The following is a 72089-nucleotide window of genomic DNA, read 5'->3' as shown; positions in this document are numbered from 1 at the left end:
CTTTTTACTACTGGATACACCTCTTCTGCAATGGGCAATGTTATGTCGACATCACGTTGTGCAACACTAAGCAATGTACAAACAGGAACTTATCTTAATGCCCATCCTTTTGAAAGTATTGTTTTTCCAAATTGCACCAATTAATAGCTAAATGGCACCCTGTAGTTACTCTTTTATAAAGCTTCTATTGTAGTGGGCATTTTCATGTTATAAAGAAGCAGGACACAACATGGCTACCTATATTGCTCATTGATTTCACAGCCACAGAATCTACTGTGTTTCGGTATTAGACTCTCACCCTTTCTTTATACACTCTGTAGTCTCTGGTATAGGCCTAATCTTGTGCTCCATGCTGACAAAGGAACAACCAGCCCCTCCAGTGTGTGAGCTCAGTCCTCAGATCTCCAACATAATCTAGGTAGAATCAGGAATTCCCCATGGAAGCTGTCTAGGTCCCTTCCTTTTTTCAATATTTACTAACGACATGCCACTGGCTTTGAGTAAAGCCAGTGTGTCTATGTATGCGGATGACTCAACACTATACACGTAAGCTGTGTGCTAAGCCTTTGAGAGAGGGAATATGATTTTGATAGCTGGCACTGGTCTGAATGACTCGACTGCCCCCGCATGGAGAGAAAGAGAACTGTGTTTTTTATTGAATGTATCAAAATTTGAATTTCCTTTTGAGCAGGAATATTTTCTGTGATAATTAAGATCTGTACATGCCTGTGTCCATATTCACACAATGCTGGAGTAGCTAAGTCATCAAGGTGATGTGGTGATGTAAACAGGCCCCTACTAGCACTTACCCTTATTCTCCCCGAACGAGGAAGAATAAATAGCGCCCATGATGCAATCGCCACCCCATAATAGTGAGCCATGGCAACCAGAAACAGGTCCAGGCAGATGGTGGGAGATAGATAAGCATTGCTATGGAGACCCAGCATCGCTGTCGGTCGAACGGAAGATAAGGATTGGATGATGGCCTGCAGAGTTGGGCAAAATAACTTACTGTTAGCAACAAAGACATTAATATGATTTGAATATGATAAAAGGAAAGTAATTGAGTTGAAAATGCCTTGTTACTAAACAATGTGGGGATGATAACGCCATAGAAAAGATAATAAACCTCAGGCTTTTATATTTTTTTAAAGCTGACAATATCCAGTTCATAGTAGCCTCTGAACTGACAGAAACTAAGGACTAATAATACAAAATAAATATATACACTACCGGTCAAACATTTTTGAACACCTCATTCAAGGGTTGTTTTCATTTTTACTATTTTCTACATTGTAGAATAATAGTGAAGACATCAAAACTATGAAATAACATATATGGAATCATGTAGTAACCAAAAAAAGTGTTAAACAAATATATTTTATATTTGAGATTCTTCAAATAGCCTCCCTTTGCCTTGATGACAGCTTTGCACACTCTTGGCATTCTCTCAGTTTCATGAGGTAGTCACCTAGAATGCATTTCAATTAACAGGTGTGCCTTCTTAAAAGTACATTTGTGGAATGTCTTTCCTTCTTAATGTGTTTGAGCCAATCAATCAGTTGTCTGTGACAAGGTAGGTGTGGTATACAGAGGATAGCCATAATTGGCAAAAGACCAAGGTGACCATATTATGGCAAGAAGAGCTCAAATAAGCAAAGAGAAACTTGAATGTTTCTTCAAGTGCAGTTGTAAAAACCATCAAGCGCTTTGATGAAACTGGTTCTCATGAGGACTGCCACAGGAAAGAAAGACCTAGAGTTACCTCTGCTGCAGAGGATAAGTTCATTCGAGTTATCAGCCTCAGCAATTGCAGCCCAAATAAATGCTTCACAGAGTTCAAGTAACAGACACATCTCAACATCAACTGTTCAGAGGAGACTGCATGAATCAGGCCTTCATGGTCAAATTGCTGCATAGAAACCACTACTAAAGGACACCAATAAGAAGAAGAGACTTGCTTGGGCCAAGAAACACATGCAATGGAACTCAGACTGGTGGAAATGTGTCCTTTGGTCTGGAGTCCAAATTGGAGATTTTTGGTTCCAACCACCATGTCTTTGTGAGACACGGTGTGGGTTAATGGATGATCTCCACATGTGTATTTCCCACCGTTAAGCATGGGGGAGGTGGTGTTATGGTGTGGGGGTGCTTGGCTGGTTACATGGTCTGTGATTGATTTAGAATTCAAGGCACACTTAACCAGTATGGCAACTACAGCATTCTGCAGTGATACGCCATCCCATCTGGTTTGGGCTTAGAGGGACAATCATTTGTTTTTCAACAGGACAATGACCCAACACACCTCCAGGGTGTGCAAGGGATATTTGACCAAGAAGGAGAGTGATGAAGTGTTGCATCAGATGACCTGGCCTCCACAATCTCCCGACCTCAACCAATTTGGGATGGTTTGGGATGAGTCGGACCGCAGAGTGAAGGAAAAGCAGCCAACACTAGGCCTATAGGCTATGCCTACGCTCCATTGTATGCCTCTTGAGTAAATCTGAGATGAAAAAACATCAGGCTATTCCGTTAAAACAACTAGATTCTACGTGCACATTGAAATCAAAATTCACTGTCCTTTTGTGAGGTGCAGCCGGGAACTAGTTCTGTAAGATGACGAGTGGTGGGGTCGATAAACCAAGAGGACTCCCCATCATCATTTAAATCTACAGTTTGCGAACATTTTGGCCTCCCAGAAGATTACAACAGCGATGGAGAGTGTTCCCACTGCTCAACGAGAATAGCCTAAGCAGCTGCTAACACCTCAAACATGCTGTAGGGGCATGGACTATACAAGGTGTCGAAAGCATTCCACAGGGATGTTGGCCAATGCTTCCCACTGTTGTGTCAAGTTGGCTGGATATCCTTTAGGTGGTGGACCATTCTTGATACACACGGGAAACTGTTGTGTGAAAAACCTAGTAGTGTTGCAGTTCTTGACACAAACAAGATCGCCTGCCACTCCTATTTGCCACATCTTCAATTTAAGCCTACTAGAGAGCGTGTGCCCTCAGGCCTGGAGGGAAGCAAAAGTCATTCCCCTACCTAATAATAGTAAAGTACACCTTACCAGCTCAAACAGCCGACCAATCAGCCTGTTACCCTTAGTAAACGTTTGGAAATTGTGTTTTACCAGATACAATGCTATTTTACAGTAAACAGACATCAGACTTTCAGCATGCTTATAGGGAAGTATATGCAACAAGCACATCACTTACACAAATGACTGATGATTGGCTGAGAGAAATTGACAAAAATATTGTGGGGGCTGTTTTGATAGACTTCAGTGCTGCTTTTGATATTATTTGGGACAAATCATTCACTAAACCTCAACTAAAACTTGTAATGAATAAGGTGGAAATTGAGTAAGTTGAGGTGACTAAACTGCTTGGAGTAACCCTGGATTGTGAACTGTCATGGTCAAAATATATTGATACAACAGTAGCTAAGATGGGGAGAAGTCTGTCCATAATAAAGCGTTGCTCTGCCTTTTAACAACACTATCAACAAGGCAGGTCCTAAAGGCCCTAGTTTTGTCACACCTAGACTACTGTTCAGTAGTTGAGTCAACTGCCACAAAGAGAGACTAATGAAAATTACAATTGGCTCAGAACAGGGCAGCACAGCTGGCCAGTAAATGTACACAGGGAGCTAACATTAATGATATGCAAGTCAATCTCTCATGACTCAAAGTGGAGGAGAGATTGATTTCATCACTACGTATTTTTGTAAAAAGTGTTGACAAGCTGAATGCACCAAGCTGTCAGTTTAAACTACTAGCAAACAGCTCAGACACCCATGCATACCCCACAAGACATGCCACCAGAGGTCTCTTCACAATTCCCAAGTCCAGAACAGACCAGTGGTGGAAAGTACTTAAGTAAAAATACTTTAAAGTAATACTTAAGTAGTATAGATGCCCCAACAAACTACTTATATTCTTGACAACTTTTACTTCACTACATTAGTAAAGAAAATATTATACTTTTTACTCTTTACAGTTTCCCTGCCACCCGAAAGTACTAGTTACATTTTGAATGCTTAGCAGGACAGGAAAATTGTCAAATTCACACACTTATCAAGAGAACATCCCCGGTCATCCCTAATGCCTCCGATTTGGCAGACTCACTAAACACAAACGCTTAGTTTGTAACTGATGTCCGAGTGTTGAAGCCCGTCTATACATAAATTTAAAAAACAAGAAAGTCACTGCTTAATATAAGGAATTTTAAATTATTTATACTTGTACTTTTGATACTTAAGTATATTTTAGTGATTACATTTACTTTTGATACTTAAGTACATTTTAAACCAAATACTTTTAGACGTTTACTCAAGTAGTATTTTAGTCAGTGACTTTCACTTTTACTTGAGTCATTTTCTATGAAGGTATCTTTACTTTCACTAAAATATGACAATTGGGTACTTTTTCCACCACTGGAACAGACTATGGAAAGCACACAGTACTACATAGAGCCATGACTACATGGAACTCTATTCCACATCAGGTAACTGATGCAAGCAGTAGAATCAGATTTAAAAACAGATAAAAAAAACATCTTATGGAACAGCAGGGACTGTGAAGAGAGACACACACACGCGCGCGCGCATATGCACACAGGCGCTAGCACGCAGACTCTACACATGTAAAATTGTTGTATGGTGTTATTATACATTTTGTATTGTACATATGTAGTGGCGTAATAATGTTATATTACGTACTGCTTTATCTTTTATTTTATGTGTAATGAAAGTGCCTTAATGTGTTTGGACCCCAGGAAGAGTAGCTGCTGCCTTGGCAGTAGCTAATGGGGATCCCTAATACAAATACTGCCATAACCTGTTCAAAGGCACTTAAATCTTTTGTCTTGCCCATTCACCCACTGAGGCTTAAAAATCCTTTAACCTGTCTCCTCCCCTTCATCTACACGGATTGAAATGGATTTAACAGGTGACATCAATAAGGGATCATCGCTTTCACCTTCATTGACCTGGTCAGTCTAATTCATGGAAAGATATTCTCAGTGTATAACACCATATTAAGGTGTGGGACGTTCGCTGTATTAAATGAACAAAAGCAAGTCTATTTCACTCCAGCAGCTGGCATATTATGTCCGTTAACAATTAACCTGTGGGAACATGGCGGCTATCAACACCCGACAACAGAAAGAGTTGCCCACTACTATCCGAGAGATTGTTCGTGAGGAAAGTGCCTCTGCCCTAAACTTGCAATTAAGCTAGAAAATTAATCGCTTGCACTGCTCACTTCTATAGTGGACACCTACTCAACAAAGGTGGAAAGTTTGGAGACAGCGGCAAATGTGACCGAGTGGTGACTCCATGACTTGGAAATTATTCTCCTATAAACTTCAACAGAATAACTCAAATCATTCCTGTAAATTCAGTGTCCCCGTCACAGGACTTGAAACTGGTGTGGAGGCGGGAATCTTTTCTATTAACTGTTTGGGCAGTAGAAGTTGGGTCCAATGCCACTGATAAACATTGCGCAACGCACGGGTTCTCTCTACAACGTATCCCGGTGTTTGATTGTACTTATCCACAGTTTTTAAGTCAAGCGGCAAAGTGTTCGCCTTGCAGCAGAATCGGCGGCTCTGACCTATGTGGAGAAAAGGATTAGCATCTACCTAGATTTGAATGCCAAACTGCTGAAATAGAGGGCGACCTACAACGAGTTGAGATCCCAGCTACACAAGCTAAACCCGAGATGCCGCTTCATCCACTCTGCAAAATGTATTTTCATCTTTCAGAATACAACACACACACTTTCAACTGCCAATGAGGCTCAAGACTTCTTTGAGAATCACATCAAGCCCAACACACAAGGGGACGAGCCGACAGATCTAGGTTAAGCCCAGTTTGACTGGCTCAATATTCAGGTATGCTTTCTATGCACAATCACACAGCCTAGCCTATGGATGTGATGCTGCCCTCAGCATAAGACAATTATGAGGACACCCCATCAACTGGGTAAAAGGAACACGACCAATGGGTGAGTTTTCCTGTGGGTCCTGTTTTTTGTTTCACATCCATGGGCTTATTAACACTAAAGATAACAATTACATCATTAATAATACATTATACATGTAAAAAAATGGCAACGCCAGCTATTATCTCTTGGAATTTGAAAGGCCTTACTAGTCCGATCAAATATTCCAGCAGTCTTGATATCCTAGGCTAAATATATATTATATATAGAAACCATATTAACATAGCAATGCTCCAAGGAACACATCTGTTCCAAAAGGACACACATAGAAGAAACCATTTGTACAAACTGGCTGCTTTTTCATCAGCCACAAACAAAACTAAAGCTGTAATCATAATGATATATAAATTACTCAAAAGCACCATCTTGGGTGAAAGTGAAAACCACGAAAGTAGAATCACTTTCCTTAAACGTATCCATAATGGAAAGGGCAGCACCATGGTGTAGCTGAAGGAGAGCTAGTTTCCGTCCTCCTCTGTGTACATTGACTTAAATACAAAACCTAGGAGGCTCATGGTTCTCACCCACTTCCATAGACTTACACAGTAATTATGACATCTTCCGGAGGAGGTCCTCCAACCTATCAGAGATCTTGCAGCATGAGTTGACATGTTGTCCATCCAATCAAAGGATGACTCTAGTACTAAAAGCATACGCTACAGCTATCTAGCAATGCAGTGTATAAAATGAGGTGAGTAGTTCAATCAAAGCGAGAGAAAGATAATAGTTGAACAGTTTTGAACAAATTTCTTTAAAAATTAAGGAGAAGCTAGCTAATACAGCTAGCTAATTTAGTGTATTCAAACACCCGGCTAAAACAGATAGGGATGGTATTTTAACTAGCTGGCTATGCCTATCCAACAGCTCTTCTAAGTCAAGGTAAGCTTTTGGTGTAATTAATTTATTGCCACTGGGGCCCACCGGTGTAACTGCTAAACTGCTTGCTGACTGTACACTGTACTGCATGATTGTAAAGAAAGGAAAGGGGGATACCTAGTCAGTTGTACAACTGAATGCCTTCAACTGAAATGTGTCTTCCGCATTTAACCCAACCCCTCTGAATCAGAAGTAATGGGGGGCTGCCATAATCGACATCCACGTCTTCGGCGCCCAGGGAACAGTGGGTTAACTGCCTTGCTCAGGTGCAGAAGAACAGATTGTAGCAGGTTTACTAATGCGTGAGTTTTAGTAGCTATGTTGACTACTTATGACATTAGCTAATATGATGTAGGCTGTACGTAGCGGTTAGATATTATGAAGGTTTGGCTTGGAAAGGTTTTTTTGCCTGGTCACAGACAGCTGATGTGTTGTGCACTGAAGTCCACAAGCAAAGGGGAAAGGTGAGAAGTGGAGAACGCATAGATGCAAGGAGGAATTCTACAATGAGCAAAATGATCATGATGTTTGTATGTGGCTGCTATGAAAGTGAACTGTGTTTGCGTGTGATCAGGGGTGTATTTATTCTGTTGATTGTGTTGAAAAACCTGTGTTGTAAACTTTCATTCATAGGCTAGGTTGTAGCAACCTCACGATGGAAAATGTGAGTATCATGAAGTAGCCTAAGTCCATCGATGTTACATTGAGCTCGGTGAATGGAATTCAATATGCTGTAATAAAAAATAAAAAAAGAGGCCATGCTCATGAAAAAAATTGCCCTTCCTCATCTAAAACGTCACTGAATTTGACATATGAGCTTGTCTGACCACCATGCTTGCTAATGCAAACTTAAAATGTCAAACTCCTAAAAAAAAGCCACAAGATGGCTTTTCATCGTTTCACTATTACTAAATCCTACCTTTTGTGATCAATTTGAAATTGTAATAAATTAATTCATAATGATAAATAAAAATTCAGTCGATGACCTGGCGGAGGATTTCCTTGCAGAGGAACATCAGGGATTGTAACATACTCTGTTTCACGGAAACAGTTGAGTACAGCCAGTTGAGTTCTCAGTTCATTGCGCAGACAGGAATAAATATCTCTCCGGGAAGAAGAAGAAGGGGGTGTATGTTTCATGATTAACTACTCATGGTGTGATTGTGATAACATACAGGAACTCAAGTCATTGTTCACCCAACCTAGAATACCTCACTATCAAATGCTGACCATATTACCTCCCAAATTAATTATTTTCGGTTATAGTCACAGCCGTGTATATTCCCCCTCAAGCTGATACCACAACGGCCCTCAAAGGACTTCACGCAAACTGGAAACCACATATCCTGAGGCCGCATTTATTGTAGCTGGGGATTTTAACAAAGGAAATTTGAGAAAAACACTACAGAAGTTCTATCAACAAATTGACTGTAGTACTCGCGCTGTTAAAACACTCGACCACTGCTACTCCAACTTCCGGGATGCCTACAAGGCCCTCCCCCGACCTTACTTCAGCAAATCTGATCAGGACTCCATTTTGCTCCTCCCTTCCTCTAGGCAGAAACTCTAGCAGGAAGTACCCGTGCTGAGGACTATTCAACGCTGGTCTGACCAATCGGAATCCGCGTTTCAAGATTGTTTTGATCATGCGAACTGGGATATGTTCTGGGTAGCCTCCGAGAATGACATTGACGTATATACTGATATGGTGACTGAGTTTATCAGGAAGTGTATAGGATATGTTGTACACACTGTGACTATTGAAACCTACCCCAACCAGAAACCCTGGATAGATGGCAGCATTTGCACAAAACTGTGAGGGAAAACCATCCATAGCAAGGTGACTGGGAATAAGGGCAAAGGGCAAACCAACCTGCATTCACGGTAAAAGCTGAATGTCAGCTCAATCGGAAATTAACTTTAAATTGATGTTGCGGAATCTATAATGCTTCAGCTTAGAATTTTTTTTGAAAAAGGTTAACAATCTATGCTTGAGTTATTTGACCATGTCAAGAAAAAGAAAACAACCTAAGAATAACAATAGGTTTCACAGCTTTGTGATCTAATAATAATAATAATATATTGGATTTATATAGTGTCTTTCTACGGACTGAGGTACTCAAACTACTTTACATAGTAAGGGGGAAACTCACCTTATCCACCACCATGATGATGCACGCAACCATTTTGTGCCAGAATGCTCACCACACATTAGCTAGCATGGTGGAGAGGCGTGGAGTGATATACATTATACCAATGACATTTTTTTTGAAAGTTGTATTAGCAGTTATTTGTATTAGCAGTAGAGAAAAGTAGGTACCAGAGCACAGTGATGTTTCTTGCTCTGAGAGGATGTACTGAAAGAAAGCTGAGGGGATCAGACTGACCCTCTCTCTTCCTCTTTATGTCTCTCAGATGACCACCAAGGAGAAGCTGATCACCCATGTCTTGGCTGGTGAGCCCGTTGGCTCCCGAAGCAAGGTGACAGTGGTTGGCGTCGGCATGGTTGGCATGGCCTCCGCAGTCAGCGTCCTGCTCAAGGTAAGACCGATGGAGGGATGGATGGATGGAGGTGGTAAGGTGTGATCAGGGTTGGGTATGTTACTTTCTAAATGTAATCCGTTACAGTTACTAGTGTCCCAAATTTTGATCAGTAACATACCTTTTGGATTACAAACTCAGTAACGTAATCTGATTACTTTTAGATTACTTTCCCTTACGAGGCATTAGAATACAAAAATGAATATTACCAATTGAACGACATCTATTGCAGAGTTTACATAGCTGGCCATAAATGGATGTTGCATATTAATTTATGGGTTGCTTATGTAGACTTATTTTAACCCATTGCTTTCTACTACAGATACTATATTTTTACATAAAAAACATTGTCAGATTTCCAGTCATTCCATTGACTTTGATATCACTTGATCTTTAAGAATAGGTCTTGGAAATATTGAAATATAGATTTGCCATAAGCCAACAATTAAGAACTAAGATCTGACTTCCATAGAGTGGAGTTTTGTCAGCTAAGGACTTATTAGCCTACTCTGTTAATTTTTTTGTCATGGAGGACTGATTGGGCTCATTGCTTAAAGTTGAAAAATAAATGCTGCTCTCATGGAATGGCATGCTTTTAGAACTACCGAAAAGTGCAATTTGCACATAGAAATGTATTGATGTCATATGCTGCATTTGCTATAGGCCTATTGTTTACATTTTTGTTGGTGACACTTTGATATCTAGATAATAAGGTCAGACACACCCTTGGGACTGTTAAACGTTTGCATGCCAACAGTACTTACGCACCTCTGGACAGAGTGTCAGCAGTCAATCTCTTTTGTTTTCTCACAGCAAAGACCTTGGAAGTCGTCAGCCACTCAGACTTGCTAAAATACTTCAAACCAGAATGTGGCAGCATTGTTTGGCAATGCATTTCGGTTCATATTGCTCATGGTCTAGATTCCAAGCTATCTGCGCTGTTGTTGCTATTTTGTAGAAAACCCTTGTTGATACTAGCCAGATGGTCACAGCTAGATAACTTGAAAAGGATAGCCACACACACTAGGAGCTCTGATGCAATAATTTAACAACCTAATAACCCACGTTTTTGACAGACAAGCTGTCTTCATCAGGGTATAACAACAAACCCTGCAGGTCACTAGTTTATATAGTTTCAAAGGACACACAGGTGTCTGTAATCATGGCCGGGTGTGGCTTGATTGGTTAATTTACAGATGTAAATAGAACATGTAAAAAACATGAATGGATAGCATACGATCATAGATACAATTTGGCTACATAGGCCTACAAAAATGTACAATGGATAGTAAAATCACAATAAGGTCAAGATTGGGTTCAGATCAAAGTCTACGTTGAGACCGAAGGGAGCAAGGGCCTTTAATTTAAAGATCCAGGCAGCCTCTCGTTTTAACAATAAATTGTCAAGGTCACCCCCTAGAAAGGGTGACGTGTTCGATGCCGATATAACGTAGGGACGAAATAGAGTGGTTCGCTTCCAAAAAGTAGGCTGCAACTGGATACGTCGAGTTTTTGCACCTAATGGTGCTACGATGCTCTGAGATTCTTACTTTTAATTTGCGCTTCATTTTACCCACGTCATTTTACCTATAAGGATCATTCATGACATGGGGTTAGCATATAGCGGTGCACTCCATGTCTGAAATGTACTGTATATTTTATTTTATGTTGTGGTAAAATGGAGTGGATTTGTAGGGCCAGTTTCCCCGGACACAGATTAAGCCTTGTCCGGGACTAACAAGCAGTTTCTATGGTGAAATTGCTTTTAGGCTAAGATTTAGCCTTCATTTTGTGTCCGGGAAACCGGCCTCTTAATTATATCCATATCCTTTTCTATATGGATTATATTCCTCAACCCTAACAAGCCTTGTGTTGACCAGGACCTGTGCGATGAACTGTGCCTAATTGATGTGATGGAGGAAAAGCTGAAGGGTGAGGTCATGGACCTGCAGCATGGCAGCCTCTTCTGCAAGACCCACAAGATCGTGGGCGATAAGGGTGAGTGAGGAGTCATACACTTATGCGCACACACTAACACACACACGCGCACAAACGAATTGTGTGCACTCACACAAAGACACACGCACAAACGAGTTGTGCACACACAAAGACACAAACAAACACACATGCACAAACAAGTTGTGCACACACACACTGATTTGTTGTGGGGGTGCTCGGAACCCTAGGTTGTATTTGTGTGTGTTTAATGTGCATCTTACCTTGAGTTGTACCTTGAGTTGCCCACTGTTATATAATCGAACCCTGGTTACAGTGTGTGTGTGTGTGTGTGTGTCCTCCCCCACTCCAGACTACAGTACAACCGCCCACTCCAAGGTGGTGGTGGTCACCGCCGGTGCTCGTCAGCAGGAGGGCGAGAGTCGTCTGAACCTGGTGCAGCGCAACGTCAACATCTTCAAGTTCATCATCCCCCAGATCGTCAAGTACAGCCCCAACGCTATCCTGCTGGTCGTCTCCAACCCCGGTACAAGAGGAGGGCGGGAGGGAGGGAGTAATTTGGTTAAACATGATCCAGTGACTTGATCATTACTCTAGCATTGTGCGAAGTCATTGACAGGTTTGAATAAGATGTTAGTGCTGGCCTGCTCACTCCGTAGCTCTCCAGGGCTATGTTACGTTATCAGGAAAAACGGCATGGTCTTTTTGCTGACAACTACGGTCCATACTCCAATCAGCAAAGTCAACGCTGGCTATATAGTGAACATTTATACATATGAAAATGTAATTTAAGGGGTATGGTTAAGGTTAGGGTTTGTTTTCTTAACTCAAATTGTGATATCATTTGTAACCCCCCCTTCTCCTTTCTCTCCTCTGCCTATCCCAGTTGACATCCTGACCTACGTGGCCTGGAAGCTGAGCGGTTTCCCCCGTCACCGCGTCATCGGTTCCGGCACCAACCTGGACTCCGGTCGTTTCCGCCACCTTATGGGCGAGAAGCTGCACCTTCACCCCTCCAGTTGCCACGGCTGGATCATTGGAGAGCACGGAGACTCCAGTGGTATGTGGCTATGGCTTTAAATCCACTCTGGAACCGTCTCTCTGTCCATACCATATTGTGGAAAACCTTCATGGACATTGGTCTATGACAGAAAGGTAACTGACTGGATACCTGTCTCTTCTCTTACTCAAAGTGCCGGTATGGAGTGGCGTGAACGTTGCTGGTGTTTCCCTGAAGGGCCTAAACCCACACATGGGCACAGACGCAGACAAGGAGGACTGGAAGCATCTCCACAAGATGGTGGTCGATGGGTGAGTCTTATAAACACACATCGCTATCTGTTTAACTACATTACCAAACGTACGTGGACACCTGCTCATCAAACATCTCAATCCAAAATCATGGGCATTAATATGAAGTTGATGCCCCGTTTGCTGCTATGACAGCTTCCACTCTTCTGGGAAGGCTTTCCACAAGATGTCGGAACATTGCTGCGGGGACTTGCTTCCATTCAGCCACAAGAGCATTAGTGAGGTCGGGCAGCAGATGTTGGATGATTAGCCCAGGGTCGCAGTCTAAGTCAGGGCTCTGTGCCGCCCAGTCAAGTCCTTCCACACCGATCTCGACAAACCATTTCTGTACGGACCTTGCTTTGTGCACGGGGGCATTGTAATGGTGAAATAGGAAAGGGCCTTCCTCAAACTATTGCCAGAAAGTTGGAAGCACAGAATCGTCTAGAATGTCATTGTATGCTGTAGCGTTAAGATTTCCCTTCACTGGAACTATGGGGCCTAGCCCGAGTCATGAAAAACAGCTCCAGACCATTATTCCTCCACCAAACTGTACAGTTGGCACTATGCATTGGGGCAGGTAGCGTTCTCCTGGCATCTGCCAAACCCTTCAGACTTTTAGATGGTGAAGGGTGATTCATCACTCCAGAGAATGCGATTCCACTACTCCAGAGTCCAATGGCAGTGAGCTTTACACCACTCCAGCCGACGCTTGACATTGCGCATGGTGATCTTAGGGTTGTGTGGCTGCTCGGCCATGGATAGCCATTTCATGAAGCTCCCGACGAACAGTTCTTGTGTTGACGTTGCTTCCAGAGGCAGTTTGGAACTGGGTAGTCAGTGTTGCAACCGAGGACACGCAATTTTTACACGCTACGTGCTTCAGCACTCATCGGTCCCATTCTGTGAGCTTTTGTGGCCTACCACTTCGCGGCTGAGCCGTTGTTGCTCCTAGATGTTTTCACTTCACAACAACAGTACTTACAGTTGACCAGGGCAGCTTTAGCAGGGCAGAATCTCCTATGGAGATTGCATTGCTGGCTGTGTGCTCGATTTTTGTCATCAACAGGTGTCACTGAAATAGCCAAATCCACTAATTTGAAGGGGTGTCCACATACTTGTGCATATATAGTGTACATCTGTCAAGGGTCGTTTTAAAAAGGAAAATTACCATTTCTTCTTGGACAAGTTCCGATACATACCGCCCCTTTCCCACCAAAAAATAGATTATTAGTCCAGGATTAGGCCTAATTGGAAAGTGGTCCTTAGAGTTTGACTCCAAATGAATCCATAAATAACAATAATGGAAGTAGAGAATAAATGACTTCACTCCCAATCAAATCCAATAGAGCTTGGAGGAATAAGGATGGAATTTGGCCCTAAGCTAAGAGCCAGAAACATGCTGGAACTAGCACAGTAAGTACTGACTACGCCATTGTGTTACGTGTTTACTGCACCTGGCATCTAGGTCTAAAGCAGTTAAGTTGTTGATATGCAATGCTGCAGACTGTGAAGGTATAACTATTCATTACAAGTTACTTGTACTAATTCACAACCCACTTTATAACTAGTTTCAAGGGCATTTGTCCCTGCTGTTTTCTAAATGTATTTTCCTGTATTAGTTCATTCACAATAGGAAAAACGATGCACTTTTCCTACGAAATTAGTTTAAATGTGTTATAAACTCCTCTCCTCGTGTCTCTCTCTGTCATGTAGTGCCTATGAGGTCATCAAGCTGAAGGGTTACACCTCCTGGGCTATCGGCATGTCTGTCGCTGACCTGGTTGAGAGCATCCTGAAGAACCTCCACAAAGTTCACCCCGTGTCCACCCTGGTCAAGGTAAGAATCCATCTGCCATGCTCTACATGTGCCTTGATGCCAAACATTTACATTTTTCATTTTATAGCAGACAGTCTTATCCATGGTGACTTACAGGGAGGGCATTAATTTAGATACTACCATACTACTCGTAGCTAAGAGTGTGCTGAATCCATAACACTCCTGATGGTTCCAATCAGGGGAAGAATACAGTAGAGTAGACGGTATAATGTATTACCAAACGGGGCAAAAACCTTTAGGTCTAAGAGGGTTTAAAGAAAATCGATGGATCTTTGGTTGTTGTAGCATAGCAGTAGGAGAACTCAACTTGAATGAAAAGACAGTCAGCACTCACAAATAAAGTATTTATATGTTTTTCAAGAAAACTATTTGCTACACTGTATACCTAATGTGTGTTGACTGAAGATGTAAGGATTAAGTTGGCTCTTTATACATAAATACAGACATATCTGATATATATTGCTTTATTTGGACCAACCATAGTCAAACAGGTCAAGGTCACAGATGTATGGACTTGAGACACACACTAATATTACACCCACCGCCACTCCACCTGTGATCCATCCCTAATCAGACTCTCTTCTTCCCTCCCTCTCAGGGGATGCACGGTGTGAAAGACGAGGTGTTCCTCAGTGTGCCATGCGTGCTGGGCAACAGTGGTCTGACCGACGTCATCCACATGACCCTGAAGCCCGAGGAAGAGAAGCAGCTAATCAACAGCGCCGAGACCCTGTGGGGCGTGCAGAAAGAGCTTACATTGTAAAGCGGAGTGTTAATTTGATCAGCAATGAGACAAAATACTCAAATCACCTATTTTTCCCCAGACTAAAACTAATGATAACGAGTTGCCCTGAAAAACTATGACAAATACAAATTACTTTTCATTTTAGTCTACGAAAATGTGACAAGACTTCCACGTGAGGCTATAATGGACATTCATGGTCAACTGATAACTAAAAGTAACGAAGCCCCCTGTGCCATCTGGATATACTTACGATACAATTTACTCCACCAACCAAATAAAACTACCAGGATGATGAAACAACCAATCTGTTTTCTCTCTCCGTGTGTGCACGTGCTATGCCTGTATGGTAGTTGTGTTTACATGTTAGAATTGCAGCCGATTCAGTTGTTTGAGGCAGGGTTTTACACATTCGCAGATTAGGGATCTCATTCAATGAGGTGAAATGGAGGTCCCTGGTCTTTCCTCTCAACCGAGGTCAGTGGGTGGGCTATCAATGCTAGGGTCAATATTATTACATAGCAGAACTACACTGTAGAACTAAAACATGATAGTCTCTTTGCATACAACAACCATAGGCTTCTCTGGGTTATCAAGTCAGATAGGAACCTTGTTATAAAAGTTAGACCAATGTTTGACTTATCAATGGTCAGCCTTATCAGGCAAATAAAGACCAAAAATTGTGGGGGGGGTGGGGAGCTCAGCACGACAGTGTGAAAAGGGTACACATGTTTTAGATCTACACCATCACCAAAGTGAACCCCCACAGGAGTAATTTTTGGTAAACCAGACTATTTTTATTGTGCTGATTTACATAAAATTCTACAGATAAAAGAACAGATGGTCTATTGTTGAAAATGAAAGTAATCTGAAACAAACTACAGCATATCATACAATTCAAAGTGCATTTAGTAAAAGCTCATTTAAAAAGAGACCTGTCTACATACTTGATAAGTACATTTCTGATTAGTAAAAAAAAAATTAATAATAATCACTTGTTGCTAATTCACAACCTCTATATTAATCGAAAGGGTAAAGACATTGATCTCTTAGAACAGCTGAAAACTTGAAATAAAAACAGAAAACAAACAACTAAGCGAAGCAAGAGAAAAACATTAACATTTTCCTTTTGACGCCTTTGAATAGAAACACGTAGTAGAGTGACACATTCAAACATGAACATACCGACACTGTACAGGGGCTTAGGGGAATCTTGAGAAACAATGGACATGATCGAGTGACCATCATGGTTCTGCTCATTAGGCACCAAACAGAAGAACCGACTATCATTTTCCTTCTCCGTTGTGAAACTTTGACACAGCTCAAGGAAGACTGAAGGATCATCCTGAACAGCTAACGCGGAAAGCCGTTTCTCAATTGTTCCAGATGCCAATGGGAGCAATATTGACAGAATAGTCGAGATAAAGAGTAGGGGGACTAGGAGCACAAGCCAGGGTCACCTGCTCACTTCATTCAGCATTGATGCAGTTGGATATGGAACAAATGGCTGCCATTATTCATTTTTTTAATACAAAAAAATATAATTCAAGTTGTACCTCTAAAGTTTTCCAAACTGTTTTGTGCCAACATGAACACGACCCTGCTTTGAGAAAGTATCCTCCGACTAGATGAACCCTTGTCATTTCCTAAAAGTTTGAGTCTAGGGATGTAACGATTCACTGACGCGCATCGGTCCTTGGTTCAAATGTTTAAGATACTTGTGCATCGGTCTGCGGGATCCCAAAGCAATCCAAATTAAGGATGCGTCATACATTGGTCAGAAAACCGATTCAAATCGCAAGTTCACTAATATTTTTTTACTCCATATTGTTTTATACCAAAAATACCTCTTATCTGTTGTGACAATTGATGCTGCCTCTCCTTCAGTTCAGTAGCCTATCAAACTTTTATGCATGTAACTGCGTATGTGCTGTCTTATAACTGTGGCATAGTGTGAGAGACAACTGATCACGCCAACAAAAGGCAGGCCTATCCCTGTTCTAATAGGATATATCTGCACGCACCTTCAGCACTCAGATGCTTGCACAACGGCTTTTACAATGTCAAATCATAGGCTTTATTAGTTGAGTGACAACCAATGTAATTTGCTGGGTCATTGTTACAAGAACATTGTGCTTTACCGGAGTTGTGTAGCCTACCGGAGTGGACAACTCACATCCAACTGCTGATTGGGGTTTTCATTCAGATTGTATTTCGATTGTTCAGGTAATTTTGCTTTCAACAGTCAGTGTATTTGGTCATTTTTAGATGAACAAGGTAACTTCATAATGGACAGCAATCATTTTTGCAATCAACGGTCCAAACCATTTGCTTTTGAGACAGGGTAAAATCCAAAACTGCATTATATTAATTGGCTAAATGCCATGTTAATTTCTAAAAGACACATATTGACATAGTACTAGCTCAAACATTTTCTTAAAAAATGATGAGTTAATCAGTGGGTGATGGTGATTTCTGATAAAGTGGGGGGGACAAAAAGCAGAAATTGCCTTCCACCCCTAATCTGATAGTGGGGTAGTTGATGCTCAGTCTTCCCTATTGTCAGCTCAGGTGCCCCCCCCCCACACACACACAGCCACTCAACTTAGAGAAGTCATCCCAACAGCAGCAGATATATCTTTAAAATGGAAAATTAAATGTGTTCACGCAAAACATTTTAGTGCATCGAAGCGTATCGTATCTAACCAAATCGCATTAATTCGCTCACCTAATCAAACTGAATCTTTTAAAACAAAAAGGCATCATTCCTGTATCGTATCAGAGCCCATGTATCTAGAATCTTTCATGAAAGGAGAGATGCACATCCCTAGTTGAGACGTATATTTATATCAGAGTGTAAGCTTTCCTTTACAGCGGGACAAGTAGCACAAACTCACACCAGCAACTGTCACACAACGTCAGAGCACATACTCTCACACCTGACGTTTGATACCACTCCAACATTGTGACTATGGAAGCATATGGCTGCCAATATTAACACAAAAAATTTAAATTAAATGCAAGAATTAATGTTGGCAGACATTTGCTCCATATCAAACTGCATATTCACCACACTGGTTATCCAACTAGATGCATGTTTAGGAGATGTTCAAAACAAATATGTTAGCTCTTTTCATACAATTTTAGGGCACGTCTTTTAGAGAGAAGAGGAGGACAGACCGAGAGAGACAAAAAGACAGATATAAAGAGGAGGAGCTGTACAGAGGGAGAGACTGGGAGAAAGGGAGTATGTATGGGTGTGGGTGTCCGCGGGGTCAGTAGAGGTCACTAAGGCCGGCGGTCTTGCGGGCTTTCTGCATGAGGGCTCGCAGCTGGAACTGCTTTCGGGAGAGCAGACGCACATGCTGTAACAGGAGAGAAAGATAGGGAGACAGCGCGTTAGAGAAGACATAGGAGGGCACAATGTCTAGTGGCTCCCCATGATCTTTATGAAAAGGTGAGCGTGTAGTTTATGTGAGTGAGTGTGTATATGGTTCACCTGTGTGTGTTTGTATGCGTGTGTTCGTGCATGTCTGCATGCGTGTTTCCCAACCCTCACCTTGAGGAACACCTCTAGGTCTATGACCCCACGCCGCAGCGCCTCTCCCAGGTAGAAGATGGTGTCCTCAATGGCATTCTCCTCAGCATACAGGTTGAGGATCTGCTTGTAGAGCGGCGCCGTGGGCACGATTACATCATCGATGTCGTTGTTCTCCGACTGGTTCTCCATCTTCTCCAGCGCCTCGCTCAGCTCCTCATCCTTACGCTTCAGTAGGTCAATGTTCCTGTCCACCTCCGCCTTCAAAAAAACACATAAGAGCAATAAACATCAACAGTACATCCCCTCCCCCATGTTCCATTCCACCAAATAATTAATTAAGCTCTGAAGACAGGTAATACTTGATAGAACTGGGGTGAAGAGAGGGGAGAGGCAGAATAATGAAATTAGAATGACTTATTAGAATGATTCCATTTCTATGGGCGGAATATTAGTTAGAAAGAGAGAATGAGCTAAGTGGGAATGAAAAAGAGCGAAAGAGAATGAGAGAGAGGAATAGAAAAGGACCTAGAGTCAAAGAGGAAAGAGACAGAATAGAAGAGCAATATATCCCAATATCCCCCCTCACCACTTCCTGGTCTAGCCGTGAGACCATCTCCTCCAGTTTCTGGTGTCCTTTCTTCAGGTCCTCCTCGGTCCTCTTTAATGCGTCCAACTCGGCCTGCGCACGGTCCATCTCCTCCTTCATCCTCCAACGAAGCTTGTCGCTCACCGCCGAGATCAGCGACGCACGGATAGTGTCCTCGCCAATGGTACCATCCCTACTGGGGCCTGGAGGAGAATGATTTTTTTATTTTAACAGCCTGTATTGGCACAATTAAACTTATTTACATAGCAAGTTCAAATGCAAATAAAAGGAGGAGAGGGATGGACAGGGAGGAGAGAAGAAGAGTAAACTAGCAAGACTCTACACTAAAATCTGTTCCACACACTATATTTGATAATTTAAGCAAAAAGACATTTGATTTTACACAACATTTACAATCCTTGCATCACAGTGTCCTTGTTTGTGATCATATATGACCATTAGGATTTCAGACATAAACCATGGCGGAGGAAGTTGGGATGCATTATCTTCAGGATGTTCAATTCTGAAATGTATATGGAATGACACTAGCATCATTTTAGATGGAGTTAAAGTGACAGAAAGTTATAAAAAACATGTTTCAATGCTAATGAGTTCATGTTATTGTGTTGCTACTACCCTAAAAAAGCTGAAAGACAGTGCCCAAGCTACAGACGAAAGCTTTTTCTAAAGTTTCACTTTCGTTTTTGCCTGGGAAAAGGGCCCACACTCTCTGATTTTAAGGTGAAAGCCATCTCCGATGGCTGACGAAGACTTAACATGATGAATCAGAAAAGAGCCACCGCTCACGATCACCCGGACTACTAAAGCCTAGGACCAAGAGGCATGGAGAGGCAGCCTTTAGTTCAGTGGTTCTTAACCTTGTTGGAGGTACTGACCCCCACCAGTTTCATATGTGCATTCACCGAACCCTTCTTAATTGGAAAAATGGCTCTCTTCACCTTGAATTCAGCGAGCGTTGTGTTCTTGTATTGTCCATCTCCATGCAGTTTAAGGAAGTGTTCTCTTAGTTTTGTTAGTTTTTTGCTCGACATAGTTAGTATGAAGGGATTAAAATATTAAGAAAGAAATCACACGACGTACCATCACGACAGTCACAATTCGACTACTGAGCGCGCCAAATTCCCTGCAGAACAGATAGGCCAAGCGATGTTGCGTGATCACCTGCAGCCAATGATGGCCAAGCGGGGCGTGTCATCACGAATCATATGAGTCGGGTGTGTGTCTTGACCTCCGCCGAACCCCTGAGACTGACTCACCGAACCCCTGGGGTTCGATCGAACCCAGGTTAAGAACCACTGCTTTAGTTATTATGCCCCCAGCCTCTGGAATAGCCTGCCAGAGAACCTGAGGGGGGCCGAAACTGTGGACATATTTAAAAGAGATCTTGAAACATCTTTTTAGCTTCGCTTTTCCTTAGGGTGCTTTTAAGTCATTCAGTTGTCATTCTTGTTTTTTGTATCTTAAGGTTGTTGTGTAGTAAATATTTCAGCTTTTATTTTCATTTTTTATTTTCTGTAAAGCGCATTGCGTTGCATTCCATGTCTGAAATGTGCTGTATAAATAAAGCTTGATTTGATACAGGTAATGGTCAGCCATTAAAGTGTATGGAGGTTATTTTCCACATAAAACAAACCACAGTGTCAAAGTATTCCACCTAGCAGTCTTATACTCACTATATAGCATAATATGAAAACTGAGTGTAATTGTGAAATTTTCCATGGTATTTTCTTTCGTGTAAACAAACTGTTTGCCGTGTTCCGACCTTTAGTCTAGCATTTGAGGAAGTAGTAGAAATCTGCTGAAAAGAGAGATGCCTAGATACCATTGCTCTGTACAATATCAGAACTAGCAGGCTGGAGTCAGCAATGTGAATGTTATGATTAATCTCATAGTGAACCTCAAAATTGATGAAGTATGTTGCGCAGCGAGAGTTGAGTGGGGGTGAACGGATTCAGTTCAGTCAGTTCCAGGGTTGCCATGTTGGCGGTTTCCCACAAAATTGGGCTAGTTTGAAAACTCTTGCGGGTGAAAATGACGGTTCCAGACATTTGGTCTACTTCTAAATTTCACCACGGCCGCCATGGCATTTTTCTTAAAAAAAAGGTACATTAATTTCACTGTGACCTGCTGCTGCTGCTGCTAACTATCAAGCAGTGAGGCAGTGATGTGATATCAATGAACTAATAGCACTAGCTAGCTACATCTTTTCCCCTCGTGACAACTCCTCTTGTTGCGAAACATTCAACTAAAAAAGAAGCATTTCGTGTGTCTAGGAAATGTGTGTGTATATAATTTTTTTCCATTTGTTTCCCCATTTTGGGGGGGCTAGATGGGGGGGAGGGGGCTAGTTTTCAGGCCTTGTGACCAGGTTGAGTGGTCATTGGGCTGTACATTTTTGCTATACTTGGCAAAACTGGTCAGTTCAGTCAGTCATCCTAATGAGCCCTCCCCAGCTAGCTAGATTATGCTTGTGGCTAGAAACTTCAGTGAGAATTTTAAACTTGTCTGCCAAAGTTCAGTTTTTATCAGAGTAATTGTTAGTGCTCTGCAAGTGGGAGCGATGGACACCAAGCCGGCAACACAACATGCAGCGCAAACACTTCCCATTGAGCAGTAGACTATATCACGGTGATATTGACATGTTTACTACAAACATTACAAGATATTTAGTGTGTGGGCTGCTATCCTACTCAAAATAACATGAAGTGGGATGGAACAAATTGGCCACCTTAGCTACTGCCAGCGACATGCAACACAGCTGCCCGGTGGGAAGCAACAGTGCGAAGCACCTTGATTCAACACTGTTGCACTGGTAATACACAGTCAGTTAGGAAAGCTAAGGATAGCATTTTCAAACAGAAATTTCCATCCTGTAGCACTAAATCCAAAAAGTTTTGGGACACCGTAAAGTTCATGGAGAATAAGAGCACCTCCTCCCAGTTGCCCACTGCACTGAGGCTAGGAAACACTCACCACTGATAAATCTACAATAATCGAGAATTTCAATGAGCATTTTTCTACGGCTGGCCACGCTTTCCACCTGGCTACCCCTACCAACAGCTCTGCACGCCCCACAGCAAGTTGACCAAGCCCCCCCCCCCCCCCCCCCCTTCTCCTTCACCCAAATCCAGAGAGCTGATGTTCTGAAAGAGCTGCAAAATCTGGATCCCATAAATCAGCTGGGCTAGACAATCTGGACCCTCTCTTTCTAAAATTATCCGCCGCCATTGTTGCAACCCCTATTACTAGCCTGTCAAACCTCTCGTATCGCCTGAGATCCCAAAAGATCGGAAAGCTGCCGCGGTCATCCCCCTCTTCAAAGGGGGAGACAATCTAGACCCAAACTGTTAGACCAATATCAATCCTGCCCTGCCTTTCTCAAGTCTTCGAAAGCCAAGTGAACAACCAGATCACCGACCACTTCGAGGACCACCGTACCTTCTCCACTATGCAATCTGGCTCCCGAGCTTGTCATGGGTGGTGCACCTCAGCCACACTCAAGGTCCTAAATGATATCATAACTGCCATTGATAAAAGACAGTACTGTGCAGCCGTCTTCATTGATCTGGCCAAGGCTTTCGACTCTGTCAATCACCACATTCTTATGGGCAGACTCAACAGCCTTGGTTTCTCAAATGACTGCATCGCCTGGTTCACCAACTACTTCTCATATAGAGTTCTGTGTGTCAAATCGGAGGGCCTGTTGTTCGGACCTCTGGCAGTGTCTATGGGGGTGCCACAGGGTTCAATTCTCGGCCGACTCTTCTCTCTGTATATATCAATAATGTCGCTCTTGCTGCTGGTGATTCTCTGATCCACCTCTACGCAGACGACACCATTCTGTATACATCGGGCCCTTCTTTGGACACTGTTAACAAACCTCCAAATGAGCTTCAATGCCATACAACACTCATTCCGTGGCCTCCAACTGCTCTTGAAATGCTAGTAAAACTAAAATGCATGCTCCTCTACTGACTGCTGCCCGCACCCGCCTGCCCGACTAGCATCACTACTCTGGACGGTTCTGACTTAGAATATGTGGATAACTACAAATACCTAGGTGTCTGGTTAGACTGTAAACTCTCCTTCCAGACTCACATTAAGCATCTCCAATCCAAAATTAAATCTAGAATTGGCTTCCTATTTCGCAGCAAAGCCTCCTTCACTCATGCTGCCAAACATACCCTCGTAAAACTGACTATCCTGCCGATCCTTGACTTTGGCGATGTCATTTACAAAATAGCCTCCAACACTCCACTCAGCAAATTGGATGTAGTCTATCAGTGCCATCCATTGTCACCAAAGCCCCATATACTACCCACCACTGCGACCTGTATGCTCTCGATGGCTGGTCCTCGCTACATATTTGTCGGCAAACCCACTGGCTCCAGGTCATCTATAAGTCTTTGCTAGGTAAAGCCCCGCCTTATCTCAGCTCACTGGTCACCATAGCTACACCCAACCGTAGCACGCGCTCCAGCAGGTATATTTCACTGGTCATCCCCAAAGCCAACACCTGCTTTGGCCACCTTTCCTTCCAGTTCTCTGCTGCCAATGACTGGAACGAATAGCAAAAATCTCTGAAGCTGGAGACATATCGCCCTCACTAACCTTAAGCATCAGCTGTCAAAGCAGCTTACCGATCACTGTACCTGTACACAGCCCATCTGTAAATAGCACAACCTCATCCCCATAGTGTTATTTATTTTTTGCTCTTTTGCACCCCAGTATCTCTACTTGCCCATCATCTGCACATCTATCACTCCAGTGTTGATGCTAAATTGTAATTATTTCAACACTATGGCCTTACCGCCCTAATCTTACTACATTTGCACACACTGTATATAGATGTTTCTATTGTGTTATTGACTGTACGTTTGTTTATGTGTAACTCTGTTGTTGTTTTTGTCGCACTGCATGCTTTATCTTGGCCAGGTCGCAGTTGTAAATGAGAACTTGTTCAACTGGCCTACCTGGTTAACCTCTTGCGTATATCCTACCACTGGGGGCGCCACAGCGCATTTTGGAAAAAATTTGTTCCCATTTTCAACGGCCTACTAATCAAACTCAGAAGACAGGACATGCATATACTTATTTTATATGGATAGAAAACACCCTAAAGTTTCTAAAACTGTTTGAATGGTGTCTGTGAGTATAACAGAACTCGTATGGCAGTCAAAACCCCGAGACCGATTGAACCAGGAAGTGGGATTCTGAATTGTGGACTCGACTTCACAGCCTTCCCTGTAATTCACAACGTGAAAAAATGATAATTGAGCACTTTCCAGTGCTTCCACTAGATGTCCCCAGTCTTTACAAAGTGTTTTGAGGCTTCTGCTGTCGAAACTCAGTGCAGGAGACGATGTGGCAATTGGTCACAGTAGGAGGGCCATCAGCATTGTGACGTCGGCGGCCGTGTCTGCCCCCACCTTTGGAAACGTTTTGAAACACAATGAAATCGTCCCACTCGAATCTGATTGGCTCTCTTGTTGAAACAGGCCCTGAAGATTAATGTTATACAACGTTTGACATGTTTGAACGAACCTACAGGAGGGAAAAAAGTCATTTTTCGTTAGCCAAGTCCCGCGCCCGTATCAACATTTGGATACAGCCTTCTGACGCGCTAACAACAGCAAGCTAATGGAACATAAAGGAGGGACTTTTTCGACCGAAAATACATTTGTCGTGGACCTGGGATTCCTGGAAGTGCTTTCTGATGAAGACAACTAAAGGTGAGGGATTATTGTCAATATTATACAAGATCAGATGTGATGTGCGATTGTTCCAAGATGGCGACGAGCTAGGCTTTCTAGCTCATTTTCTGAGTATCGCATCCCCTTTTATCTCGAAGTGTGATTACCCTGTAAAGTTAACAGATTTTAAATTATGACGGGTGTTTTCAAGAGATATTCATCTATAAATCTTAGATTGACAATTTAAAAAAAAAATCTTTTCGAATAGTAATTTATAAAATTGTAGCACTGTTTCCCGGGACGCATTTTATGGGAAAATAGTTAGTCAACGTCAGGTGCCGATGTAAAAAGCTGTTTTTATATAGAAATATGACCTTTATTGAACAAAAGATTGCATGCTGTGTGTAACATGATGTCCTAGGTGTGTCATCTGATGAAGTTTGTAAAAGGTTAGTGCTGCATTTAGCTGTTTTTTGGTTATATGTGATGCATGTGCTTGGTCGGAAAATTCATATGATGCTACTTTTACCATGTACTCCTCTAACATAATCTAATATTGTGCTTTTCCTGTAAAACCTTTTTGAAATCGGACAACGAGGGTCGATTCAAGAGAGGTGTATCTATAAAACGATATGAGACAGTCCTATATTTGAAAAAAATATATATTGAATTTCGTTATGCTAATGTCGCTAGGAGTTTTTCGCTGGAAAATGATCCCGCTAACAGGATGAGAGTCTCAAGAGGTTAAATAAAGGCGGGAAAAAAATTGATATCCAGCTAATGTTCGCTAGGTGACATAAGCCATGAAGCTAGCCCCTGATAAGTTGTTCGGCTAACGTGCCTTGTCAGGTTGCTTACTATCGCCAAGTGAACGGCAGTAGCTCATCCAAATAATATTAGCTTTTTTCTCACTCACTGTTTCATCGTCAGCCCATCCAACAGCTCCAGATCGAACAAAGTGCATTACGGAGAGCAGTAACCCGTTGCACCAGGTTGTAAACAGGATGTAAGGAGCCCGCACATGTACATGTTTTCAGTCATCAGTACTAATGGTCATTTCGCGCTGAATTGCGCATGTGCAAGCCGTCAAGGCACTCCGATAGCGTTTGAAGAAAATGAAAACATGTCAGTTTACCCTAACCTTGAGAAAGTGACAATAGTAAAACTTAAGACATTGGCTCTAATTTACATTGTGCTTAAGATTGTGAAAATTAAGTTAGAATTTCTCACTTCTCAAACATGGTCTGCTTGGTCTGTTTCGCAAGCATTCCTTAAAGTCTTACGATGTTGCAGCTCTGGGTTTAGAAACTGCTAAAGCCATCCCTCACAAGACTTGTATAGTCAGATATAAATGTACGTCATTTTATCATGAAACACACAGCATAGATGCGGAAAAATACCAAGTTAATAACTTCGGATTTCCCTGTTCAAACCCAAACATATCATACTTTGTATTAATCAATGACTTATTGACTTAAATCGTTGTACAACATCACGGGTAGGCTCAGGGAAGCGTCTTTCAGCTGGAAAATGTGGATTTTTGTTGGTGTGGGCGTTTAAGTAGCACCATGCTGCCGTTGTTGCCAGCTAGCCAGAATAACCTAACTAGCTAGGGCTCATCAGGACAACTGACTAAACCAAATCCATTGGTCTACACTTGACTCTCAGCTGCGCGACACACATCAATTTGGGCACCAGGCGTGTCCATATAGCCTATCCCCTTTCACCCCTCCTCTTTTCCCCTCTACCCCTGGTCTAAAAAAAGTAGTAGGACAACATTTCCGTAAGACACTGATATTTATAGTGAAGTGTATGAGTAAACTGGTCATAGATTAGCACATAAGGGTAAATGTCAACCCGGAGGTTAAAAAAAAGCTGTCTCTGTCCTGAGGGGGTTGGGACCACCACACACCTTGACCTTTCGTCACCCGAGTCTGGTTACAGGGGTGACATTTCAGAGGCGACCAGGCAGTGAGGTCAGAGGGGAACAGACCCCAGCCAAAATGCTAGAGGTCAGGGTCAATTAAAGGTCAACAGAATGGCAGGCAGTATATGCTTCTTAATAAAAACCTATTTGAAATAAGCCATTACACTTTGTTTATAATCATGGCATTTCATTATTATTCAGGTTATTAACTTATACATATCAATCTACAAATTAAGAAATGCCAGGTTGGAGAGGCTCTGTTGCATTTACATATTGACAACAATAACGCATGACAACATTCTTATTTAAAAAATAAATAAAGATATGCCTGTCTTTGTCTGTTCGCTTTTCTGCAAAATCAAAAATTCAATACGGATCCCATTTCGAAGATCAAAACCACTAAGACCAATGGTGTTCTCCAACTTTTCCCGAAATAGTCACATAAAGTCAAACCCTTCTACTGCGGTCATTCGATGGCAGTGGCATTAGCGTATGTTCTTCAGAGAGGATGCACTAATTAAATAAATAATGTAGCCTAAGCTACTGAAAGCCGGCCTTTTACAAGACGAAATCATGACAGGAGGGTTTGATTCTTATTATAGTGATGGAGTCCAGACATGCTACTTTCACACGCACACCCCGTAAAATGACTCGTCATTCAGTGTCGGACACAAGAGCTAATATTTATTCCTCCCTTAAAACGTATTAAAAAACCTAGACCTACCTTAGGCTTTCTGAAAGTAGGCTATAAGAATGAATTGACAAGGAAAGTATGAAGGGGAGAGACAGCTATGCAATATTTGAAGGTGAATTGACAATCATTCAAATGCATACAAAATACACACGTCCATAGCCTATTTATCAACGTTGATAAGTCTATAAATTAAGAAAATATACTGTAGTTCTGAATGTACAACACAACTGCTGACTACTGCTGTCAGCGGTTGTGGTAAATCGTTGAGGTCTGTAGTCGTGTGGTGGTGGTTCAGTAGTTTGTAATTTGGAGTGTTCTGCACATTTTAAAGTTGGTTTGGAGTGTGTATCTTAAAAAGTAGATGTACGAACAGCAGTGTTTCAAAAATTGCATATTTTGGTCACCATAGACCTCCATGTAAAAAATAGTTTAGCATGCTTATATTTCCAAAAATTATTATGAGTATCAAAAACAAAAATGTAAGCAACTCAAGTTAGACCTCTGCATGTTATAAAGTTGTAAGGGTAGGTTGAGTAAAAGCTATAGGAGTAGTGGTGGGGATAATACATTGAAGCAAAATATAAAATGCAACATGTAAAGTGTTGGTCCCATGTTTCATGAGCTGAAATAAAAGATCCCACTGAAAATTTAATGAGCGCTAAAAGCTTATCTCAAAATGTGGTCACATACCTGTTAGTGAGCATTTGTCCTTTGCCAAGATAATCCACCCCCCACCAGTGTGATTAGCACACTGAGGGTTTAGAGCTTGGGCTAGGGGGCAGTATTGAGAATTTTGGAAAAAATATGTGCCCATTTTTAACTGCCTCCTACACCAACTCAGAAGCTAGAATATGCATATTATTGTTCAGGTTTGGATAGAAAACACTCTGAATTTTCTAAAACTGTTTGAATGGTGTCTGTGAGTATAACAGAACTCCTATGGCAGGCAACAACCTGACAAGGTTTCATGCAGGAAGTACCCTGTCTGACAAGGAGTCGTGCGTCTTGCATCTGTTTATTGAAAAGTAAGGATCTTAGCTGTAACGGGACAATTCCCAGGGCTCCGATAGGCTCTCAGAACCCGGGAAATACCTGAAGGTTGACGAGGCAGCCTCAGGCTGAAACACATTATCGCCTTTGGTAAGTGGCGGATCAGAGGACCTTTGAATGAGGCGCGTGCACAATTCGCCCCTGTGGAGAAATTTAATTTGGCTGTTTAGGCTCATTGCATATTCCCGGTCGGAATATTATCGCTTTTCTACGAGATAAATGGCATAAAAATTGGTTTTAAACAGCGGTTGACATGCTTCGAAGTACGGTAATGGAATATTTAGACATTTTTTGTCAAGCCATGCGCCATGCGCCAGACCGTGATTTAGTATTCTGATAGTGTCTAGAACTCACGAACAAAACGTCGCTGTTTGGATATAACGATGGATTATTTGGGACCAAACCTACATTTGTTATTGAAGTAGAAGTCGTGGGACTGCATTCTGACGAAGAACAGGAAAGGTAAGAACATTCTTCTTATAGGAAATATGATTTTGATGAAGGCTAATCTTGCCGGGTGTCTAAATAGCTAGCCCGTGATGCCGGGCTATGTACTTAGAGTATTGCAAAATGTGCTTCATCCGAAAAGCTATTTTAAAATCGGACATATCGAGTGCATAGAGGAGTAATGTATCTATAATTCTTAAAATAATTGTTATGCTTTTTGTGAACGTTTATCGTGAGTAATTTAGCAAACTGTTAGTAAATTCCCCGGAAGTTTGCGGGGGTTATGCTTTTTCTGAACGTCACATGCTAATGCAAAAAGCTGTTTTTTGATATAAATATGAACTTGATTGAATAGACATGCATGTATTGTATAACACAATGTCCTAGGTGTGTCATCTGATGAAGATCATAAAAGGTTAGTGCTGCATTTAGCTGTGGTTTGGGTTTATGTGACATGATATGCTAGCTTGAAAAATGGGTGTCTGATTATTTCTGGCTGGGCACTCTGCTGACATAATCTAATGTTTTGCTTTCGTTGTAAAGCCTTTTTGAAATCGGACAGTGTGGTTAGATTAACGAGATTCTTGTCTTTAAATAGCTGTAAAATAGTCATATGTTTGAGAAATTGAAGTAATAGTATTTCAAACGATTCAAAAATCGCGCCACTGGATTTCAGTGGCTGTTACGTAGGTGGGACGAGTTCGTCCCACATGCGCCAGAGAGGTTAAGGTTGTCATCTCGTACAAGTATTTAGGACTATGGCTAGACAGTACACGGTCCTCTCAGCACATATCCAAGCTGCAGGCTAAGGTTAAATCTACACTTGGTTTCCTCTATTGTAATCGCTCCTCTTTCACCCCAGCTACGACACTAACCCCAATTCAGACGACCATCCTACACATGCTAGATTACAGAGACGTAATTTATACAGTGCCTTCAGAAAGTACTCACACCCCTTGACTTATTCACATTTTGTTACATTAAAATTGATTACATTTAGTTTTTTCCTCAATCTATACACAACATCCCATAATGACAAAGCAAAAAGAGGTGTAGAACATTTAGCAAATTTCAAAAATATTAAAAACTATCACATTTACATAGTACTGAGGTAAAGGGTCAGAATACCTATGTTGAAGCACCTTTAGCGGCGATTACAGCTTTGAGTCTTCTTGGGTATGACGCTATAAGCTTGGCACAACTATATTTGGGGAGTTTCTTCCATTCTTCTCTGCAGATCCTCTCTAACTCGGTCAAGTTGGATGGGGAGCGTCGCTGCACAGCTATTTTCAGGTCTCTCCAGACATGGTCGATCGGGTTCAAGTCTGGTCTCTGGCTGGGCCACTCAAGGACATTCAGAGAATTGTCCCTTAGCCACTGTCATTGTCTTGGCTGTGTGCTTACGATCATTGTACTGTCGGAAGGTGAACCTTCGCCCCAGACTGAGGTCCTGAGCGCTCAGGTGCAGGTTTTCGTCAAGGATCTCTCTGTACTTTGCTCCGTTAATCTTTTCCTCGATCCTGACTAGTCTCCCAGTCCCTGATGCTGAAAAACATCCCCACAGCATGATGCTGCCACCACCATGCTTCACCATAGGGATGGTGCCAGGTTGCCCCCAGACGTGACGCTTGGCATTCAGGCTTGAAGAGACCAGAGAATCTTGTTTCTCATGGTCAGGGTCCTTTAGGTGTCTTTTGGCAAACTCCAAGCGGGCTGTCGTGTGCCTTTTACTGAGGAGTGGCTTTCGTCTGGCCACTCTACAATAAAGGCCTGATTGGTGGAGTGCTGCAGAGATGGGAGAACCTTCCAGAACCTACCATCTCCAGAGGAACTCTGGAGTTCTGTCAGAGTGACCATCGGGTTCTTGGTCACCTAGCCAAGGCCCTTATCCCCTGATTGCGCAGATTGGCCAGGCGGCCAGCTATAGCAAAGGGTCTGAATACTTGTGTCCATAAGGTGTTTTTCACTTTTAATACATGGCGCGAAATACAAATACCTAAAAAAATGCTATAACTTCAATTTCTCAAACATATGACTATTTTACACCATTTGAAAGATAAGACTCTCGTTAATCTAACCACATTGTCCGATTTCAAAAAGGCTTTACAGTGAAAGCAAAACATTAGATTATGTCAGCAGAGTACCCAGCCAGAAATAATCAGACACCCATTTTTCAAGCTAGCATATAATGTCACAAAAAACAAAACCACAGCTAAATGCAGCACTAACCTTTGATGATCTTCATCAGATGACACGCCTAGGACATTATGTTATACAATACATGCATGTTTTGTTCAATCAAGTTCATATTTATATCAAAAAGCAGCTTTTTACATTAGCATGTGACGTTCAGAACTAGCATACCCCCCGAAAACTTCCGGTGAATTTACTAAATCACTCATGATAAACGTTCACAAAATACATAAATTATTTTAAGAATTATAGATACAGAACTCCTTTATGCAAATGCTATGTCAGATTTTAAAATAGCTTTTCGGCGAAAGCACATTTTGCAATATTCTGAGTACATAGCTCGGCCATCACAGGCTAGCTAATTTGACACCCACGAAGTTTGGGGCAACCTAAACTCAGAATTACTATTAGAAAGATTGGATTACCTTTGCTGTTCTTCATCAGAATGCACTCCCAGGACTGCTACTTCAACAACAAATGTTGTTTTGGTTCCAAATAATCCATAGTTATATCCAAATACCTCCGTTTTGTTCGTGCGTTCAGGTCACTATCCGAAGTGTAACGCGCGAGCGCATTTTGTGACAAAAAAAATTCAAAATATTACATTACCGTACTTAAAAGCATGTCAAACGCTGTTTGAAATCAATTTTTATGCTATTTTTCTCGTAAAATAGCGATAATATTCCAACCGGACTACGTTGTATTCATTCAAAGACTGAAAGAACAAAATGGAGAAGTCTCGTGAACGCGCATCTCAGTCTTACTGTCCCCAGGCTGACCACTTACGAACTCTGCTGCTGTACTTTGCCCAGAGACAGCAGACACCCCATTCCACTTTCTGGCAGCTTTAGAGAGCCAATGGAAGCCTTAGAAAGTGTCACGTAACAGCACAGATGCTGTAATTTCGATAGAGATGCAACAGAAGGACAACAAATTGTCAGACAGGGCACTTCCTGCATGGAATATTCTCAGGTTTTGGCCTGCCATATGAGTTCTGTTACTCACAGACACCATTCAAACAGTTTTAGAAACTTTAGACTGTTTTCTATCCAAATCTACTAATTATATGCATATTCTAGTTTCTGGGCAGGAGTAGTAACCAGATTAAACCGGGGACATTTTTTATCCGGCCGTGAAAATACTGCCCCCTAGCCCAGACAGGTTAAGATTACAATATCCAGAAGGCAATGCCGTGTGATACATACCCACAGTGGAGGCAGGAATCTGGGAAGTGTAGTGTGTAGTACCAGCTGTGGCAGGATACGAGTTTGCACTAGGGTACTGGTACCCCGGATAGCCACTGGAGAGAAAACAACAAACCATGCATCATCAACCAACAGCCATCTGTTAATCAAAGCTGTAAATCTTTTGAACTATATGGGGCACTGTAAGGAGAAGGAACTGCTTCATTAATTTGTTTATTGAGTGTGATGATTCCACCAGACAGACATGCTTTTGTGGCTGTGTTGCTTATGTAAACCCAAAGACAAACATGTCAGAACTGGTTTGATGAGAGTTAGAGGGACTGGCTGTGAGAGGCAGAGTGTTAGAGGAAATTGTGGCCTTGAAGACAGACATCTTACCCAGGGGTGGGGTTTGGTCCGTACGGGGAGAGCGCTGGCATACCTGGCATGTAGGATGCTGTGGATGGGAGTGAGGGATTGACAGTGTGAGGGTCAGATTACACATTGAACATGTAATCTCAGTTATCCATCTTTCACAATGTGCATGGATACCATCAGGAGTCCAATAGGAGGTACTGCACGTGTTTGCAAGAATGATTCAGGGCAACATTTTAGTAGTGCAGAAGAATTACAAAGTGCATTAGAATTACAAAGTGCAAAAATTACCATAAACCTCAATCTGGAGGCATGATTAAATTTGAAACCTTTAACAATGTTTGAGCCAATGATGTATTGCTCAGTTAGTCGTTTGCTTATAATGCAGTTAACCTCTCTTGGGTAGGGGGCAGTATTTTGACATCCGGATGACAAAGGTGCCCAGAGTAAACTGCCTGCTACTCAGTCCCAGAAGCTAAGATGTGCATATTATTAGTAGATGTGGTAGAAAACACTCTCAAGTTTCTAAAACTGTTTGAATGATGTCTGTGAGTATAACAGAACTCATATGGCAGGCAAAAACCGGAGAAAAAAATCCAACCAGGAAGTGTAGAAATCTGAGGTTTGTAGTTTTTCAAGTGATTGCCTATCTAATATACAGTGTCTGTGGGGTCATTTTGCACTTCCTAACGCTTCCACAAGATGTCAAAAGTCTTTAGAACGTTGTTTCAGGCTTCTACTGTGAATGGGGAGAGAATAAGAGCATATGGAGTCAGATGACTGAGAAAATGACATGAGCTCAGTAGCGTGCACTCACGTGAGTGTTAGCTGTGTTCCTTTTCTTTTTTGAAGACAAAGGAATCATCTGGTTGGAATATTATGGAAGTTTTATGATAAAAACATCTTAAAGATTGATTCTATACATCATTTGACATGTTTCTACGAACTGTAATATAACTTTTTTGACTTTGTCTGAACTCACTGCGCGAGCACAGTGGATTTGGATTACTCGACTGAACGCGCAAACAAAATAGAGGTATTTGGACATAAAGGATGGACTTTATCGAAGAAAACAAAAATGTATTCTGGAACTGGGATTCCAGGGAGTGCATTCCGATGAAGATCAAAGGTAAGTGAATATTTATAATGCTATTTCTGAGTTTTGTTTACTCCACAAAATGGCGGGTTTGGTTTTGTGACTGAGCGCCGTACTCAGATTAGTGCAAAGTGTGCTTTTGCTGTAAAGCTTTTTTGAAATCTGACACAGCGGTTGCATTAAGGAGAAGTGTATCTATAATTCTTTGAATAACAGTTCAATATTTTATCAACGTTTATGATGAGTATTTGTGTAAATTGATGTGCTCATTCACCGGAAGTTTTGGGAGGCAAAACATTTCTGAACATTACACGCCAATGTAAAATGGGGTTTTGGATATAAATATGAACTTTATCGAGCAAAACATACATGTATTGTGTAACATGAAGTCTTATGAGTGCCATCTGATGAAGATCAAAGGTTAGTGATTAATTTTAGCTGTATTTCAGGTTTTTGTGACGCCTCTCCTTGCTTGGAAAATGGCTGTGTGGTTTTTCTTGTCTCGGCGCTGTCCTAACATAATCTAATGTTATGCTTTCGCCATAAAGCCTTTTGAAATCGGACAATGTGGTTGGATTAACAAGAAGAGTATCTTTAAAATGGGATAATAGTTGTATGTTTGAGAAATTTGAATTATGAGATTTTTGTTGTTTTGAATTTGGCGCCCTGCTATTTCACTGGCAATTGAATAGTGTGTCCTGCGGGTGGGACGCTAGCATCCCACATACCCCAGAGAGGTTAAAGAAACGTTTGAATTTCAATTACAATGCAAGATGACGTTAACAGTGTTTTTGCACTATGAAAATGGCATCCAAAGTCTCACGTATTATATGGAGAAACAGAGTTTGTTTATGAAGAGACAAAATTCCCATTATTACAATGACCGACCTATCAATACAGTGAAAATAACTGACTAATATACATACTGCAGTGTTCCAAAAATCATTCCTTGAAGACACCCAGACATTTCACAATTATGTTGTAGGCCTGAACTAGCACACCTGATACAACTAGTCGAGGGCTTGATGATTAGTTGACAAATTGAAACAGGAATGCTTGGTCTGGAATACAAACAATGTCAGACTGAATGGGTAACTTACGGTTGGGGGGTCCTGCAGCCTGGAAGGCCTGGTAGGGGGCCTGTGTGGTGGGGCGGGAGAACACAGGGGGCTCCTCCCCAAACACCACAATCATCACCTGGATCAGACCATACAGGTCCGACTGGGGCTGGGAGGAAGAGAAATCAACAGAAGTACAACATAACTTTATTGTCCATATGGAGATGGACAACTGTGACAGGCTTCACCTCATACAGATAACATGAGCTCATTTCATCACGCTGTTAAAGTAGGGCTAACATTCCCCTAGTGGCACCAGCCTATGATTTGTAGGGCACTATAAAATCGTTTTTTTTTTTTTTTTAAATCAAAGTAAATTGGATGTTCTACATCCACAACAATACTTAAACCACATTGGGAGACAACTTTTGAGGTCTGGGAAATTATTTAGAATTGTCGATTTTTGGGCTTAGTTTAATTCCAGTGTGCACTTCGCACTGCTGTCTAGCAGAGTTTTTGTGATATCATTCTGCCAGGTAAGCATATCCTACTTTGTAGTCAACATTTAATTGAGGTTTTTGGGAAAGCCTTTTCATCTACACAAAGTGGTAGCCGTGCGCACCGCACATAGACAGGGGAAATTCTTGTTGCCTCTGTAGAAAGTATACAAATAACTGATGCATTCTGTTCATGTCTTATGATTAACTTCAGCAAATTAATAAAAAGTTCAATACATTTAGTTGATTCCCTACTTAGTTCAATTCCGTTTTAAAATGTCTGGATTCCATCCGTGTTCTCTGCATCACAGATTTTATAGGGCCCTAGATTGTGACACCCCAAAACATATTTTTCTGTGTCACACAATAAAATACATTTGACTCATCTTAGAAAGTCATTCACAATGCTTTAGTAAGAAGGATGTTAACCGTTACATCGGTTAGCAGGCGAAAATACATTTGACCTGTCATGCTAAATCGATCTATAGGTTAATTTGCATGATTTGGGGGAATTTAAATTGCCGCATGTGTATTTCTGTTAGTCCTCATGCATTTTATTTCACACACACAGCATACAGAGCCTAGTTTGAGGACCAGAATAGCCTAACACATGTCAGACAGCACAAGTGTATCTTCTCAAAAAGCCTTTAGGCCACTGGAGTGAAACCTGCTTTTGTTAGCCCCGTCATTGCGCAACAAATAACAATGCTAAACACAATTGCGTGTTAAAAAGTGATAATGCGGAGGGCATTATCACTTTCATACAACAATTTATTCATACCATTTCATCCTTCCATGAACTATAGTCCTGACACAAATCTAAGGTTGCTACCCAAGCCTGGTAGTTCTGTCTATCGGTTCGGTTGCCAAAGACATGACTCAGTCTTTCAGTTCTGTATCTATGGACACAACCCAGTCTAAAATGTTCCATTGCCATACTGGCTGGCAAAGTTCTTATAGTCACGACAAACAGTGCAGCCAGAATAACAGCGAAGTGGCTGCATTTGTTCAAGCAGATTTCAAGTGACATTTATTTGGATGCATCCATAACAATGAACTAATGATGCGCGATTTCGCCAGGCACAGAAACTGTGCTCTCGTCAGGAGCTACCCAAAGACACAGCTAACACAATCACTTCAAACTAAAGCTGGAAAGACAGCAAACTTGCTGCATTTCATTTTGATTTTCCTGTTGTTTTCTATTGACATTTCTTTATATACATCCAGAAAAATTATGCAAGCTGATTAATTATTTCAATTGGATGAGAAATGCTTCCTGCCTGTCTGCCTATTCCCGACTCCCACCACATTCATTACTATGGACAGCTGGAGATCGAATTGCAATATTGAAACAATGTTGCAAATGTTGCTGAGAGACTGCAAGGTATATACACATTTTCGCTGTTGAAAACTAAATGTTAGTCTAAAAGAAATGTGAGGTAATGTCTAGATGCTTTTTATAGTGGAGATCAAGTTTATAAATTGCCTGGCTGGGCTGATGAGACAGTGGATTGCGCAGTGAGAGGGAACAGAGAAAATAGGCTTTTCAAAGACAGATTTATCCTGTGGTAACTTCTGGAATAAACACTGGCTGGAATGGGGTTTTAACCAATCAGCATCCAGGATTAGACCCACCCGTTGTATAATAGGCTATAGCCTTTTGACTGTAATACGATAGGCTTGCTATTGTTGCATGTTTCCATTAAGCTATTAATGAAAAATGTCCAGCCCTTGTATGCATACTATCATAGAGGAAGAGGCAAAGTGAGAGGTTTCACTCTCGCCGAAATCTGTCCAAAATAAGTCCAATGTGTTTCTATGGGCTTATTTTGGGCCTGCCTTCCCACCTTGGGATGACTCGCATTGTTAGGGCGGAAACATAAGCATCTCGTCATTACATACAGATCTCAGAGTACTTTCTGTTGGTCACATAATTTTACTGTCTGGAAAAAATGTAGCCGTTTGTTGACGGGTTAATGAGGGTCAGTTAGTTGTTGACGGGTTAATGAGGGTCAGTTAGTCGGCAGCAAAATGTACATCCTATTAAGAAGTGTAATAGACTACGGACATGATATTCAAGAAAAACATTACAATAACACGTGTCAAACTCATTCCACGGATGGCCGAGCGTCTGCAGATTACTAGGCCCTCCATTGAATGAGTTTGACACCCTTCATCTAAAAAGTCCAAGCAGGAATGCAAGATATCAAATATTTGTATATGTAAACCTAATCCAGTGATTGTCATGAACTTTCAGTTGACAATTAGGCTATTTTTGTTATGTTACTGTCAAAAAGGGCACGTAAAATCTTTACCTGCACTAATATTATGTATAGGCCAAATTCAATTGGTACTAGTTCAGCACCCAAGGAAGTGGAAACACAAAACACATTAGCTAGATCGCTAAACTCTAAATACTCTCCACTGGCTTCCAGTTGAAGCTCGCATCCGCTACAAGTCCATGGTGCTTGCCTACGGAGCTGTGAGGGGAACGGCACCTCCGTACCTTCAGGCTCTGATCAGGCCCTACACCCAAACAAGGGCACTGCGTTCATCCACCTCTGGCCTGCTCGCCTCCCTACCTCTGAGGAAGCACAGTTCCCGCTCAGCCCAGTCAAAACTGTTCGCTGCTCTGGCACCCCAATGGTGGAACAAGCTCCCTCACAACGCCAGGACAGCGGAGTCAATCACCACCTTCCGGAGACACCTGAAACCCCACCTCTTTAAGGAATACCTGGGATAGGATAAAGTAATCCTTCTAACCCCCCCCCCTAAAAGATTTAGATGCACTATTGTAAGTGGTTGTTCCACTGGATATCATAAGGTGAATGCACCAATTTGTAAGTCGCTCTGGATAAGAGCGTCTGCTAAATGACTTAAATATAAATATGCTAGTGACCATGTACTAATCTAAGAGTAAATGTAACATCTTCAAAAAACTTTGCAACGAGGCCTAGTGCACTCATGATGGTCGATGCGCAAATTTGTGAGCTCCGTACTTCAAACCCAAAATGTTATACAATCACGAGGGGTACACAAGGGGGGGGGCGAGAGAGTGCAAGGGGCTCGCTCATTACAGCAGCCGGCCCCAGCGAAACATGTAGGCACACAGCGGCAGGTCAGAAACTTATTACAGGAACCATGAGGATAATGCACTTTTACTGTTTAACAAATTCGGTTTGGTTTTATCCGCCCCAAGAAAATGGGAAGTTTTGAGGTAACCAGGTAGAATGTGCAGCTCACACCAGTGCAACCAATTTAAAATAGTAATGGGGGGGGAGAAATAGTTACATATCGCAAAATTATTTTGGGACAACGTTGTATCGATATTTATTCAAAGTATCAATTTGCTACTGTAGGTAGCGTTAGCTAGCGGTAGTCGGCTATACCTGCTCAATCTTTTTAAATAGTGAGCCAACATGTTTTCAGCACTTTTATTTCTCTGACTGATCAAAACACGTACAGAGAGCAGTATGTTTGTAACATCAAATCCCAAATATAGAATTGCAATACATATAGAATTGTGAGAATCGCAATACACATCGGCACCCAAGTATCGTGATATCGTAACGGGAGGTCACTGGAAAGTCCCAGCCCTAACTAAAAGTAACTCGCACAGCCAAGTTAAAGGGTTGCAAAATGTGACTAAATGGCCACAGTCTGGAGCCCTGTTAAAGGGGCAATCTGCGATTGCTACATAAAATGTTAGGCATTTAAATGAATGATATACCCTTCGATTCTTGAAGAACATAACGTATATAACTCATGAGTTATGCTCCCAAGTGGCGCAGCGGTATAAGGCACGGCATCTCAGTGCAAGAGGCATCACTACAGTCCCTGATTCGAATCCAGGCTGTATCACATCCGGGCGTGCTTGGGAGTCCCATAGGGCGGCGCACAATTTGCCCAGCGTCGTCCGGGTTTGGCCATCATTGTAAATAAGAATTTGTTCTTAACTGACTTGCCTAGTTAAATAAAAGGTAAAATAAAAAAATAAAAAAGAGCTTATTTCAACTGTCATACCCCATCACAAACCAAAATATGCTAGCTAGTTTTACTCCAATGTTTGTAAACAACATAATTGTAAACTAACACTGTACAGCCTCAAACTATAATTTTGATATCATGGATGTTCAGTCCTTGCATCCAGTGGTCGGTTTATGAATTTGAGTGGTTACAATTGTGTGCCAATTGGCCCAGCGTCGTCCGGGTTAGGGTTTGCCCGGAGTAGGCCGTCATTGTAAATAAGAATTTCTTCTTAACAGACTTGCCTAGTTAAATAAACGAATACTCAAGCCCCATCCCTCAGCTTTTGCCCAAAACAGTGGTGGGGTGGACTATTATTGTTTCAACTGTATATTGCCCCTTTAAAGCAGTCCAACATTCATTGTTTCCTTAATCCATATTATCTGTGTGAAATCCATCAGAAACTAGGTACAGAGACATTGGTTCAGTAATAAATGAAGAGTAATACAGTGTGCTTCCCAAAAAATTCACATGCAAAAAAATAGAGGTATAATATAGCCAATGCTAAAACACTGGAGACAAAGCTGTTACTGACATGTTTCCACTCGTGCAGATAGGGCAGGTAGATCTTGCCGTTGGCATCAATGTGTTTGCCTGTCTTGATCATCATGGCACTGGTGGGCTTCACAAAACAGATGGGAGGGTTGTATGGGTAGGTGTCCAGCAGCCATAGACACACTGGGATGTTATATATGTTTCCTAGTGGACAAGAGTATAATATATATATATATATATAAGGCCTTGTGAAACAGACAGTTCACTTGAGAAGACAATTGCTCAAATAACAAATACTTTAATAGACAAAATCATAGAACACAACAGAAAATGTTTTGCAACAGACAATGGAAATGTGTGTTTCTTATTGGACAATTCCAGGTAGTCCCTCTCTGTTTGGTGCCTATGAACACAACCCTTGTCATTACTTTTTTGTCAGATGATAGTGACATACACCCAAACTTAGCCTACCTCTGTAGCTGACTGGCACTGTTCCTGTTAGGCTCACCAGAGTTCTAGTGGAGCCATCATTGAAAACTGAGGACAGAAAATATCACTCAATAAAACAAATCAGACAAGCATACAATAACACATAGATCATGTTTTGTGATATGGGCCACTGCGGTGAACCATGTTCTGTACACGTTCTTACCATATGAATCCATAACAGGCTTCAGGTCCTTGTACTGGGAGATGACGTTGGTTATCTCACGAACAGTCAGGTCCCTGTATTTGTATTGCTGAACAGTGGACATAGTGATTTAATATTGCTGAATGTCAATGTCTTAACACTGATTGGTTCAGCCAGGTACTTAAGGTTTGTTAGTTATCTGTCTAGAAAACACTAACTAGTTAACGTTATCTAACTATAAGCATACGTTATCAAACATACGTTATAAATCAGGTCTTACTGTCTAAGCCTAACACTAGTTATTTGGTAACCGAGATAGTTATCGTAGACAAATATTTGAAGAGCTAGCTAACATTAGCTAGTTAGCGCGCTTAGCTAGCTGAAAGGCTAACCATGTTAATAAAAAACAATTGTTTAGCTAACGTTGGGTAAAATCGTTGCTTACCTTGAGCATTTTCTTCAATGCGCCTTCGTTGACAACTGCCATGATTGATGGTGTAATATGATGTACTTCAGATGAACTAACTAGGTTTAGCTAGTTAATGTAACGTTAACGTTATATATTTGAAAACAACAACTTGCTAGCGTGAGCTGGCCCTCGGCGTATGATTCCGGTCAAATAAAATACTAATTTCGACACGGAGAGTAGTGTATAATTGTTCAGTTTAGCTAAACGTTAACTTTTTAAAAATATATTTCTGAAGACACAAAGGTAATGCAATAATCAGAAATACCGATGAGATTCAAGGATCACCTCTGTGCGCAACAGCGTCTCGTCAGCAACAATTAAAAGAAAGTACTTCCGGGTCTTCTTCTTCGATGAGGTTAACGGCGGTTGGCATCCAATAAATGTTGCATTACCGCCACCAACGAGACTGGGCCATTGTTACATATTCTTGTCTGGGAAATACTAAAGAAAACAACTGTTCTTTAAAACATACAGTACCAGTCAAAAGTTTGGACACACCTACTCATTCAAGGGTTTTCTTTATTTTTACTATTTTCTACATTGTCGAATAACAGTGAATACATCAAAATTATGAAATAACACAATCATGTAGTAACCAAAAAAGTGTTAAACAAATGTAGCAACTGCATGGTTGCGGAGGACTACCTGGGCAAAGTGGCTACTCTTAGCAAGCAAGTAGCAAACCTACAGAAGCTACTGGGGAATCCACACCTGCCTACTTTTTATTTTTCTTCCATCCCAGTAGCCGGACGCCGCTCTGGTCTGGTGGAAGTGTCACCACCGTGTCGGCTCTCTACAGCCGACTTGCCGGTGCTCAGCAGGGTTCCATCCCCAAAGGGGTCTCCCACATCCCTGGAGAACAGAGCTGTTCTCGACCCAACCATCCAGCCATAGAGATACGTCACTCGCCGTGGAAGTCGAAGACAGCGTCCTCTGGCAATGAGGGTCTCCTTGGAGATGCTGAGCCCGGACCTGACACAGACCAGAAACAGCTTTGCTGACCTGGATCCAGAGGTTCAAGCGCCTTATTCCTTGGGGGCTTCCCATTCACGATCGGATCCAGAGGTACCTGCGTCTTTGTCCTCTGTTCTGTCTCCCTCTCCGGTGGCTTTGACCTCGGGTTCAGATCCTCGGAGCTCCCACCATCATCAGAACGTGAGGCTGCCTGAGAGACCGGCCCATTCAACATCGCCAGCTGTCATCATAGGCAGCTTTATGGTGAGAAACATCTCGTTTCCCAAGGCAAAAACTCTGTGATTACCAAGGAGCATGAGTACAGGACATAACAAGGCTGCTTCTGACTGTTCTACTACAGATGCCAGGAGCTGACACTGTCGTAGTCCATGTGGGGTCAAACGACATCAGGAGAGGTAGCTCGGAACATCTGAAAATTGATTTTAAAGAACTGATTTAACATTAAAAGACTAAAAAAAACAGCCAATGATTTCAGGTCCAGTACCATCGTTGGGTGTGAAAGATTCAGCAGGCTACTGGCCATACACATCTGGCTAAAATATTATTACAGCTCTGCTGGAGTCACTTTAAATTATAACTTTGACATCTTCTGGAAACAGAAGAAACTCTAAAGGAATGACGGAGTCCATCCAAATCGTCTTGGCTCCTGGACTATCCACGCATTTCAAGACTGCGTTGAAACAATTACTTATCAATGACCGAAGACCAGCTCAGCTAATCCCTACCATTGTGACAATGAGTTGTAATAATGCTGCATTAAAGGTACATTATCCTAGGGGTGTTTCAGACACAATGTAAGTAACTTAATTTATGTCCACCTAGTAGCGTAGCTTAATCATGACGGGCCCAGGTGCCAAAAAAAATGACGGGCCCCTATCACCACCATTATTTCCCTTCAAATGTAAATATTTTAGTTGGATAAGGCTGTGTATTAATATCACTAAGCATTATAACAGCAGAGCAGAACCTAATCTAAGAGAAGCCGCAATATAGCCAACACATGGAACACCATGGACGGCGGTCAGAAATTAACCCGTATAAGTCGATCAGCACCACGGAAAGCACAAAGCGGTCAAAAAACACCCTATTTTATCTGCAAATAATAGGCAATAGCCTATATTATAAAACATAAATATATAGATCAATCTCTTGACAGAAACACCGAAACACAGCTAATGACCCAGTACATGCGCGCTGTAGTTATGCACAGCGGCAAAACTGACATATCGGTATTTCACATTATCTGCCTCCCGCAGAGGCCTATAGCAAAAACACCAGCAAATCAATCAAGTAGAACATTCAAGATTGCTTAAACGGCAGCATGCATTTTAACAGTATATGATGCGTATGTGCTTACTATTATTCTTATAACCCAGTTAAAAGTGTAGGCTATGATGACAATGAAATGTCTCAGCAACCGTGCACCAGAACATGGTTTCCAAAGACTGATCGATCATAGTCGTAGATTGACAAGCAAAGTAAATTAATCTCAATAAAGCTTGATTTATATAGGCTGTCTGGGTAGTCTGCCTTGTAAAAACATAAGCTTACTCACATACATACATGAAAGGAACTATCGTGCGACATCTGTGTGGTTAGTGAGAAAGTGCATGTTGCAAATGTACGCTCCCTTACTAGACGTCCGACTACGTCCGATAAATCCGCGGACGGCATCGGGCCGCTCACAGGGGCCGGATCTTCCAGGAAGTCATCGAATGGAGTCTCTCGAACCTTCCGTTTCCGTTTAATAAAATGTTCAAATTTTGGTCATTTCTTTGCAGTTCCGGATTATTCCACGGGAGGGCGAACGGAATCATATTGCAAATGTAACGTACATCACCAATCAGGACGCGGCTTTTTCTCCTAAACGGAAAAGAATTCGAAGACGAAACTCGGTCGGCGTGGGTTTGGCATAATGGGCAGTTGGCCCCGAACAGGATGGAGTCGAGGCCTCGACGCTTTTCGAGTTAAGGCTATTTTTCTGGGATTGAAAGTCAAACAGGAAAATAGAGTGCTGATTTGACCGCTTCACATCAAACTACATGAGCCTACGGTGTCAGGAGAAAAGGAACCATGCATTTACCAATGTTCATTTCAGAGAAATTGTACAATGGCACATTGGTGATATTCAACAATAGGAGTTTTTTTTCTCCAAAAAAGTTACATATCCAGTTGCAGCATGTTCAGATGAGTCCGTTAAGGTGGGTTTCGGAGCTCTGCGAGATTTCTGTGATTTTCTGTGATTTTCTGAAACAACACACACTTGTTCAACCCTCTGTAAATAAGTCAGTTCTTAACATAAAGACCTAAAACTCAATATTCTATAAGAGCCTAACGTTCAGATTCCTGTGTCAACCAGAAGTGCCTTAAAATGGTGTCATAGGGGCTGTTTTGAAGGGTTAAAAAGGTCAGATCTTTCCACAACTTCATATGTGTGACTAGGCAACCCTCATGAACTGTAAATCAGTCATTTATCCCATCAGATGTCAAAGAAAAGCTCTCTCACACACACACACACAGCAAGGACGGAGTGACACAGTGCGGTGCTTAAAGACACAAAGAGCCTGCAATGGCATTACCATTATCTCTAGGCTGTGCCGAGTTCAATGAGACGCCCCGCTTGACCGCAGCTCCCTCGGTCTGAGCGCAGCGACCGTGAGAAAACTATGCCCAAAATGATGCCTGCACCAATATGTCAAGTGCTTTTGGGTGACAGTGAGAGAACCGTTAGGGTTAGAAGCACAATTCAACCTCAGGGGTGTTCTTGAGGTCCTCCCGATCTGTGAAAGCCTAACCTTGACCCTGTGGCATTAACCCTTCACAGTGAAAAGAAGGTGTTTAGATCAAAAAGTGTGCAATGACTTCTCTCCCCATAGGAATACATTGACTAGTCTCCTAAATTCAACCTGAAGCCTATGTGGGTTATGAATCCCTTATGAACCTGTCTTCTATAACAATCCATCAGGCTACTGTGAGGTCTACCTGTGTCGATTCTAAGGTTCCTGGAGCATCCGGAAGTTGTTAAAAACAGCCTAGAGCTATTGGCATATGGCCAACCTGCACATAGTGAAAATCACGCAACTCAACCATGTGTCATTCATTCAATTCTTAAGGTAGAGGCTTCATATTAAGATTCTGTTTATGTCTACCCCAAAGACAACGTGTGTTGAGCAAGAGCTTCCTGTGACAACCGGAAGTTGTTAAAAACAGCCTAAAGCTATTGTCATATGGCCACCTGCACATAGTGAAAATCACGCAACTCAACCATGTGTCATTCAGTCAATTCTTAAGGTAGAGACTTCATATTCAGGATTCTGTTTATGTCTACCCCAAAAACAACGTGTGTTGAGTAAGAGCTTCCTGTGACAACCGGAAGTGGTTAAAAACAGCCTAGAGCTATTGTCATATGGCCAACCTGCAGATAGTGAAAATCACGCAACTCAACCATCTGTCATTCAGTCAATTCTTAAGGTAGAGGCTTCATATTCTGGATTCTGTTTATGTCTACCCCAAAGACAACGTGTGTTGATCAAGAGGTTCCTGTGACAACCGGAAGTGGTTAAAAACAGCCTAGAGCTATTGTCATATAACCTGCACATAGTGAAAATCACGCAACTCAACCATCTGTCATTCAGTCAATTCTTAAGGTAGAGACTTCATATTCAGGATTCTGTTTATGTCTACCCCAAAGACAACGTGTGTTGAGCAAGAGCTTCCTGTGACAACCGGAAGTGGTTAAAAACAGCCTAGAGCTATTGTCATATAACCTGTGTAACAGATGTAAATCGTACTCTCCTTGCGTTGTGTTTTCTCCTAATAACTCACATCAGCCAGTGGTCCCAGTTGAGCATCATTTATTCCTGTTGTTAAATGAGAAACAGCACGGTAGTTGTGCAGGGCTTAATGATACTGATGGCTGTCAATGGCAAAATCCCTTGCATCACATTTTCATACTGGGGTCACAAAATACAAAAATACAATACAAAATATAACATGTGTAAATACCTGTTGTTAAATGAGAAACAGCACGGTAGTTGTGCAGGGCTTAATGATACTGATGGCTGTCGATGGCAAAAGCTGTAGCATGAAGACAACTGTGTTAGCAGTGGGCTTATGTGACCATTACAACGGTGTATGCTAGCTAACACTTATCTACAGCAATCATATGCCAAAGCACATTCCATAAAGCCCCTCAATCCCTAACAGGTACCATATACCCACACATGTATAAATCAGTAACGTACAGCAAACTTGTACACATTGTAAAATATAAAATATAAAACAGTATTCAGAACGTGACCTACCCCTTGCATCACATTTTCATACTGGGAAGACCTGACGTTCGCGATCTCCCCCCATCTGCAAGCGGGGCCAATCACAACACACCTTATTGTCATCAGTTGAACCAACCAATACGAATGCTTGAACATTAAGTACACATTGCTTTAGAGGCAAGTGGAAACATAACCAACCCTGTTACATTCTCCCCTGCTGAATTACACTTGCACACTATAAAGAAACAAAATGAGGTATGCAATACCTTGCAATACATGTCACCAAATATTCCAGTGCAAAGACTATTCTCCAAAGAGAATTAGGGGAATTCAAAGACCCCGTAGGAAAACATGCCTGTTACATGTTCAGCACACTCAGTGACAATGAGAACCTCACAGAAAAACCTTGGTCTACTTGACCTCTGACCTCCATGGGGTCTCTTGAATGAGAAAAAAAAAGGAAAAAAAAGAAATGGACTACAGACTTGGATTCTAATCCTACACCCACACAGGTATTCTAATGAATTCTGTATGAAAAACCCTCTGTGTCTGCATAGTCTCTATGAGTCTCACTGGGCGTTTCTTAACCCGACCAGCCGCTGACCTGACAGGCCTAACAGAGTTATTACGTTTAACCTGTTCACCTACAACCACCACTGGTGGGTCACTTTCCACAGTCGGTGGATAGTCAAGGACAAGGGTTCTGTGACTGTTGCTGGAGCTTGTGCTACCAGCGGCATCTTCAGAATGCCTTTCTTCTTCAGAGGGTTCGGACATTTCTTCTCCAAAGGTTAGCTCTGACACGCTTGTGCCACCAGTGGCACCCTCAGAATGTGGTGAGTTCTGAGGGTCCCTCGCCAGTGGCCCATCTTCCAGCACATCTGGGGTTTCTTTTTCAGAGTGCTCCGGCTGTCCTTCCCCCGAGGTCTGTTCTGATACCCACACACTAGTCCTCTCACCAATGTCCATTTCTGGTATATCGTTCACGGATGAGTCCTCCATCTCCTCACTCGGATCCTCACGGTCTCCCATATTAGGTGTCTCCAAGGCAGTGTCAGGTAGAGGCAAGAAGTTTACAGGCATTATCAGATTACGGTGGACCGTTTTCTCCTGGCCAGTCGACATGTTCTGTATATTGAAGATGTGGATGTCGCTATTCTTCTCCGTAACAATATAGAGGTTGTTCTCCCAACGATCCGCCAGCTTCCTCTTTCCACGTTCACCCTTATTCGCCAGCAGCACCCGATCACCGACCTCCACTGGAGCCCCTCTGATCTTCCTGTTGTAGAGGCCCGCATGCCTCTTCAGCTGTTTGGTTGCCGACACCTGTACCATCTCCATGGCCTCCCTCAGGTCTCTCGTCAGGGACTTTATGTACTCGTCATAGTCTACAACCTCTGAGTCTTGCAGCACCGTACCAAACATCATGTCGACAGGCAGACGTGGGGTTCTCCCAAACATCAACTGGAAAGGGGCGTAGCCCGTGGTTTCATGGACCGTACAGTTGTAGGCAAAGGTCAACGACTTCAGCTTCTGGGGCCACCTGTGCTTTGCTCTTGTAGGTAAAGCCCTGATCATGTTCCCCAGCGTTCTATTGAACCTTTCGACTCCCCCGTTCCCCATTGGATGGTAGGGAGTTGTGTGCGACTTCTGGACTCCTGCAGCACTCAACAACTCAGCAATCAATTTACTTTCAAAGTTGGCCCCTTGGTCAGAGTGGATACGACGAGGAAAACCATACACACAGAAGATGTTGTTCCATAGCTGAAGGGCCACTGCTTTAGCTGATTGGTTCGGACACAAGAAGGCATGGGCCATCTTAGTAAAATGATCAGTGACGACCAGGACATCCAAGGACTTGTTGTTGGAGTCTTCAGCAGACCAGAAGTCCACGCACACCAACTCGAGGGGCTCAGTCGTGATGATGTTCTCCAGTGGAGCTCTGGCCTCTGGCTCGGGGGCCTTACTGAACACACACCTCTTGCAGGTCTTGACATACTCTCTGACATCCGACTCCAGACCATGCCAGAAGAACCTCTGTCTCGTCAAGTACAACGTCCGCTGTTGCCCTTGATGACCGGCTTCATCGTGGACACCCTTCAAAACTGTCGCCCTCATTGAGGTGGGTACTACATACTGGTATGTCTTCTTCTTTGACAGCAAACTTTTGGTAACGCGATACAGTACACCCATTTTCAGAGTGAGCTTCTCCCAGGTCTTCAGAATCCGCAGAGCCTCGAGTGGTTCATGGCCACGTTCCCTCCTAGAAGGTCTACGGCCCCTGTCCACGTAGAAGACAACTCTGGCGAGAGCGTCATCCTGGCGCTGCTTTGATATCAGGTCGTCACGGGATAGCACTCTCACATCTGACATCTCAGACGGCACCAGTGACTGAGTGAGCTGAGGCAGTAGCAGCGCACAGTTCTGTAGACCAGCCTCCCCTTGCGACCTCAGGACTGCTGACACCGCTTCCTTTGACAGAGAACCAGGAGAAGGATAGGAGGAGGTTTGGCAGTCCATGACAATTTCACAGGCATCTGCCTCAATTGACGGTGAGCAGCTTTCGAGGTCGAATGGGTGGGTCGACCAGCGGAACACATCTTGCACCTTCTCAGCACGTACTCCCGCAGCTTCTTCCAGCAAGGCCTTGTATGGAACCCTTGTGATGCGGTGGAGAGCACTCGGCTGCACAAATGGCTGTCTACTGAGTGCATCAGCAATGACATTTTTGGGACCGGGAATGTACTTGATGTCAAACTCGAATGGAGCAAGTTTAGCAACCCATCTCTGTTCACAGGCGTCCAATTTGGGCTTGGACAGGATGTACGTTAATGGGTTGTTGTCTGTCCATACAGTAAAAGGCTTGCCCCTTAGCCAATGACTAAATTTCTCACAGACAGCCCACCGTAAAGCAAAAAACTCTAACCTATGGGCAGGATACTTTGACTGTGCATAAGTAAGTGAATTGCTAGCGAATGCTACCGGTCTGGCTGCAGACCCATCCTCTGGCACCTGGGAAAGGACAGCACCTAATCCATTACTAGATGCGTCTACAGACAGCAAGAAAGGTCTACTAAAATCAGGGTAGGCTAGCATAACCTGATCGAGGAGAGCTTGTTTCAACTGACTAAAGGCCTGTTTGCACTCACCAGTCCAGTCTGCTGCTGTGAGTTTCCTATGTATTCCTCTTTTCCTCTTGCCTTTCCCGTGGCGTGGTGCCTTCGTCCCCGTTGTCAGCCCATGCAATGGCTTAGCGATGGTGGAGCACCCCTCAATGAACTGCTGGTAATGGACTATCATTCCGAGAAAGGACCGAATCTTCCCCTGGGAAGGCACGTCCGTGTTATCCTCCATGAGATCCTTCTCTGTCATCCCTGTAATAGCCGTCACTTTTTCTGGGTCTGTGGCCACACCTCCTTCACTGATGACATGCCCCAAGAACCGCACTGACCTCTTCATGAAATGGCATTTCTTTGGAGACAATTTCAGATTATGGGCTTTGAGACGCTCAAAAACTGACTCCAAGCGTTGCAATCCAAGTTCTTCAGTCGGGGCAAAAACCAGCACATCGTCCAGGTAGCATAGGAGGCTAGAAAAATTTTGATCCCCAAAAATGCTCAACATCATCCTCATGAATGTAGCTGGGCTGTTGCATAGTCCTTGTGGAAGATGGTTATATTCATATAACCCAAAAGGAGAAGTGAAGGCTGTAAACTTCTTGTCGTCTTCATGCACCTCCACATTGTAGTAGCCGGAGGTCAAATCCATTGTAGAGAAGAAAGCATTGCCACCCAGGGCCGCCAGAGCATCAGCTTGGTGAGGTAGAGGGTGGGCATCCTTTACGGTGCGAGCATTGAGCCATCGGAAGTCTGTACACAGTCTCAGATCACCAGACTTCTTCCAGACCAGGACGAGTGGGGAGGCATACTCACTGCTGGATTTCCTGATTATCTCTCGCTCTTCCATCTCATCCAAGGCCTGCCTGAGCTTGTCATAATGGTTAGGGGAGAGCCTACGGTAAGGTAGCCTAAAAGGCTTAGTGTCACTGAGTCTGATGCGATGGACATATCCCGTAGCCTTCCCGCAATCTAGTTTGTGCCGGGAGAAGATAGACTCGTAGCGGGCTATAAGCTGAACTAGCCTGGCCTTACACTGTTGCGACAACTGAGTGGACTCAATGTCAATGTCACCTAACCCTAACTCGTGCAACACCTCACTTGTCACTCTGTGCGGGTTGACGGTACTGTCAACGGTCAAGCTATCTCCACTACCATTGTCAAAGTCTGGATTGTCATCCATTTTGTGTACCTGCTGCACCAGGGGGACCGGTTTGACAGTGTGCCCATCTATATAGTCAGTGTCAAAGTCCTCTAATGCCATGCAAGGAAAAACATCCGCTATCTTGGCATTCCGTCTCACCGTTACTGGCTTTGATGAGGGGTTGATAACTTTGACAGGGACCCAGCCATCGCTCCACAATGTCGCTACTGTTCTCCCCACTAGAATGTTTTTTGGCCTTGAGCGTGCCCTCGTAGGCTCAATAACGACAGCACTGCCTGCGGATACATTTTGAGGAGTACACAGCCGGCCCCAGACTAAATGTTCCTGCATGGGCTCCAATGTGACCGCCCGCTTCAGCCTTACTGTGCCCACTCTTTCTGGCACTTCAGTCCCTTTCCATCTCTCTACATTAGCCAGCAGACGGAACAGTTTGTCATCTCCATTGTGTTCAGATGATGACATCTTCTCCCAGAAGTCACCAGTCGTCTTCAGCTCCCTGATGAGGTGTTTAATCACGTTGCTGCCTAGGATAAGCTCATCACGTTGGCCATCCACTACTAGAACAGGGACAGAGACACTGCTGCCATACACAGACAGATTCAATTCACACACACCTACAGGCTTGGTCTTCAACCCCCCGCAGCCAACCAACACCACTTCAGTTGGACTGAGGGAGCCACTCTTGAGCACACCTGCTCTCTCAAGGCGTGGCACCACTGTTGAGCTCAATGTGCATGCCATAGAACCGCTGTCAATCATAGCGCTCACCTCTATAACATCCCCCAGTAACACACTAGTATAGAAGAGTTCATCGTTGTGGAGCACTCTCTGTGTATTTTGCATAACGACTTTTTCGTTCGACTTGACTTCATCACAAACATTTGAATATACTGACTCTAGATCTACAACACTAACTGATTGGGGCACCTCACAAGGCCCAGCACTTCCCCCCATCCCGTGCGGGCCAGCTAGTTTTCCTGCCGCTGTGTTGTTGTTTGATGGAGCGACGGGAGTTACCGATGAAGTGCGAGGGCATTCTTGACGTCTGTGCCCAGCTGCATAACAGAGGAAGCATAGGTGGTTAGAATAACAATGATCCATTGTGCTGTGATTCGCATCACCACACAATTTGCATCGCAAAGACGGGTTCTCCCTTCTCCTGGGCCTCCCCTGGAAACGGTTATCATAGCCGCCTACAGGCTGCTGTGGCCTCTGCTCCAAGACCCGTTCAAGCATGCCAATCACCCGATCCAATGCCTCGGATGAGCCAGTTGTGGGCTGCTGCAAGGGGTCCGGACAGTTTGCAACAGCTGACACTGGCCTACTTACTTCCTGCGTCAGTGTGGTGACCAGTGGGGCCAGCCGCAAGGGACGTGGAGCCTTGCACTTCCTCTGGTACTCCTCCAGCCTGCCATGGACTTCCGCAACCGTCCACTCATGCAATGGTTTGCACATGAATATCAATGACAGCTCTGGGTTCGGACAGTGCTTGATGAACATGACAGTCAGAACACGTGATGGATTGTCTAGCTCCTTGTTCTGCCTCTTCAAACAGTCCTCTGCCACCTCTATAGCCCTGTTCAGTCTGATCCAGTAGTCAAATGGAGTCTCCACCTCCATTGGCAACGTAGAATAAACATCAGCTAGGGGCATGTCGGAGTTGACTGTGTCGCTAAAGTGACGCTTCAGAATGCCAAAAACTGGTCTAGGGCCCTGGCTTAAGTCAACTGGGTTACTGCGTAGGCTTACTCTTACCACGTCACGTGCCCGCCCTGACAGTTTACCCAAAACTTCATCTGACCTCTCCTGCCCATCATAGCCCTTCCTCTGCATGTACGCTAACATGGTCTCCTCCCACTCATGCACTGTGCATTTCTCTGAACCATCCCCCCTGAAACACACTGGTTCCCTGACATCATTTTTCACCACTACATTTAGACTAGAGCTGGCCCCAGCCATGGTACCACCAACATAATCGACCTTCTGTCCTACCCCATCTCCTATAGCCTTTAATTCCAAACAAGAGGCAATATTTTCACCTATGGAGTGACCTATCTGCTTAACAATGTCTGCCAGGAAATCCATAGAGACATCTTCCTTCCTAGGACTAGGTGAAACTGGCTCGAATGCACTGAGTTGAGGTAGCTCTAAATCATGTGGAAAGCGCACACTTGCCTGTGCAGTTGGCCTGGCCAGAGGTGTGGAAGCAACTGGAGAAATAGCTGCCCCCCTACCCACTGGCGGTGAATGGTTAAACATGAAAACTCCCCTACCTCTCCCAAAACCTTCCATTTTTAAAATAAAATTAAAATAAAATATATATATATATTTTTTTTTTATGTAAATAATTAGACCAAAAAAACAACAAAAATCACAATCAATATGAACAATTCTATCAAGTCGAAATGATCCACTCAAAACAAACGTTTAGTAGTAGATGTCTAACAAGACCAAGAATCAACACAGAAAAGTAACAAGAAACGCCATCATAAATAGTTGTCGCCACCGTGTGGTAGAAAATGGCGTTGCCCTCACGTTAATTGGCTTCGGAAGGTTACTAGCATAACAGCACAATTACATCACTAAATAATCATAGCATCACCACATACAAGTAATAACCAGTACATTATATTTCCCCCACTCACTCATGCTACCAGGAGCTCCCTGAGAATTCCACTTGTGCAGAAAGCGAAACCTAGGCCTCTGGCGTGCATCAGCAACCACAGTACTTCTTGAAGCCGGGTCTCGGATCCCTCCACGTGACGTCCGGCGAAGACAAGAAGACGAGTCACGGCACCAGTGTAACAGATGTAAATCGTACTCTCCTTGCGTTGTGTTTTCTCCTAATAACTCACATCAGCCAGTGGTCCCAGTTGAGCATCATTTATTCCTGTTGTTAAATGAGAAACAGCACGGTAGTTGTGCAGGGCTTAATGATACTGATGGCTGTCGATGGCAAAAGCCCTTGCATCACATTTTCATACTGGGGTCACAAAATACAAAAATACAATACAAAATATAACGTGTAAATACCTGTTGTTAAATGAGAAACAGCACGGTAGTTGTGCAGGGCTTAATGATACTGATGGCTGTCGATGGCAAAAGCTGTAGCATGAAGACAACTGTGTTAGCAGTGGGCTTATGTGACCATTACAATGGTGTATGCTAGCTAACACTTATCTACAGCAATCATATGCCAAAGCACATTCCATAAAGCCCCTCAATCCCTAACAGGTACCATATACCCACACATGTATAAATCAGTAACGTACAGCAAACTTGTACACATTGTAAAATATAAAATATAAAACAGTATTCAGAACGTGACCTACCCCTTGCATCACATTTTCATACTGGGAAGACCTGACGTTCGCGATCTCCCCCCATCTGCAAGCGGGGCCAATCACAACACACCTTATTGTCATCAGTTGAACCAACCAATACGAATGCTTGAACATTAAGTACACATTGCTTTAGAGGCAAGTGGAAACATAACCAACCCTGTTACACCTGCACATAGTGAAAATCACGCAACTCAACTATCTGTCATTCAGTCAATTCTTAAGGTAGAGACTTCATATTCAGGATTCTGTATATGCCTACCCCAAAGACAACGTGTGTCTATTCTTTTTGCAAAAAAAACTAAAACACACACACACAGCTTGGCCATAGGGACATAGTTTGGGGCTTAGAGGCTTATACCGCCTTCAATAGTTACTTTCGTTCCAACGATTCAAGAACCGTCAGACAATTTTAGAAACCTGTTCTAGAGCTCAAGTCGATAGTGCACGGTGAATTATGTGGCTCTAGAAGGTTCTCAGACCGAGAAACCGCCTTGTGCATTTGCAATATGTTCAATTTATTTTGAATATCACGGACATGGCGACATGTAGAAATGTCCCAGAGTCGCAAGACTAGGTGCATTGAAACCGCCTCGGCCCATAGAGACGGACCCCAATGTCTCTGTCCGATAGCTCATTCAGGGACCCCATAGTAACGCCCTGAAAAAGTGGATTTTCAGCACCAATTAAGGCCATTGCTCGGGCACCGAATGACCTATCAAGTCGAAACTTGGGATTCGGGGTCACCTTACATAGGCCTACACATATTGTCAGAGCTGGACCCGCAGCTATAACGTAACTATGTGTTTTATGTTTTTTATGGTTAAAATTGAAAGCGCTGTGAATTATGGGCCTTCTCTGACATATGTGAAAGTTGGCTTCTATACGAGTTGGAAAAAGTGGATTTGGTGTCAGATGGTATCAGTTTGGTGTCAGAATGACATCTAATTGACTGATGGACGCTGACTGCTGGGTGACGAGCGATGGAGAGGAACCACAGTCACTGCACGGCCATCCCCAGTTCATCGGGACAGTCAATTATGCATTTCTGCAGTATTTTTGAACATGCCTAAATTCGTGATGCTAAATGCCCATTGAATCATATTGCAAACGTAACGCGCAATATTGCAAACGTAACGCGCATTTGCAATATGATTCAACAGCAAAAAATATCACCAAAGTTGACATGATGAATCATATTGCAAACGTAATGCGCAATATTGCAAACGTAACGCGCGTTTGCAATATGATTCAACAGCAATAAATATCACCAAAGTTGACATGATGAATCATATTGCAAACGTAACGCGCAATATTGCAAACGTAACGTGCATTTGCAATATGATTCAACAGTAAAAAATATCACCAAAGTTGACATGATGAAATCAACACAATGAGTGATAGAGAGGAACCACAGTCACTGCACGGCCATCCCCAGTTCAATGGGACAGTCAATTATGCATTTCTGCAGTGTTTTTGAGCATGCCAAATTTGTGATGTTAAGGCCCATTGAAACATATTGCAAATGCGCATCCGTGCACATGGTGACCTGAAATGGGTTACCAGGATTAATTTTTTAGAAGGGTTTTAAATGCCTTTAGGGGGGTGCAAGGGGTCCACGGTTGGGTAGGGAGCACCCCCCATCAGTGCCCATCCAGTACAGGGTGCCCCTAGTCATTTTGGACATATTTCAAAAAATCGCTAAAAAACGACAGTCCCACTTCTCTCATGTCACCATCAAGCCATGGAGAGGAACCACAGTCACTGCACGGCCATCCCCAGTTCATCGGGACAGTCAATTATACATTTCTGCAGTGTTTTTTAGCATGCCAAATTTGTGATGCTAAATGCCCATTGAATCATATTGCAAATGCGCATCCTCGTATTTGCAATATGATTCAACAGCAAAGAATATCACCAAAGTTGACATGATGAAATCAACACAACGAGCGATGGAGAGGAACCAGGAGCGTTCCTGTGAAAGCCTAACCTTGACCCTGTGGCATTAACCCTTCACAGTGAAAAGAAGGTGTTTAGATCAAACAGTGTGCAATGACTTCTCTCCCCATAGGAATACATTGACTATTCTCCAAAATTCAACCTGAAGCCTATGTGGGTTATGAATGCCTTAAGAACCTGTCTTCTATAACAATCCATCAGGTTACTGTGAGGTCTACCTGTGTCGATTCTAAGGTTCCTGGAGCAACTGGAAGTTGTTAAAAACAGCCTAGAGCTATTGTCATATGGCCAACCTGCACATAGTGAAAATCACGCAACTCAACCATGTGTCATTCAGCCAATTCTTAAGGTAGAGGCTTCATATTAAGATTCTGTTCATGTCTACCCCAAAGACAACGTGTGTAGCAAGAGCTTCCTATGACATCCGGAAGTGGTTAAAAACAGCCTAGAGCTATTGTCATATAACCTGCACATAGTGAAAATCACACAACTCAACCATCTGTCATTCAGTCAATTCTTAAGGTAGAGACTTCATATTCAGGATTCTATTTATGTCTACCCCAAAGACAACGTGTGTTGAGCAAGAGCTTCCTGTGACAACCGGAAGTTGTTAAAAACAGCCTAGAGCTATTGTCATATGGCCAACCTGCAGATAGTGAAAATCACGCAACTCAACCATGTGTCATTCAGTCAATTCTTAAGGTAAAGGCTTCATATTCAGGATTCTGTTTATGTCTAACCCAAAGACAACCTGTGTTGAGCAAGAGCTTCCTGTGACAACCGGAAGTGGTTAAAAACAGCCTAGAGCTATTGTCATATAAGCTGCACATAGTGAAAATCACACAACTCAACCAGCAGTCATTCAGTCAATTCTTAAGGTAGAGACTTCATATTCAGGATTCTATTTATGTCTACCCCAAAGACAACGTGTGTTGAGCAAGAGCTTCCTGTGACAACCGGCAGTTGTTAAAAACAGCCTAGAGCTATTGTCATATGGCCAACCTGCAGATAGTGAAAATCACTCAACTCAACCATGTGTCATTCAGACAATTCTTAAGGTAGAGGCTTCATATTGTAGATTCTGTTTATGTCTACCCCAAAGACAACGTGTGTGGAGCAAGAGCTTCCTGTGACAACCGGAAGTTGTTAAAAACAGCCTAGAGCTATTGTCATATGGCCAACCTGCAGATAGTGAAAATCAAGCAACTCAACCATGTGTCATTCAGTCAATTCTTAAGGTAGAGGCTTCATATTCAGGATTCTGTTTATGTCTACCCCAAAGACAACCTGTGTTGAGCAAGAGCTTCCTGTGACAACCGGAAGTGGTTAAAAACAGCCTAGAGCTATTGTCATATAACCTGCACATAGTGAAAATCACAAAACTCAACCATCTGTCATTCAGTCAATTCTTAAGGTAGAGATTTCATATTCAGGATTCTATTTATGTCTACCCCAAAGACAACGTGTGTTGAGCAAGAGCTTTCTGTGACAATCGGAAGTGGTTAAAAACAGCCTAGAGCTATTGTCATATAACCTGCAGATAGTGAAAATCAAGCAACTCAACCATCTGTCATTCAGTCAATTCTTAAGGTAGAGACTTCATATTCAGGATTCTGTTTATGTCTACCCCAAACACAACGTATGTTGAGTAGGAGCTTCCTGTGACAACCGGAAGTGGTTAAAAACAGCCTAGAGCTATTGTCATATAACCTGCACATATTGAAAATCATGCAACTCAACCATGTGTCATTCAGTCAATTCTTAAGGTAGAGGCTTCATATTCAGGATTCTGTTTATGTCTACCCCAAAGACAACGTGTGTTGAGCAAGAGCTTCCTGTGACAACCGGAAGTGGTTAAAAACAGCCTAGAGCTATTGTCATATGGCCAACCTGCAGATAGTAAAAATCACACAATTCAACCATCTGTCATTCAGTCAATTCCTAAGGTAGAGATTTCATATTCAGGATTCTGTTTATGTCTACCCCAAAGACAACGTGTGTTGAGCAAGAGCTTCCTGTGACAACCGGAAGTGGTTAAAAACAGCCTAGAGCTATTGTCATATAACCTGCACATAGCGAAAATCACGCAACTCAACCCTATGTCATTCAGTCAATTCTTAAGGTAGAGACTTCATATTCAGGATTCTGTATATGCCTACCCCAAAGACAACGTGGGTCTATTATTTTTGCAAAAAAAACTAAAACACACACACACAGCTTGGCCATAGGGACATAGTGTGGGCCTTAGAGGCTTATACCGCCTTCAATACTTACTTTCGTTCAAACGATTCAAGAACCGTCAGACCTAGAGCTCCGAAATTTTAGAAACCTGTTCTAGAGCTCAAGTCGATAGTGCACGGTGAATTATGTGGCTCTAGAAGGTTCTCAGACCGAGAAACCGCCTTGTGCATTTGCAATATGTTCAATTCATTTTGAATATCACGGACATGGCGACATGTAGAAATGTCCCAGAGTCACCAGACTAGGTGCATTGAAACCGCCTCGTCCCATAGAGACGGACCCCAATGTCTCTGTCCAATAGCTCATTCAGGGACCCCGTAGTAACGCCCTGAAAAAGTGGATTTTCAGCACCAATTAAGGCCATTGCTCGGGCACCGAATGACCTATCGAGCCGAAACTTGGGATTCGGGGTCGCCTCACATAGGCCTACACATATTGTCAGAGCTGGATCCGCAGCTATAACATAACTATGTGTTTTATGTTTTTTATGGTTAAAATTGAAAGCGCTGTGAATTATGGGCCTTCTCTGACATATGTGAAAGTTGGCTTCTATACGAGTTGGAAAAAGTGGATTTGGTGTCAGATGGTATCAGTTTGGTGTCAGAATGACATCTAATTGACTGATGGACGCTGACTGCTGGGTGACGAGCGATGGAGAGGAACCACAGTCACTGCACGGCCATCCCCAGTTCATCGGGACAGTCAATTATGCATTTCTGCAGTATTTTTGAGTATGCCTAAATTCGTGATGCTAATTGCCCATTGAATCATATTGCAAATGTAATGCGCAATATTGCAAACGTAACGCGCATTTGCAATATGATTCAACAGCAAAAAAATATCACCAAAGTTGACATGATGAAATCAACACAATGAGCGATGGAGAGGAACCACAGTCACTGCACTGCCATCCCCAGTTCATCGGGACAGTCAATTATGCATTTCTGCAGTATTTTTGAGCATGCCTAAATTCGTGATGCTAAATTCCCATTGAATTATATTGCAAACGTAACGCGCAATATTGCAAACGTAACGCGCATTTGCAATATGATTCAACAGCAAAAATATCACCAAAGTTGACATGATGAAATCAACACAACGAGCAATGGAGAGGAACCACAGTCACTGCACAGCCATCCCGAGATCATCGGGCCAGTCAATTATGCATTCTGAGCATGTCAAATTCGTTAAAAATGTTTAAAGCAACAGAGTCCCACTTCTCCCTCATCATACATGACAAGTAGACCATCTGCGTTGATTAATGGCTTAAAGTAGGGCTATATATCATTTGGGCAGTATAAATGCCATTTGGACCATGGTTCATTGACTTTTGGGTTTGGAAACCGACTTCCTATGATCGTACATGGCAAACGGACAAACATCCTGATTTGGCACATTCAATACTTTCATACATGTATAATTGACAAAAAAAGAATTGGACATTTCATTTGCACATTTCTAATGGCATTTGGCAAAAAAAAGAAAAAAATATGTCACTTTTGACTTCCTATGAAATCATATTCCAAATGCACAAACATATGCCTTATGCACAAGCAAATATGTCACTTTTAACTTCCTATGAAATCATATTCCAAATGCACAAAACATATGCCTTATGCAAAAGCAAAAACAACCCCAAAAAGTATGTCAATAAAATATGTCAAAAGTATGTCCATACAGCTCTTATACATGTGTAATTGACATAAAATCGAAAAATTTTCGAAAAACGGTCCAGAAACCACTTTTTAAGGGGTTGAAAAGTTTTCAAAAAATATGTCATTTTTTCAAAATTTTACTCTTGGGTCTTGAATTGTGTTACATTTGCAATATGAAAATTCACTGCGGAGAGCTCTAGCCATCTATTGGATATTTGCTGTGATTTGGCACATTCAATACTTTCATAATTGACAAAGCATTGGACATGTCATTTTGCAAAAAAAATGGGGGAAAATGTCACTTTTTTCCTATGAAATCATATTCAAAATGCACAAAACATATGCCTTGTGCACAAGCAAAAGCAACCCAAAAAACGACGTCAATAAAAAACGTCATAAGCATGTTCATACAGCTCTTATACATGTGTAATTGACATAACAATCGAACATTTTTCGAAAACGGTCCAGAAACACTTTTTTAAGGGGTGATAAGTTTTTTAAAAAAAAGTTATTTAATCAAAATCTGACCCTTGGGTGTAGACTTGGGTATCATTTGCTGTATGAAAATCCACGGTGGAGCGCGCTCGCTATCTAAAGGAAATTTGGGGTGTTACAATTGGCAATTGCCATCGGAAAATTGCCATATGATTGGCCCGGAGATGGACCGCTTTCGGTGGTATTTACAATCGTGTGTATGATTCGTGCTATGCCAATATGTTCCCATGTTATTTTGTCCAAATTAGGGGGGTTTTCCCTTACTAATCTGATTGGCATTCGACGGGCCTTGCACTCTGCAAAGTCGTTGACTATGGCATTCAAATCCATGGTGCAGGCCCTGGTGTTTTCAATGGACAGAATGGCCAAACCATTCAGTCTCTCCTGTCCCATGCTGCTCCTCAGGTATGATTGAATTATTTTCCATCTGGAAAAGGAGCGCTCTATCACAGGCGTCGTATTGGATAGACCAAGGCGCAGCGTGGATAGTGCTCATTCTTAATTCTTTAATGAATAACACTTTACAAAATAACACAAACGACCAACAGTTACGTCAGGTACAACAACTAAACGGAAAATAACCACCCACAAAACCCAAAGGAAAACAGGCTGCCTAAGTATGGCTTCCAATCAGAGACAACGAAAGACACCTGCCTCTGATTGGAAACCATACTCGGCCAAACATGGAAAACGAAACATAGAAATAAAAAACTAGAACAAATTCAGCTAGAAACAAAAAACAAAAAAACACACAAAACAACCCCCCTGCCACGCCCTGACCATTCTACTATGGCAAATGACCCTTTTCACTGGTCAGGACGTGACAGTACCCCCCCCCCCCCCCCCCCCCCGAAGGTGCAGACCCCGACTGCACCCCAAACAAAAAACCCACAAAAACAACCCAAACATAAAGGGAGGGAAGGGAGGGTGGCCACCATCTACGATGGCTCCTGTGCTACACCCAGGCCCTTCCGCCAATCCTCCAGCTACGGAGGTGGCTCCGGCTCCGGGGCTTAGCCCCCGTTCTGCGCTGCCGACCACCACTGGAGGATCCGGGTGCGGACCGCTGCTGAAGGCCCTGGGCTGCAGACCGTTACCGAAGGCTCCAGACTGGGAGGCGTCGCTGGAGGCTTCGGACTGGGAGGCGTCGCCGGGGGCTCCGGGCTGAGGAGCACTGGGGGACGAGTGCGCGGAGCCGGCACCGGACGTACTGGACCATAGAGGCTCACTGGAGGTCTGCTGCTTACGGCTAGCACAACCCGTCCTGGCACGATGTCGACTTTAGCCCGGCAAGGGCGGAGCGCCGGTACAGGACGAACTGGTCTGTGCTGGGGAACGAGGTCTGCCATGCGTAGAGCTGGCGCAGGATAAACTGGGCAGAGGAGACGCACTGGAGACCAGATACGTTGAGCCGGCGTACTTCTTCCTGGCTGCCGGCCAACTCTCGCACGGCAACGCTGAGGAGCCCATACCAACCGCACCGGACTGTGCGTGTGTATGGGCGAGATAGTGCGCATTGCTCACCCCTCTGCACGCCTGCTCCGTCGTGCCCTTTCCGCCAGTACCTCTGTCCGGAATCTTGCGTCAAGTTCCGCGCTTGACTCCTTGACTGGCTCCGGTTTGCTCCACGGCTCTCTCCTGTACGCCCGGGAAGTTAAGTCAGGGCTCCCCCCTGACCTAGCCAAACTCCCCGTATGCCCCCCCCCCAATTTTTTTGGGGGGCTGCTTCTCAGCCTCCTCTTTCCGTCCCAGCCGTTCCTCCCAGTGTCGCCGTTCCGCCCTCGCTGCCTCTATCTCCTCCGGCGGGCGGCGATACTCTCCCGGCCTTGTCCACGGTCCTGCCCCATCTAGGATCTCCTCCCAGGTCCATGACTCCAAGTACCTCCTCCCCCGCTGCTTGGTCTTCTTGTGGTGGGTGGTTCTGTCACAGGCGTCGTATTGAATAGACCAAGGCAGAGCGTGGATAGTGCTCATTCTTAATGCTTTAATGAATAACACTTTACAAAATAACACAAACGACCAACAGTTCCGTCAGGTACAACAACTAAACGGAAAATAACCACCCACAAAACCCAAAGGAAAACAGGCTGCCTAAGTATGGCTTCCAATCAGAGACAACGAAAGACACCTGCCTCTGATTGGAAACCATACTCGGCCAAACATGGAAATGAAACATAGAAATATAAAACTAGAACAAATTCCCCTAGAAACAAAAAAAACCAAAACACACAAAACAACCCCCCTGCCACGCCCTGACCATTCTACTATGGCAAATTACCCTTTTCACTGGTCAGGACGTAACACGCTCGGCACTGGATACCGTTGCAGGCAGAGTCATAAAAAGGAGCATCGCTGTAACTACTTCCCCAAATGTAGCAGTGACTGAATTGTAATCCACAATGACTATGGCAGGTCTCTCACTGTAATGTGCTTTGCTATTTCCTTCTTAAAACAGGCCCTGAAAGAGAGTAATTGGCCAGGGAAGCTTGCTGGTATATCTTTGCTGTAATGTTCAGCCAGCCGGCTGGTGGTCACATAGAGCGCATCATCATCTGCGTTGGCCAGGGTAGTGGGATGGATGGAGTCAAAAAGACTTGATGTTGCCCGCAGACTTTTAAATCTGTTTGACAGCTGGTGGATAATGATGTCAAGGTTCACATTAAAGACGTTGACTCTAAAACTTCTCTCCCCATCAGACAGTTGCTCGTCATCGCCTCATCAAAATGATGCCTCGCCTTCCTTCTTCGAGTGTCTTCAAATGCGTTCTGAGCTCCCCATTTGTCGGCAAGGGTCTTCGCAGTGACTTTGGCCTTCTCAAAATCCTGTCGGAATCTGGACAGGACCTCTATCATGTCCTTGAGTAGGCTGACTGCCCTGTGAAGGTCTGTGTCTTTGGCCTGTAACATTTTGGAGATGACGTTCACATTTTCTAAAACCTTAGTCTGCAGAACAACAAAAACAAGAAAAATACAAATTTTCCATTTTCTTTTTCAGTGCTGCTGCATCCTCCCTCTCGTCCTTCTTGTCACTTAACAGCACGCTCTTGGTGAGGGCCTTCATTACGTCCACATATCTGTATCTCAGGGCGGCAAGGGACTCATATCTACAGAAGATGACCAGCGTGTGGGACACAGTAGTTTTAGAGTTACATTTTCTTTTTCTGATGCAAAATATGCCACTGTTTAATCTATGGCACATTTTTGACAGAGTCGTTGAGAGCCAGGTTAATATTGTGCGCTGCGCAATGCCGCTCATGTTAGCAGCTCCATCATACACCAGCCCACAACATTTTTAAATATCCAGCCCATTATCCTCTATTCTGCCCAGGATTTTATGTAGAAGCTCAGCTGCTGATCTGTCAGCAGTCTCCAGAAATCCCCATCACGACTCTGTGATGGTCAGATCTGTGGCGAAATTCTTTGCATCCCTTATCACTCTCGCATAGCAATAAACTTGGCTTAACTGGTCTACCTTGGATACATCCGGTGTGGTGTCCATAATAATAGAAAAAATGGGGCTTCCTGCATCTCTCCCTGATTGTCACACTTCACTCGCTCGGCTAAGATATAAATCAGCTCATTTTGGATATGAGGTCTGAGATAGTTAACGGATCCTGTGGGGTGTTCTAAAAGTTATTTCAGAACTGGGTTGTAAAATGACAGCAGTTCAATTGCACTGAGAAAATTCCCACTGTTGGCCTGCCCCAGCTTTTCACGGTGCCCTCTGAACGCCAAATTACATGATGCAAGGGTGAGAGTTACATTAACTATGCGCTCCAACACCTGTCGCCAGACATTTGCTGCGTTACGCACGCCTCTCTCCATTTCTGCGTCAATAGTCCCATTGAGCTTCCATTGCTCATATACCAAACAGGCACCCATGTGAATCTGGGATGTATCATGACATGCTATTTTGGATGTTAGATGGCACCAATCTCTCACCCCATTCACCCACGCATCAGGGAAGAAAGGGGCACTTCAATCTCCGCCAGCAAGGTTGCAAGATGAAAACAAGAGATTCCGTTCTGCACACCACTGATGTACTGTTAGCTTGCACGATTCTTTCCATTCTCCTTCGACCTGTCTCATCAACGAGCTGTTTTCACCCACAGGATTGCCGCTGACTGGATGTTTTTTATTTGTCATTCTCGGTAAACCCTAGACACTGTCGTTTGTGAAAAGCCCAGGAGGGCGGCCATTTCTGAAATACTGGATCCGGCGTGTCTGACACCGACGATCATACCATGCTCAAAGTCGCTTAAGTCACTTGTTTTGCCAATTTTAATGTTCAATCGAACAGTAACTGAATGCCTCGATTCCTATCTGCTTGCTTTATTTAGCAAGCCACGACCACGTGACTCACTGTCTGCAGGAGCGATAAATTGTCGCGAAAAGGTGGTATACCTTATTTTCCAAAAAGATTGAAGATGTATCTGATGATTTAATCATTAAATTGGCTTCCTTTATAGGAAAAATGCATGTCTTTCAATAAAAAACAGAAAACAAATCATTCAGTCGACATTCATGCCAGTTATAGATTATGGTGAATGTTTATATGAATGCAGCTGCCACTGTATTTGTCACGTCCTGACAAGCAGAGGGAGTAATTGTATTAGTTTTGGTCAGGACGTGGCAGAGGTTTTGTGTTATGTGTAGGTTGGGTTGCTGGACTCTCAATTGGAGGCAGGTGTTTCTAGTTGCCTCTGATTGGGAGTCCTATAAACAGGTGTGTGTTTTTCTTTGGGGTTGTGGGTAGTTGTTTTTGCATTGCTTTTCGTATAGCCTGCAAGACTGTTGTACTGTCGTGTTTCTTTGTTTCTTGTTTTTGTATAGTGTTCACGTTCTTGATTAATTAAATTCTAAGATGAACATGAACCCCGCTGCGTATTGGTCTACTTTCTCAGATGAGGACTTCTCTGTTTCGTCTGAGGACGAGGACAGTTGTGACAGTATTGAAGCCATTGGACACTGTTTATCATAGCACACTGTGCTTAATTACTGGTGACAGTTTCTGTACACATCATTGCTTTCTGTATCAGCAAGTAGGCTGGCCCTCTTTGAAGTATCGTAGATTGCCGTATTGCATAAATGTATGCAATTGGTCAGACTGACACGGTAGCTTCAAATAGGTGTTACAGATTGAAACATAATCATATCCAAGGTCATTGATAGATGTATCTTGTATCTCTGTCATTGTCTCGCTACTCTCTTTTAACTAACCAACATAGGTCCCAGTTTTGCTTAATTTAAACACCTTTAATCATTCATCTCTGAGATCTTTTCCTGGAAATAATTCAAAAGGCTGGTTGATGAGTATGCAATTGCTAAATGTGATTACCTGTTACAAATATTTTGATATAGTATTTACTGTTTCAAATGTAGTACAGATATAGGATCTTAATATGATCACTCTTTTATTGCGGAGAATTTTCCTGCACAACAGGAAATGCAGTTGAGCTGATTGATTTACAGAAATTCACAAAAAACATGCAATAAAACATGGTTATATTAACAGAATTGCACTTTTCATGTAGCCTAATTTTGGCCAGCTAACAACCGATAAAACAAGATTATGGACAAAATGTTCAAATCCCTTTGCTGTGACAATACTGGTAAAATTAAGATCATACATCTGTAATAGTAATAGTAATTTGATCATAATAGTTGTTACATTGCTGACCCTGCTGCTATTTTGGAGCAGGTCTCTCTTGTCGAATAGATTTTATCTCAATGAGACATTAAAGGTTGAATAAGAAGACAGCATGTGAGAATGATTGGAGGCCAAATAGACTTCAGACACATCAATTTAATGTTAGCATTTACCATGAATAGGATGGACTCTCCTTAATACATTTTAACTTTAACAAACTGATTCTAACAATAATCACATTATACAGTGCATTTGGGAAGATGTATGAGGATTTTTATTTATTTCATCAATGTTAAAGTAAGGCTGGAGCATAACAACATTTGGAAAAGGTCAAGGGGTCTGAATACTTTCCGAATGCACTGTATACACATGCAGTAGATAGAGAATACAATGATTGTGATAGCACAGTGACACTACAAGTCAATTTTATCAACACATCTAAGAATAATCCAAAAATCTTAAAATGGTGTTCACCACCACTGCCATAGTTACACTGATAATGGCTATCATTTTCAGTTTATATAATTTATTAATTCATAACATGTCAATGCCTAAAAGTTAGATAGCATCAGAAAGACAACAATTCCCTCCACATGGCAACAGTAGAGCACCAAAGCCAGGACAACTGATTAGTTGCAGTATGTGACATACCTTATGACCTGGCTGCCACCAATAAACAAACTGTACATTTTTTACAATACATTTTATTTCTTCCTCTTCACAGCAGTTGTACAGCTAACTGTTGGTTTCATTTTCTTTCTGAAAAGGTTGACCATATTCTATGCTCAGGTATATTTCATCTGATGATAAAAGTTCCTCTGTGTGTCTGGGACTTTGTGAACCTGAAAGAGGAAAATACTATTATGTATCTTCACATTTCATAGTACTGTACCAAAAATACAAATACCTTGGTACATAAATACAGTAGTCCATACATACAGTACATGTAAAATAAAAATTGGTCTGAGGATAGGATAGCGTCTTATGGATATAGGGATAGTTATAACCTATCACAAAAAAAACAAGTGTTCCCTTGTCAGGTTGGAGTCAGGAAAAACTCCTGGCCCTACTTACGAGTACTACTTGTTTTTCAGGCCCAGATCTCAGTGTGTTGAACCTTGCTCCCACACCCTGACAGGTCGGGTGTGACCATGATCAGCATCGTGGATCTCCCTTATCTATCCCTCTCTCTAACTGGACCAGGTACACTAATAAAGTTGTAATGGTACAACATAGGGCCTTGTTATCGGTTTCCAGACAGAAATAACCTGACTTGAGTCAGTGTGTGAGTGAATGTTATTGTGTACATGCTTTCTCTCTATGTATTATGTTGTACAAGTTTTACAGCATATGATTTCAGATTCTTCCCCAGTCAGATCTTTGCCACTTATTCATTATTTTAAAGGGAACCATTATCCCAAACTCCCTAGAAATGGAGATATATTCAATTGAAGTGTAAAATACATAGTGAGAGCAATGTAGTACCTCTGTTATGTTGATAGCCTGTGTGTGATAAACAGCGGCTGAATGTGTGTGAATGAGTAATACTTACAGGTAGCCTGGATCAGACTAAACAGGTCACACTCAGTCTGGCACAGAAAAGGGGAAAACAATAAAGGAAATAAAACAAGACAGAACTCTGCGCACAAGTGTAACAATGGTCAGCACAGTGCTCTGTCTGCTTCAACCAGGCTAATGTAGTACAATACAAAAGGAAGAAGAGGCATACAGAAAGCAAGGTAAAGAGAGAAATAAATGTCCACAGTGAACAGTGAGCAGTCTTATTTAAAAAAAAATGTTTTTGTAAAAGTAAAACCCAGGGATCTAACTGTGGATAGGCTGTATGCTTTATAGTGCACTCTTAGAAAAAAGGGTTATTCGGCTGTCCCCATAGGATAACCCTTTTTGGTTACAGGTAGAACTCTTTTGGGTGCCATGTAGAACCGTCTGTGTAAAGGGTTCTACATGGAACTCCAAAGGGTTCTATCAGGAACCCAAAAGGGTTCTTCATAGGCTTATTATTTTGTCACCAACAGACTATACAGGTTTTTCATTTACCAGAAAATCTATATTTCCTTATTATAACATGGCTATCATCATAGGATGACAATAAAAATAGTTTTTGGCTCAATAATCTACTCTTGTAGAATCTGTCAGCAAACCATCTTAGAATGGGAACTACTGGGCTCTATATTGTAATGTCATTTTATACAGTGGGTTTATACAGTGGGTGGGTCTAATCCTGAATGCTGATTGGTTAAAACTGCATTCCAGACGGTGTCTATTCCACAAATTACCACTGTCTTAATCTATGATGTTAAAATGACTATTTACTATGTTCCATCTGACTGCGCAATTGACTGTCTCATCAGCCCAGCCAAGAAATTTGTAAACTTGATCTCAACTATAAAAAGCATGGATATAACCCCTACCAGAAATATTATGAAAAGATTGTCAGATTAACCTAAAGGAATTCTACATAAAGTTTGACTGAAACTGTAAAGTGTGTTAGCATGCTCAAAATCAAACTCTCAGTCATCTCTGAGAGTTTGAACATCTTGAAGTAAAATGTGGCCTTAATTGGCCACATGTACTCTTAAATCTCAACCAGGCACAGCCAGAAGAGGAATGGCCACTCCTCTCTCGGTTTTCCCCTAGGGCTTAGACTTAAGCCTTTCTAGGCAGTTTTTCCTAGCCACTATGCTTTGCTTGCTCTTGGGGTGTTTAGTCTGGGTATCTGTTTTAGCACTTAATGACAACTCCTGATGTAAAAAGGGCTTTATAAATAACATGCAATTAATTGAGAGGTTTGTGCAGTGGTTTATGTGTTTATTAATTTGCACCAAAGAAAACAAGTGATAGACAACAATACAGATAAAAATAAAATATATATATATTTTTTTAAATACAGTGGGCAGCTGTGGTTGGAAGCCCAAGGGCTTATTTGAAAACCACAACACAAAAAACAATAAGTACAAAAATAAAAAAGGTTTGTTAAAACATAAAACTTACTAATTATAAATGTATAAATGAATTGATCAGTAATCACAAAAAAACATGTTTTGTTTAAATATAGACAATTGACTATGTGAGGTGCGGCAGTGAGGAGGGTGAAGGTTATCGCAGTGTCTTGTGTTATATAGACAGATTTCAGAATTAACCTGGAAGAATATATTGAAGGGTTTAGGTAAACTGTCGGGGAGGTATGAGTATTTGCAGATAGAACTGCATAATTGGCATACATTAATGTCGTAAATAGACAAGATATTGAATTTCTTAAACAAAGATGGAGCTAGGAAATTTGAGCAGGTGGCTAGCCTTGCAAATTAATTTTGTATGATGAGTAATTTGTGTAGGTATGTACTGGCCCATACAATATTACACTTAATGAGATATGGGTCAATTAAGCTATAGTATAGATTTAGGAAGCAAGCCTGATGAACCAAACCACTAATCTTTCTGATGATACCTAACGATTTGATTACTTAGCTAGTGGATGTGACTTGCTCAATTTAATTCCCACCAATTGAGATTCTGGTGTAATGAACACGAGGGGCGATAGAGAGCTGGTTTCAAGTGTAGGGCACAGGAGGTGTTTATTGCAAAGGACCACAGGAGAAGGCAGGTAGCTGGGTCCAGGGGCAGGCAGAAGGTCATACACATGGAGTCCAAAAGGGCAACAGTACAGGCAGGGAAAAGGCTAGTAATGTAGTTCGGGAGATCCGGCAATAGGTAGATAAGCTAAAGTACAGGCAGGGAATAGGCATCATTAGGGAGGCAGGAAAAAAACATCATACACAGGAGGAAAACAATCACAGGACACCCAGCGCTCTGCAAGATGTGTGTCACAACACAAACAATACCTCACAGTGATGGGGTGCAAAGAACTATACTAAATAGTGGTGATAATGACATAATGGTGTGTGAACAGGTGATTCGAATTCAGGTGATTGGGATCTGGAGAGTGAGCTGTGTTCAGGGGATCTAGGTGTTTGAGAGTGTGAGCTGGAAAGTGGTCTGGAAAGTGAGCTGCGTTCAGGGGATCTACATATTTGAGGGTGTGAGTTGGAAGCAGACGTTACATCTTGCTCTTCTTTATTTATACAATATTTCTTATTCTTACTAATGAATACAATAAAGTTGGATTTTGTAACATTTAAAGATAATTTCTTTATATGAAACCATTCAGAAAATGTGCCATGGTAGATGCACAGCCATTTGCATAAACAAATTGTTCTCTATCATAAACATAACTATATAGCCAATGGTATGAATAATCAAACTGTAATAATGCAATTTCGAAACTAATATTTCATGACCAACCGTGTCATACCATTTGGATAAATCTAAAAAGATGCCAAGAGCATATGCATTGTTGTTCAGTGCTATAAAGATTTTATCCACAAGTTGCAAAAGAGCCATATCTGCGGAATAGTTTTTACAAAAACCATATTGGTGCTCAAATAGAATACAGTGTTGATTAAAACGTTTCCACATTCTCTTATACACCAATTATTCTAGGACTTTAGAAAAATATGGTAGTACAGATATTGGGTGATAATTTGTAAAAGATCTGGGATCCCCAGATCTGCAGATGGGAAAACTTTGGCAATTTTCACATCTTAGGAACAATACCAGTTTATATTGATTTGGTGAAGATATACGTTAGAGACTCAGTAATCGAGGAAGACACACTGCTTTCACCAAAGAGGCAACAATCTCCTCATGACCTACTGGTGATATCTTTAAGTTACCAATTACCTCCATCACCTCCATTACATCAGGAGGATCAAACTGAAGCAGAGAAGGGAAATGTCCCTTATTGTAATTTCCACCAAATTTCTATAGGATTGAGGTCAGGGCTTTGTGATGGCCACTCCAATACCTTGACGTTGTTGTCCTTATGCCATTTTGCCACAACTTTGGAAGTATGCTTGGGGTCATTGTCCATTTGGAAGACCCATTTGCGACCAAGCTTTAACTTCCTGACTGATGTCTTGAGATGTTGATTCAATATATCCACATAATTTTCCTCCCTCATGAAGCCATCTATTTTGTGAAGTGCATCAGTCCCTCCTGCAGCAAAGCACCCCCACAACATGATGCTGCCATCCCCGTGCTTCATGGTTGGGATGGTGTTCTTCGGCTTACAAGAAACCCCCTTTTTCCTCCAAACATAACGATGGTTATTATGGCCAAACAGTTCTATTTTTGTTTCATCAGACCAGAGAACATTTCTCCAAAAAGTACGATCTTTGTCCCCATGTGCAGTTGCAAACCGTAGTCTGGCTTATTTATGGCGGTTTTGGAGCAGTGGCTTCTTCCTTGCTGAGCGGCCTTTCAGGTTATGTCGATATAGGACTCGTTTTACTGTGGATATAGATACTTTGTACCTGTTAACTCCAGCATCTTCACAACGTCCTTTGCTGTTGTTCTGGGATTGATTTGCACTTTTCGCATCAAAGTATGTTAATCTCCAGGAGACAGAACGCGTCTCCTTCCTGAGTGGTATAACAGCTACGTGGTCCCATGGTGTTTATACTTGTGTACTATTGTTTGTACAGATGAACGTGGTACCTTCAGGCGTTTGGAAATTTCTCCCAAGGATGAACTAGACTTGTGGAGGTCCACAATTTATTTTCTGAGGTCTTAGCTGATTTCTTTTGATTTTCCCATGAAGTCAAGCAAATAGGCACTGAGTTTGAAGGTAGGTCTTGAAATACATCCACAGGTACACCTCCAATTGACTCAAATTATGTCAATTAGCCTATCAGAAGCTTCTAAAGCCATGACATCATTTTCTGTAATTTTTCAAGCTGTTTAAAGGCACAGTCAACTTAATGTATGTAATCTTCTGACCCACTGTTTCACATCCTGACCAGTAATAGGGGTTATTTGTTATTTTAGTTTGGTCAGGACGTGGCAGGGGGTATTTGTTTTATGTGGTTCAGGGTGTGTTTGTGTATGTGTTCATGTAGAGG

The 72089-nt window shown here is 42.5% G+C and overlaps 2 protein-coding genes across 2 annotated transcripts in view; one reads left to right on the top strand and one right to left on the bottom strand.

Moving 5' to 3' along the window:
• The window catches only part of ldha (lactate dehydrogenase A4), a 19094-nt gene extending 3532 nt beyond the window's left edge, over positions 1–15562 (top strand). The window contains exons 2-8 of the mRNA XM_029758476.1: positions 9302–9427; positions 11308–11425; positions 11736–11909; positions 12270–12443; positions 12577–12694; positions 14390–14513; positions 15112–15562. Of these exons, the coding sequence (XP_029614336.1) occupies positions 9302–9427; positions 11308–11425; positions 11736–11909; positions 12270–12443; positions 12577–12694; positions 14390–14513; positions 15112–15276 (999 nt within the window). The 3' untranslated portion in view covers positions 15277–15562. The remainder of the gene's footprint in view (positions 1–9301; positions 9428–11307; positions 11426–11735; positions 11910–12269; positions 12444–12576; positions 12695–14389; positions 14514–15111) is intronic.
• Positions 15563–16029: 467 nt separating this feature from the next.
• On the bottom strand, positions 16030–41571 carry tsg101a (tumor susceptibility 101a). The gene is made up of 10 exons (XM_029758475.1): positions 41215–41571; positions 40791–40878; positions 40610–40675; positions 40179–40342; positions 35163–35289; positions 32991–33048; positions 32613–32707; positions 19383–19585; positions 18815–19054; positions 16030–18620 (listed from the first exon to the last, which is right to left on the bottom strand). Exons 1-10 carry the CDS (start codon positions 41254–41256, stop codon positions 18531–18533), a joined length of 1173 nt encoding a protein of 390 aa, XP_029614335.1. The 5' UTR covers positions 41257–41571; the 3' UTR covers positions 16030–18530.
• Between the last annotated feature and the right edge of the window lie 30518 nt (positions 41572–72089).

This window comes from Salmo trutta, chromosome 7 (genome assembly GCF_901001165.1).
Source record: "Salmo trutta chromosome 7, fSalTru1.1, whole genome shotgun sequence".
In the NCBI taxonomy this organism is placed as follows: domain Eukaryota; kingdom Metazoa; phylum Chordata; class Actinopteri; order Salmoniformes; family Salmonidae; genus Salmo; species Salmo trutta.
This window is presented reverse-complemented; position numbering and strand designations above follow the sequence as displayed.

Excerpts from the sequence above, each read along its gene's own strand:
- tsg101a (XM_029758475.1), bottom strand. The coding sequence starts at position 41,256 with ATGGCAGTTGTCAACGAAGGCGCATTGAAGAAAATGCTCAAG. Across the intron at positions 40,343-40,609 it reads AGTGCCAGTCAGCTACAGAG|GAAACATATATAACATCCCA; the intron begins GTAGGCTAAGTT and ends CTTGTCCACTAG. Across the intron at positions 33,049-35,162 it reads GGCTGCAGGACCCCCCAACC|CATCCTACATGCCAGGTATG; the intron begins GTAAGTTACCCA and ends TCCCATCCACAG.